At 42.3% G+C, this 61094-nt stretch overlaps 2 protein-coding genes and 2 non-coding genes across 6 annotated transcripts; 1 reads left to right on the top strand and 3 right to left on the bottom strand.

The window, feature by feature from the left end:
- Positions 1–1912: 1912 nt before the first annotated feature.
- Positions 1913–27991, top strand: pfkpb (phosphofructokinase, platelet b). Of its 3 annotated transcripts, XM_030114668.1 has the most exons (23): positions 1913–2175; positions 5481–5554; positions 7141–7218; positions 8502–8691; positions 8770–8935; positions 9098–9142; positions 9394–9502; positions 12109–12204; positions 12614–12706; positions 12785–12910; positions 13917–13981; positions 14252–14321; positions 15916–16062; positions 17570–17640; positions 18104–18191; positions 19321–19473; positions 21324–21476; positions 24208–24372; positions 25839–25900; positions 26843–26954; positions 27261–27360; positions 27446–27551; positions 27673–27829. In XM_030114668.1, exons 1-23 carry the CDS (start codon positions 2064–2066, stop codon positions 27827–27829), a joined length of 2538 nt encoding a protein of 845 aa, XP_029970528.1. In that variant the 5' UTR covers positions 1913–2063. The 3 variants fall into 3 exon arrangements, with proteins under 3 accessions (XP_029970528.1, XP_029970527.1, XP_029970526.1); XM_030114667.1 differs by lacking the exon at positions 19321–19473 and having other exon boundaries at positions 1914–2175; positions 27673–27991; XM_030114666.1 differs by lacking the exon at positions 21324–21476 and having other exon boundaries at positions 1918–2175; positions 27673–27991.
- trnar-ucu (transfer RNA arginine (anticodon UCU)) lies at positions 10995–11086 on the bottom strand. The gene is given in 2 exon segments: positions 10995–11030; positions 11050–11086. It is a non-coding gene; the product is annotated as a tRNA-Arg (tRNA).
- On the bottom strand, positions 11430–11521 carry trnar-ucu (transfer RNA arginine (anticodon UCU)). Its single transcript is given in 2 exon segments — positions 11430–11465; positions 11485–11521. It is a non-coding gene; the product is annotated as a tRNA-Arg (tRNA).
- Positions 27992–32582: 4591 nt separating the features above from the next.
- On the bottom strand, positions 32583–42922 carry pitrm1 (pitrilysin metallopeptidase 1). The gene is made up of 27 exons (XM_030115641.1): positions 42724–42922; positions 41133–41238; positions 40822–40928; positions 39756–39907; positions 39558–39672; positions 39348–39444; positions 39036–39196; positions 38616–38742; positions 38448–38536; positions 37830–37958; positions 37573–37686; positions 37301–37397; positions 37054–37188; positions 36725–36863; positions 36361–36477; positions 36149–36278; positions 35826–35946; positions 34684–34760; positions 34445–34610; positions 34264–34364; positions 34058–34178; positions 33917–33967; positions 33639–33751; positions 33447–33569; positions 33025–33170; positions 32770–32872; positions 32583–32676 (listed from the first exon to the last, which is right to left on the bottom strand). The coding sequence occupies exons 1-27, from the start codon at positions 42768–42770 to the stop codon at positions 32583–32585; spliced, it is 3078 nt and encodes a 1025-aa protein (XP_029971501.1). The 5' UTR covers positions 42771–42922.
- Between the last annotated feature and the right edge of the window lie 18172 nt (positions 42923–61094).

The following is a 61094-nucleotide window of genomic DNA, read 5'->3' as shown; positions in this document are numbered from 1 at the left end:
ATTGATAAATGCACACTCTTGCACTAAAACTTGATAAGTTTTCTTTATTAAGATAAATCCTGATCCAAAAATATGCCTTTATATGTCCTTTGGTGAAACAGTTACGCATTTGTCAGAAGTTTTACTGGGAACCTTAAAAGGAAAAAAATAAGGTGCCTCCTTTTTTTTATTCTTACACACTCTTCCATTTTTCTTTCTCCCTCTATTTTCTTTGTGCATTCTGCTCCTAAACAGTTGATGGAGTGAATTTTTGTGCGTTTGACTCATGCGGTTCATAAGGACTTCCTGAAAAATCCTGAAAATCCCATTTGAGGAAGTGAAGGAAAAAAAGATGCCACGAGACATTCTGGGCACTGCTCTGCTTTTCTGTCCTGCAGTGAGACATTTAAAGCAGGTCCAGAGGCCGGTGCCCTCTGCGCGCCCCTTCAAATCTAATCACACTACAGCGGCCCCGGAGGTATGAAGCCTGCCGCTACTTTCACCTTCATAAAGCTTTTGGAGTTTAATGTGAGGAAATATGACCAGCTGCTGACCTATGTGAAATGTCCTCTGAGGGGACAGTGAGGGAGGAGGGGTTTATTAGGCACCACTCCAAGAATTCCCCAAGGTCATGAACCAAATGAAAGGTCATGTTGGCTTTGCTAATAAACAGAACAGCTATTTTAATGTGAGAGAGACATCTGGAAAACACACTACAGTCATTCAGAAGATGGCTAGTGATCAAAACCTACACAAAATACAAGGATTTTTTTTTTATTCTTCTTTTTGAAATGTCCTTTATCATGCTTCACTTCGTGAAATAATCTAATCTAATTGGATTTCATCATATCAGCTTCACGAAGCTGTTGCCACACTCCTCTACGGAGCCTGCACTCTGAGCAAATTTATGAATTGTTCGTGAGAGTTAAAGAGGATAAATCCCTCCGCTGTGATTGGTTGGAAGGTTCACCATGATCCGGACTCTGATTGGTCGGTTCAGCTGTCAATCACACAGGTACTGCGTCACTGAGTCGTGAGAGCCAAAGACGGACAAAAACATGAAGACATCTCACTCTGATTTATTTATTTTTTTCTGAAGTAGAAACTGGACGGATAAAGGAAGTGGGTTGTTCTCGTAAGAAAAAAAGACATTTAAATATTGAATTGTAATTAGTAAATTAGATTTACTTTAGTTACAGCTTAAAAAAAACAGTTAGGTCAACAACTAACCTTCAGTGGATATCAATAGAAGGAGTGAGAATCTTAAAAAGCATCCAGTCATTAGGAAAAATCCATTAAAACAATATTTAAACCCCATAAACTAAAAAAAAAGAAAAGAAAAAACTATGTGGGATTGTGTTGGGTATGTTTGATGTTTAGTTGCTACTCCTTTATGTGAATGAGATATGTGTATATACTGTTTATTATAATGACATGAACGTGCAATACTGTTTATGACATATGTGTAATACAATGCATGTAATGACAAAAACGACTATATATAGTCAAATTAAATTTAACTTACTTTCAAAATAGTTTTGAACATTTTTTTTTCCATTTATTTGGAAGACAGACATTTTTCATTCCTCGCTCAAGAGGAGATGCAGTGCAACATTTAAGAGTATTCAAACATTTTCTTCCGTGCATGTTTTTTGATACATTTCATTCACATTTATGGCTCCAATGTGACAAAAGGTGGAAAAGTTCAAGTGGGTGAAGACTTTTGCAGCCACCGCGGATGCAGAACTGTCTCGTCAGTGTAGGAAAAAAAACTGAAATCCAGCAGGGAGTGACTCATCTCTCCTCTTTTCTGCACTTTGCAGGGACATGCAGCGTGTATGTATATGTTTGTGCACGTGTAGCGTGTACGTGTGTGTGCGTTCGTTCGTGCGTGCGTGTGTGTGTGTGAGAGAGTGAGTGTGGGCGGGGTCCACTGCAGTGTGTACTCTCCGGTTACTCCTCGCGCTGCCTCACTCGCTCCATCCTCCCTCGGGTGCTACTCGTCGCCGCTCCTCTTTCACGGAGAGTGAGTGTGAGTTGTGAGCGCGCGTTTGGCAGGTGACACACGGCGGCAGGTAGCGGACATGGCAGCGACAGCGGCGGCACCGAAGCGGCAGGACACCAAGAAATTCTTCGAGAACCTGTCCGGTTCCGGTAAATCCATCGCGGTGCTGACGAGCGGCGGGGATGCTCAAGGTAAAAAAAAAAAAAAAAAAAAAAGCGCCGCCGCCGCCTGGTTCCATTATCGGACAGACAGCCGCGCCTCAATTAAGAAAAAAAAAATGCAATTTTCATTTCACTCTTTAATGTGAGCAAAATTGCCTTCAATGGAAGCAAAAACGGCAGGATAACCAATTCTGCGACTATTAAGTGTTTAATTTATATTTTAGGTAAGTTATAAAAGTTGTGCGCATCCACAGAATAAGTCTTATAATTTAGGCTTTTTTTTTTCAAACCCCAGCCGGGGACATTCATTACTCTTTTGCAGGATTATTTGGTTGATGGATCTAAAACACCAGCAGCACATTTTCACGCTTGTTTCACACATTTCATTTCACACAAAATGGAAATCTTGAGAAGCCTGCAGTTAAAGGTGCAGTTTTAAGACCAAATCCGCCCTATTTCCCTGAAACTGCCCCCATTTCTTTGTTGATGCCCTTTATTCGCAGGGTCGACGGTTACGCAACACCTTCATTTTGGATGCTGCAGTACTTGGGGCTTTTTTTTTTTTTTTTTTTAAATATTAAATAAATGGGTCATCTCTAGCAGGTTGGACTTTCAGACCTGTTGCCAACATGCGGTTTCTGCATTTTTCATGTGGATTAAAGCTCCGGCAGTAACAACAGGTGATCCAAACCTCAATAGGCTGTTCTTTCCTGATTCTGGGTCGTGTTACACTCCTGTGGCGCAGGGACGAGTGTGTTTGTGTGTGTATGTGTGGTGCATGTCCTGCTCGTGCAATGAATTTATCAGCCTAATCCAAGCTCAACGTGCAGATATTGAGTTATTTTGCCATCATCTCTGTAATTTATAAAAGTTATGAAGTATGGATGTCATTGGGTCATTAGGAGGAATGAAGTGTGTATCACGTGTCTTACATCACCGGGATGAGTCGTCTGTGAGAAAAAAAAAAAAAAGAAAAGAAAAAGAAAAAAGGACCAACGTGAAGCAAAACGCACGCGTCTTCCGCATGAATCCTTTCAGATTAAAACAACTTCCACTGACGCGTGAGTCCCGCATATTTAGCCGTGAAAGCGTTTTTCCGGTTTTTCTGACTCACTGAGCCTCGAGCTACGTGAGGAGAAGCAAGTACATGCAGAGATGCGCCCGTGGTGAGAGGAGGAGGAAATCACCTGATGGAAAGTATAATCCCAACCTTGAAGTGACTTTCAAAACCAAAATCAGTGGTTTCAGTAAAAACTCAAAAAAAAAAAAAAAAAAAAAAAAAAACAGAAATCCACTAATTAATAGGATTAAGGAGTTGGACTTGGATCTGGAGTTGTCAGATAATACACTAGGAGGATTATGAAATCGTGCATGTGATGCCGTTGCTTTGTTTCCACTGTGTGCATGCAGAGCTGCAGGTCGCAGCTATAGTTGGCTGCTGTTACATAACACTGGCGTCCTATATGCTGGCGGAGGGTCTCCCTGCAGCGCTGCACGCAGCATCACAGCCAGCCCGCCTGTGCACTGCGATGCTGCAGCGGCATATGTTTCCACCTCGCATTTAAATATAACCCCACCTGGAAAATGATGCGCGGACTGGACGGCAGCCAGCGGGCCGCTCCGGCGCTCGGACGGGGGAGTCAGGTGGTTTCTCACCTGCGATGCTCGTGACAGACAGCCAAAAAAAAAAAAATCTGACACACCATCCTGCAGCAACCTCTCATTTGGAATCCGTTGAACTGTTTCCAGATATAAGGTTACAGTTGTAACAATGATCAAGTACATTTCTGGAGGATGGAGGATGTAGTTAGTAATCTGATTGCTGACCAGTTTTGCCTGAGAATCTCTAATAGCAGAGCTTTCCTGATCATGAGCTCGGAGTGTGTGAGATTACCATCCGAGGAGCAGTCACACCCCGCGCACGTTCTGCTCTCTGCTGCCGGTGGATGGGATTGGCCGTTGGCAGCGTGTGTCGTGGGAGGGAAGGCTGGGTGCCGTCGGAACAGCTTGTGCCTGCTGCGCTCAGAGAACGATGCAGCGCTCCGGCATTTGTCAGATTTGGCTCGTTAGCGTGGCATTAGCTGCTGTTTCTGATGGGATGTCCGACCTTCTCTCTCAGCAGCCATCTGAAGGAATCTATGATGGAAAAATCCTAAATCCTAAAACAACAGCTGATTGTGTTTTTTTTTAATCACTGAAAGTCTTTAAAGGGGGATTTATCATGTTTATCGGTTATTAAAGTGTTTGGGATTCAAACCAAAAGTGGCCAAAAACTGCTTTCAGCAGCTGATGAGGGGACGACATTACTGTCAAAACACAAAAAACTCCCACTTAAACAAGTCATCCAGCACCTCTGAGTACTGTTGATGTTGTTTCTTTGTAGTTGTTACATTAGTGAAGGCCATGGGCCAAGTGGTTTCAGACCCCTTCTTGTTGCCATTTAGTGTGTCTTAGATTGATTTTTCTGTTTGCTGTAGTTTTGCTTTAATTTATGTGTCCTTAGTGATTTTCTGTGTGTCTTTGTGGTTGTATGTTGGTCCATCAGTGGTAGTATTGTGTCTATTTATTGCAGCTTTGGCTGTCGGTAATCTTTTTTTTTTCTTCTATTTTTTGTATTTTCTGGTTCTTTGTGGCCATTTTCTTGATCTTTATTGTCATTTTGTTGTTGTATAAAAGTATAAAACATAATGTCACATTGTTTAAAAATCAAGTATAAATTGTTATAGAACAGGTTTCTTCACTGCAGCCTCAGTTGTCTATTTTTTTTTAGTTTTCTCCTAAAATACTCAATTTCAACATGATTACCTGATCACATCTGTTTCAGCTACGATTCACCTGTGAGCAAAACTAGATGTCAAACTGAATTCTCTCATTCTTTCACTGTTATTTTGTCTTTTTTAATGACATGACCTGGTGTTTCTGTGTTTTAAAGGCTCATAAATGGACCGCCGCTGCAACGGTTGTATTAATAAATGAATCTATTTACACTACTTTTTTGAATTAATAAGTTAATAAACCATACAATAAAGATGAAAGGCCATGTATTCCATTCCCCTCAGGCTGCTCTGTGTGTGTCCCGTACATTCACTGCGTTCTCACGCTGGTTGAGAGTTACAGTCTGCCCTGCTTCTTATTCCACGGAGCGCTCAGGCAGACATTTGTGAGTTTTGGCACGACGCTCCTGCAGCCGATCCTTATTTTGTCCTCCGCTTCATCTGACTCTTCTCACTCTGCTTTTAGGCCTTTTCTTGGATTCACTTACAGCGGTCGATGAATGAGCACTTTAAAGAGTATTTCTGTCTCTGAAAGGTTCTACTTCCTGTCTCTGCACTCAGGTATGAATGCAGCCGTCCGGGCGGTCGTCCGGATGGGAATCTACGTTGGAGCGAAGGTCTACTTCATCCATGAGGTGAGACGTGACCCTGGAAAGAGTGAAGCTTCAGGAGTAAAGACATGACTTTACCCGACTGATAGAAACCGTCAGCCAATCCATCCATTGACCTCAGCTAACAATAAACCAGGAGGGTTACACTGTGGATGGATTACTACCTCATCACACACACACACACACCAACTGTCACTATAGTTCATATTTACACCCATAGATCCAGATTATAAGTTTAATGAGATTTTAAAAACCAGAAAACTTAGAAAACAGAGCTGTAAGTAACTGTAACTAAAGCTGAGATGAAGTCAGTTAACAGGAGGAAGATGCTCTAAAATCAGAATCAGACGCCTGCAACTGGTGGCCACACGCGGCCTTGATCTGCCTTTTTTGCAGATTCTTAAAAAAAAAAAAAAAATCACTGCACAGGTAAAACATTGTTACATGCATTTTAAACTGGAAGCGATCAAATCCATTTGTCATCGTTCAATAAACTGAATGTACGGCTTTTTAGTTTGTTCTGCATTGTTAATCAGTCCCGAAGTGATTCTAGTTTCACAATATGAAATATTTATTAATGTTAAATTGCTACAGTTATTACAAGACTTTCAAGCACATTATCCACAACACTGCAGGCTAAAGATATTTCAAGGACAGTTGAAACCTATTCCTGTCTCGACTCTGAGTCGTGTTCAGCGGACAGAGATGGAGGACTTGACTTCTCTGTGAATGAAACTCTTTGTGAAGCAGCACATGTTTAATGTCTCGACCTTCACCGGAAGTCTGACAGCAGGTCGATATAGAATTTGTGAGGATGTATGATGATGCCACTGATAGCAGCACGAGGGAGGAAGAGGGAGGAAGAGGAGGGAGCGGGAGGGAGGGGGAGGAGGAGGTAAAACACGATCCAGTCTCAGTGCAGATGTAATTGGATTACCAGGGGCGGACTTCATCCTTCGCCGGCTGAACTGTCGTTCCCATTGGATTTCAGTAGCCACCGGGTCACAGCTGAGTGACGCCGTGCTTCTATTTTGGTTGGAGGGGTCTCATCTGGAGGTCCATGAACGCAACACTGCATCTGCAGAAACAGCGAATAGTGATCACATTCAGTAACTTCTGCACAAAGTGGTGCTGAGCTATATATAGCTGCTTTGGCAGTTTCTGTAAACATGGTGAGATTTAGGAGAGCGGACGACACTTCTGCTTCATACGTCTCACAATCTTATTTTTTTTCCCCCTGTGATATTTAATATTTAGACCATTTTTATTTGCGTTTGACCATGGAGACACTTGTAATTTAGGTTTGTATTTTACAGTTTATGGTTAAAAAAAAAATCTACAAATGGGAAGAAGTTTTCACTGAATTTTCCAATCGTCTGACTCTGTACATTCACTTGCTCCTTGTGTGTGTGATCCTGCTCAAGTTTCCATTAAATACCAATAGAATATTTATAATTTCCTGGCTTTCAAAAGCCACGAAAGTAAACACTGGTCTCTGAGTATTTCCGGGGGTATTTCCCTGCGCCTGTTTGTGTGAGCCTCGTCCAGATCTGTTCTGGTTGAGTTTGTGACGTTCTGGGCGGTCTTTAACTCGTTGTTTACTCTCTCAGGGATACCAGGGCATGGTGGACGGCGGCGACAACATCAAAGAGGCGACGTGGGAAAGCGTCTCCAGCATGCTGCAAGTGGTGAGCTCAGAGTGTTCACACTGTTTGCTTTCACGTGCAGGAAATCCTGCACGGAGTCCATTTTGCATCCAAATAGACACCCCTTTGTTGCCTGCTGGAGCATTGTTGATATTTGAGGCAGGGAGAACAATATCTGCTGTGTTGTCAGGCGTCTGTGCCGATAATTGAAAGTGGCACTGCAGCCAAGTTTGCAGCCAAATGAGTCATTGATTGAATTCAACCTTTTCAGCGGCGTCAGAATTAGACTTCACTGGCCGACTGGGGCCACACTTAGACCGTAGAAGGACTGATCATTCTCCAGCACCTATTCAGTCATACGTTTCCCTAATCCTTTTAACTTGGCATCTGTTGATGTTTTCCTCTAAATGGAAAATAATGTTATATAGTTTTATTTCCAAAAGAGAGCACCTTTTTTGATTTCCAGTGTTTAAATGATGCTCAATTTGCTGAAAAATGCCCTATAATCTGAATATATTCAGAGTTTGTCTCATCTGTAATGCCCCAAATTCTTTTCTCTATCACAAATGGCATATCTTCAGACAAGTTTCTTAATTAGCATGGATTAAACAATCTGTCTTCAACAATCAGTGGTTGAAAACTAACTTAAAAATCTTTGGAGTGAAATTTTGATCAAAGTCGTTCCTCCTGTGGGGCTTCACTATTTCTCCTAAGCATGCAAAATTTGATATCAGTGTTGAGTAATACGGTTAAATTATTACCGAAAAATATTGAAAAAAAAAACCAATGTGTAGTCAAACTGTCTTTCGGAATATGTGCAATGTCATTTGAATACAAAACTGGACATTTTCATGCAGTAATAAACAAACCACACTGGAAAATAATGAAAAATAGGTATACAAATTAATACCGGAGGCATTATTCTTGAAGTGAGTCTTAAAATAACAGAAATAACTTAATTTAGCTTTAGTGGAGAATCTCTTAGGTTTTACCTGATTTACACATTTAGCTTAAATTTATCATGAATGAAAGAATTGTGAAAAACTGCACATGGACATTAAGAGAGCTCTCAGAAAACTGAAGTAAATGACAATATATATGCACATTTTTAAACACATACACCAAATTAAGTCAAAGTTTTAGAAATAATACATAGAAATGTGAGTCACTAGTATTACTTTTAGTAGGGATTGGAGTACTTTAAAACTTGCATAAAATTCCTTATACAACACTTTATTAAATAGTTCTGCTAGTGTCTCTAACAGTGTGATGCAGGACTTGTCTTTCTGTGTTGTGATTCTTGTTTCCCCCCCCCCCCCCCGCAGGGCGGCACTGTCATCGGCAGCGCTCGCTGCAAAGAGTTCCGGACGCACGAGGGTCGCCTGAAGGCGGCGCTCAACCTGGTGCAGCGCAGCATCACCAACCTGTGCGTGATCGGAGGAGACGGCAGCCTGACGGGGGCCAACCTGTTCCGGGAGGAGTGGAGCGAGCTGCTGAGCGAGCTGGTGCAGCAAGGTGGAGCACGCCTCACCCAGGGGCTGCTGGGAGTTGACGCCCCACAACCTCATTCTCATTGTTGTCGTTGTTTTCCAGGTTCGATCAGCGAGGAAGCGGCTCGCACTCACTCCTCGCTGCACATCGTCGGGATGGTGGGCTCCATCGACAACGACTTCTGTGGCACCGACATGACCATCGGCACCGACTCGGCCCTGCACCGCATCATCGAGGTGGTGGACGCCATCATGACCACCGCTCAGAGGTGAACACATCCCACATCCAGCATTAAAAAAAGAAACAAGACTTACAAGGATTATATATTTTTATGACATGTGAGGGGTGAAGTGAGCAGGAACAGCAAACTCAACAACCTGTGATAAACACAAACCTTTGTGATTTATCTGTGTTTTCTCTTGTTTTATAGCCACCAGAGGACGTTTGTGTTGGAGGTCATGGGCAGACACTGCGGGTAACCACTCCTCCTGCTGTTCTCAAAACTCACCAAACACTGTAAATGCTATATATCCAGTTTAAACCCATAGATGTTTATTCTCTTCTAGTCAACAAACTGAATTACAGAAAGTTTTTTGTCTGGATTGGATGGGAGGAACAAAGTTAAAATATTGATAAAAGAGTTACATAAGAGAGATATTTCTTTTTTTTTTTTTCTTTACTTTGATATGACCTAGAGGAGTGATTATAGGGTGTGTATTTGTGTAGATACCTGGCGCTGGTCAGTGCGCTGGCATGTGGAGCCGACTGGGTTTTCATTCCCGAAATGCCCCCTGAGGACGGGTGGGAGGACAGCATGTGTCAGAAACTCTCTGAGGTAACGCACACCGGCCTTTCCGCGCTCTGCACATCACCTCTTTGATTAAGTTATGTAATGTATGTACTCATGAGAGCTTAGCAGATGGTCATTTTGCCAAGGCTAAAATTCTAAATAAATCTGCATGTATTAAAATATATTAACGAAGGTGATATTATATTCATGTTGCAAAAACTGAAATATGTGCAACACAAGAGAAGTAGCTTCTTTCATTAAAAAAGCTTCCCCGATTCAGCCACAAGGGGGCAATGTTGCTTCCTACCAGTAGTTATTTATCCCATAGAAGAAGTTACCCTCACAGTGTTGCCGTCTTAGTGACTTTGTTGTTATATTTTACGATTTTTCAGACCCTTCGGATGGCTATTTATTTATTTTGTGAAATGTGACCACTGACAATTTGAACTACTTGGTCCGATGTTTTAGAGAATTCTGAACTGTAACCTTTTCAATGTGCAAACTGCATCTGCTTGTATGTGTGAACAGCTCTTGCTCTTCAAAAATCTTATTCCAAATTCCAGTCAAATACAGAATTATTGGAGATTTTTCTGTAGCAGCACTCTTTTGTCATACAGAGACATCTAGTGGTCACAGATGGTATGTACCATATATTATACAACTCACTTATTTTGTAATGTATTTGAATATTTTCCTACATCCCTGTTTAAGTTTGTCTTTATCTAGATGCCCCACATGGAGCCTGCTGTAACTTAACAGAGGTTTCTGGTTTCGGTAGACGTCTCAATCAGCATTCAAATGGACCTCACAGTAACATTCATGAAGAGCCGAGGCGTGATCCATTGACGTGCAAATTAGATGGATTCACACATTTGTGAAGATCTCAGCTCTTAAAAAGCAATCCCACCAAAACAAGACACAACCAGTCAATCAGTGATTTAAAGAAGAAAGTGTTAGACATCCAGACGAAACTAAAAAAAAAAAACTCATCCATCAGATAACTGAGTGCAAATACAAATTCTAGCGTATGACAATAGATCTTAAGAATGGAAAACAGTGCTGCTAAAATAACTGAATCAGTAAATAGGCTTTAGTGTTATAGATACCATTTCTGATTTCATTCCTTCCATTTTTTTGTCACGTATCCTAAATAATTCACATATGTTCACATCTCCAAAGTACAAAAATGTACAAAGAAAAAGAAATCAACATAGAGAGAGAGAGAGGTAGCGAGAGAGAGAGAGATAGAGAGAGAGAGAGAGAGAGAGAGAGAGAGAGAATTATTTATTTACTTTCTCACTTACTTTTTCAGTACATTTCTCACTTTAACCAAAGACAAAGGCACAAAAATAACTACATAGAGACAGTTACATGTGAAAATCAATATAACAACGCTGAAATACATATATGTTTTACATCACTGAAACAGTCCAACTGAGATTTTGTATTTCTGTTTGTCTCTTTCTTCACAAAGTTGTTTCTTTCTATTGTAACAAGCTCAGTCGGTAGTTATTTAACTAGTTTCTATGGAAAACAGCGACTCTGGTGGGACTCGAACCCACAACCTTTGAATCACTTCTCTAGTGACTGACTAGAAGTCCAATGCGCTATCCATTGCGCCACAGAGCCAGCTGACATGAGGCACCAAGGGGGCGGGAGTCGGAGCTGCGGAGCCGTGAATAGCAGCACACAGCTGCTGATCACTCTGGTTTGTGCCGGAAGAGCAGGAGGAATCCTAGACAAGCGTTTCTCGACTCGTCCAACACGGCACAATCTGTATTTAGTTCAGATTAACAAACACACACACACACTCTGTCCCGTGAAGCAGAAAGTCAGGAATCAGCAACTGATCCAATTACCTGAAGAGTAACGTGGTTTTCAGAAGTATCTTTCATCTCATAGTCTGCATCATCATCGTCGATCTTTCTCTTCTGAAATGACATTCTTCTGAACTTCAATGCTCCCAAAACCTCGACTCTGGTGGGACTCGAACCCACAACCTTTGAATCACTTCTCTAATGACTGACTAGAAGTCCAATGCGCTATCCATTGCGCCACAGAGCCCTGTGGTTGATTCTCTTCGATGTCCGTTAATGTGGGTCAGTGTGTTTCTCACTGTGCAGAGTCGATCTCGGGGTTCCAGGTTGAACATTATCATAGTCGCTGAAGGAGCCATTGACAGACAAGGACAGCACATTTCCTCTGAGTTTGTGAAGGATGTGAGTAGAGCTCGGAGTAAAGACGGAGGAGAAACAGAAGCTGGACCGGCTGCTGGGAATGAATCAGATTCATCCAGGTCCAGACGCTTGCCACAGTTTAAGAGGCTATATATTAACACTGGGAACGCCGGGAAAAAAAAGCGTCAGAGATGATAAAGCTAAAGATGATAAAGGTTTTTAGTCCAGCTTGAGGAAACATGGGCGACAGTGAGAATAAGAAGCCCAGATAATGCTTTAATGTCCTTATTGGAAAGGATGGAATCATCTGTGGCAAACGTCTGCTAACAAATGAAAAGGTCTCGGAGCTGCTCTTCCAAATCATTCACAAGGTTTTTCAGAAACTACCCATCGTGGCAGGATCCAGCTTTTGCCGCTGCTCAGCCTTTTCTGTCTTGTGTTGATGTGCCTGTGCTTCTTTATTTCCCCCTGTAGAACCGCGCCGATAAAAAACGGCTGAACATTATAATTGTAGCTGAAGGCGCCATAGATTCCCACAACAAGGCAATTACTCCTGATTATATCAAGGATGTAAGTATGGCGGGAAAACCTCGACGGGGTCTCCAACGCCTCCTCATATCCACGGATCTTTTCCCTTCTTCTGTTGGTGTCCTTCAACATTTCACTGGTCGTTGGCATTTCGTTTTTCATTCTTTGATACTCCCTCTCGCTCTTTCAATAGCCTGCACATCTTCATCACGCTTTCTCATAGTTTTGCAAGTGTTCTCTGCATCTTCATCACTCGGCACTCGTCAGCATGACAGAAGACGTTTTGCACGATTTCTCCTTTTGTTTCATTATTTGCATGATAAGCAAGTGTTAGAATGTTGTGTAGCTGTAGTTTTTAATGTTGAGCTTAGGCGTGTCAAATAAAGTAGTTATTTTGTGAATGTTTAAGCGTTCTATGCTAGCTGCTAATCCAGGCTCTCTCAATGATCAGCTGGTGGTGCGCTGCCTGGGCTTCGACACCAGGGTCACTATTTTAGGCCATGTGCAGAGAGGCGGGACGCCGTCGGCCTTCGACAGGATTCTGGTAAGTCACATCAGAATCTAAGCGTCTGCGTAAAACCATCTCTCAGAGCCTCCTATGAGTGAACTCTGACCTTTCCAGGCCAGCCGTATGGGCGTGGAGGCGGTGCTGGCCTTGCTGGAGGCGTCTCCCACCACGCCGGCCTGCGTCGTCTCTCTGGTCGGGAATCAGGCTGTCCGGCTGCCGCTGATGGAGTGTGTGCAGATGGTGAGTGTGTGAGGCGTGCAGGGAGAACACGACTGATCGCTCTACTCAGTGTTTGTTTTCTCCTACAGCTTATTAATCCGTCGCTTTGTGTATAAAGCGGCTTGCAAAAGTATTTCCCACCCTTGGGAAGGCTTTTCTTCTGGAGGGACAAAGAGGTCGGAGATGATGCGGAGATAAATGGAGCCAAATGCAGGACAAATTCTTCCACCTTCCAGCAAAACAACAGCCCTAAATATAGAACCAGAGCTAGGATTGAAAGGTTTCCATCAAAACATTTTCATGTATTAAAATGGATTTTTGAAAATCTCTGGCATGATTGCTATTCTCCAACTAATCTTGACTGATCTTGAGCTATTTTATGAAGAAGAATGGGCAAAAATTTCCATCTCTAGATGTGCAAAGATGGTAGAAACAGACCTAAAAAGAATTGCAGCTGTGATATGTAGCTTGAAGTGGCTCCACAGATGGGCTGAACACTTTTCACCTTTTATTTTTAAGTTGAAAAAAAATCTCTGTTACATTAAATCCCAATTTACATTTGCGTTTGTCATGTGACAAAAGAAAAGTGGAAAGACTACATATATTTTTAAATGGCTCCTCAGATAAACATTAGCATTAGCTTTGTCACTCGAATGTTTTCGCAACAACACCGTGCATACAGGTGGAAACAGACACCTGCAGGCACGGCGTCCACTTCACACTGCTAATTCAGTTCACTGCTGTTTACAGTGCCAATTACAGTCTCATTGTACTATATATACTGTAAATGTGTGTGCGTTTACTTATTTATTTATCCTGCCTGCATTCATCCATATTAATTTCTACACTACTTCGTATTTTTAATGCTCAAGTCTTTCAATAAATATATATCTGCAATACAAAAGTTCTCATGAAGCCTGAAGGGAAAATGTATGTCATTATGAATATTATTGCAGATAATTTCAAAGCAGGAACAGGAGAAAAGGCTTGTAACTTTACTGAAGAAACTTATTTTCCTTCTCATCAGACCCAGGAAGTCCAGAAGGCGATGGATGAGAAGAAATTCGAGGATGCCGTCAGGCTGCGTGGAAGGTATATTTCCTTTTTCTGCTTTGCTGTGGTTACATCAGAAATATTTCACTTTGTTTACAGGATAAGCTGAAATCAATACGTTGAATGGTTAAATTGTGTGGAGCTGGATGACGCTTTATTGGATGATCGGTTTTCTGTCTGGGACACGTTACAGACGGCCATGCCCCAGTCTCGTTTTAACTGCGTTTGCACAGATCTTTAGTTAATTCATTTGCGGCAGACCAGGATGCATTGAAGATTTCCTGTTCTAACTTTGTTTTCTGTCTGCAGGAGCTTTGAACACAACCTGTCCACCTACAGACTGCTCTCCTACCACAAAGCCGACTCTGAACTTCCAAATGTAAGTCACCGGTAACCTAAAAACATTGCGATCAGTACAGTCAGTCCAGTGAAGTGATCCACTTTTTTTTTTTTTAACTCTTCTAATATGTTTCCCCATCAGCTGCTCTGAGATTTGTTTCAGTAGCAGAAGGTACCTTCTTGCCAGGTGCATTGTGGGTGCTGCAGTCTTTTTGTGACACTAACGGAGGCTGGTGTTTGTTTTGTCTTCCTGTCTGTCCTGAGGGGGAGGAGGAGGAGGAGCAGTTTGATGTATGTGAGGAGGCGGCTGTAGGTCAGCTTTCGCAGGTGTAGCGGGTACAACACACTTCTAGCAGCTAGCGCTAACATTTTCAGCCCGGTAGAAATTGATATGTTTGGATTTTGATGGGGTAAATCTTCACAGTTAACGCAGTGCCACAAAATGACGCCGTCAGTGCATTTCTGCCTGATCTTGCTTTTCTTCTTCACGGCTCTTCGTAGAGGTAGAAATGTAGACATGCTTCCATTTGCCCTGCGCTCCCAGTGATGCCTGAAGTAGAGTTCGTAGCATTTCATATCAAGTCTGAAAGCATCTCTGCTCTTCTCATAACTCAAACTGGATGGGGTCAGACCTCTCAAGTTTAATCATCACAACTCTCTTTTTTTCTTGTAAACTCCATGCAGATGTGCCACATCCCACAGACGTCGGAAAATTTTAAATTGATACATTGAATTGAATCAGATCAGCTGATAGATTCTGAAAAATCAGCAATTTTCTTGTCTTTTTTATTTTCTGCATTAGTTTCAGGACGTTCAACTCAAAACTGTCAGAAATATGTCTAAATATTCTCAGTTGTTCAGACAGGAGGCATCTTAATGCAAAATTCAATTTCTTATTATTTATATGTTACAGTTTGTATCTTTAAAGACACAGATTGCTTCATTCCTGAAAGATTATCAAGAAGTTCAATAATACAAAATAAAAATAATGCCTGATCCTGCTGACCAACATTTTTTTAACCTAAGTTCTCCAGACTTCACACTAAATATCTGACTTTAACATTTAAATTCCAGATTTCTGTGATTCGTAGTCAGTGGAGATTTGGATTTTGAGACGCTTGACGAGTTATCTGTGTTGTTATTAATGTATTATTATCATTAACCCGGTTGAGATGATGAACTTTGCAGCCTTTCTGGTGAACTGTATGTGTTTTCCACTGGAACGTGGAACATACAGTCTCAGATGCACGAGCTCCATTTAAAAAAATCCAGGAACGACGACTCAGAAAACATTTGCTTTAATTGCTTTGATATTTTTGCTTTTAGCAGCATGTGGCCTTTTTTATTTTATTTTATTTGCATGCAGAGCTATTTTTTGCTATAAGTCTATAAGTGATTAACTCTGGATCATATTCTTCCATGGAGCAGTTTGTAATGTTTGCCTCACATCATGGACTCTTATTGAAGCATCTTCCTCAAACCCGGCACCGCCGCACGTGCTGCATCTGGACGCAAAATCCTGAATCGTGAAGATGTTGTAAACTCTGGCTGTGCTTTTTGGGGTGGAGTTTGCTTTCCTCTGCTGTGTACCGAGTGGATTTCTCAGTGTGTGTTTGTGTGCGTAACACCCGCAGAGCAACTTCAACGTGGCGGTGCTGAACGTGGGCGCCCCGGCAGCGGGGATGAACGCCGCCGTGCGCTCCGCTGTCAGGGTGGGAATCACCGAGGGCCACAAAATGTTCGCTGTCAGCGACGGATTCGAGGGCTTCTACAAAGGACAGGTGGGATCCTGCAATCCTGAAACGTTTAAACTGCTTTGGTTTTGTGGGTTTCTTGCATATTTTTTCCCACAAATTTTCATGTTTGTAACAAATTAGTTCAAACAAAATGATCAAACAGTTAATTTGTGTAATCAGTCTTTTTTTTCTAAACTCTACATTTTGATTAAATCTGTGTGTAACTTTATTTTTAGTTTGTCAATGTACTTTTTTCTTTTCCTCCCTACATTGAAACTTAAAAATCTGTCCAGCAATTTGCTTTAACTTTGTGATCTCGATTCAGAATTGGAGTGAAAGGGTTAATTTAACCAACAAGATAAAATACCAAAACTTTATGTTTCTTTTACAAAACTGAAAATCCTGCCTGCCAGCTTTTAGTAGATTTTTTAAAAAAACTGTTCTGTATGAATAGTTTCTGAATCTAAAATATGATACAAGCTGAAAAGTGAAATGTGTCTCAGTTTCTCAGAAGTTGAGGAGAAACAAACACACCGTTGAATTGTGCTTCTGTTTAGTTCTGATTTCAGTTCTTGTCATTAAGATAAACATGTCAGTTCTGCTGCAACTCACCGGCAGCTGGCTCCTCAAATATTCTTCTCTTAAACCAAGTCAAATTGAAAACAAAGCGTAAACACTCTGTGGAGGTCAGAGGTGAATTTCGTGCTTTCTTCACTCCTGCGGGGTCGACACAGATTACACTCCAGTGTGTTCAGAAACACAAGACTGTTTACTGTAAACTGTTTCGTCTCCTCTTTCAGCAGCTCTGCTACTCGCATCCAGAATGCTGAACTATCCACAAATATCAGGCGCTCTGGGCAAACTGCCACGCATGCTTCCAGAGTGACAGCGACCTGTTGAGGGAAATGAGTCGTCGTGTCGACGGATTAGATGTGATTGAAAAGTGAAGGAGTGATCCCTGACTAAAACCTCTGCTAAGTAGGACAGCGATTATTATAGGAGGAGCTGCGGGTTAAACGTGACTCAGCTGGTGCTCTGCGGCCCGGCGATGAGAGCGGGTACTAGATAATGAAAAAAAGTTTGGTGCCTTTATCCGGATATTACAGATTGTTGCAGGGCTCAAAGTGAAGCCGGTGTGGATCAGAGGGCGTCGTGCAGAAGCAACAGGAATCCAGAGGCTGCGACATGAATGCAAAAGCTGCGTATTAAGGCAAAAATGCAAATACAGTTTTATGAATGTGAAAGATGCAGCATAAATGCAAAAAGTGCAGTATGGATGCAAAAGCTGCTCCAGGAATGATAATGCTGCAACATGAATTTAAAAAATATAATATGTAGCACAAGTTGCTACACTAATGCGAAAGCCACAACACTGCAATGGAAAACTTGCAACAAAAATGCAAAAGCTGCAACATAAATGTGATAACTGCAGCAAGATTGCAAAGGCTGAAAAAGCCACAGCATGAATCCTGAAACTACAATGCGAATGCAAAAACCGAAACGTGGATGCAAACGTGAGTGAAAAGCCACAACACGTTCTCTTCTTTTTCAGATCAAGGAGATCAAATGGGGAGACGTTGGAGGCTGGACTGGTCAGGGAGGATCTCTGCTGGGCACTAAAAGGTAAACAGCTGCAGTCACAAACATGCAGATGAGGAGCTCCAAGCAAACAACTTGTGTGTAGTGCTGTGATTTATCTGCTAGGTGAATGCATCTCTTTTTTTTTTTCTTCATGGTTTTGATCTTCTAGGATAAAAAGATTGGTAACACTTTGCTTGAAGCCCCTCTTTATAACACATTATAAGTAGTTATAAACACTAATACATGATCACAATGCTTTATAACTCACTATACAGCAGTATACAGCATAGGATTAAGGTTAGGGTTAGGGTTAGGGTTAGGGTTAGGGTTTGGTCCTGGCATTGTGATCATCTATGAATGTTTATAACTACAGCTACACATGTTATAATGGCATTATAATGCTTTATGAATGTACTTATAATGTGTTATGCAGGGGGGCTTCAAGTAAAGTGTTACCAAAAGATTTTTTTGCATTAATTTTGAAATTGTTTGTCGTCTGTGGCAGAACTCTTCCAGGAAAACATCTGGAGAAAATCGCCGAGCAGATGAGGATTCACAACATCAACGCTCTGCTTGTGATCGGAGGATTTGAGGTACGTCACCTGATTGAAAAACATTCACAAACTGCACTTATTCTGATATAACTGTATTCTTCACACAGCTAATGATAATTTAAAAAGCTGAATTCTTTAATATTGAAAGCACTGTTTTTCAATGTTGCCTCATTGTATCTGTCATTAAGCTTGTCTTTATCTTGTATTCCACATTCAATGTATTACGTTTTTCCACTGATCCTGACATTTCAGCTCACTAAACATGCATTTACCTCTGTAGTAATGCTTTCAACATAGACTTATGAAACATTTAAATGTTGTAGTCTCCATCCCATCATCTCTACTTGTTGGCCGAGCTGCAAAGCCAAACTGAGCTAAAACTGTGTGTTTTTTGCACAAACTATTTAATTTGGGTAATATTTTTTGTGTTACCTAACAAAAAAGTGTATCACATTAAAAAATTCAAAACCGTTTTTGACTTTGGCGGCTCGGCCAACGACTGTTTTGTCGAGTGTGTGGAGCTGCAACATGGCCTTTCCGTGTGTGTCTCGCTGTCTGTTGTGATTGGCCTGGCTCTCTCCCCCCTGGCTTCTCCCACCAGCCCACTTCTCGCAGACCTCTGTTCCCCCCCGCCATAACTCCGCAGACCCATCTCCCATCGTCTGCCCCCCCCCACCCCCCACCCCCCCCAACGCCTCCTCTGTAAGCCACGCCCACTGCAAGCTGCCATATCTCTGAGATGATCACGCAACGCAAACAAACGCTGCGCTTCTCATAAACCCCTTGTGATGTCTAGAAACTTCCAAAACTACGTGGACAAGATTCACCAGCCTGTCGGCAGATACTGATTGAAGAATCGGAATAGGATTTCCCATCATGCTTCTGCATGATCTGAATGACTCTCTACCCTGCAAACAGGGAGCAGCTTGAGAGACACTGTCATATTCATGTCAGAAAATCTTTTTCAATAATTTCTAACACTGAATGCGATGCAGCTGTGCTACTTCAACCAGCTCTGAGCTCCTCCCACCTCCTTCCTCCCTCTTTGTCGCTGAACCTTCACTTCCTGCCCTCACTTATGATGAAGAAAGGATCCCGCTGTCTTCCTCCCATTTATTTGTGCATCCCTCCTATTAACTGAATACGACGCTGGCTCTCACCGCTGCAGGCCTACGTGGGATTACTGGAACTCTCGGCTGCACGGGACAAATATAGCGAGTTCTGTGTTCCCATGGTTATGGTCCCCGCCACCGTCTCCAATAATATACCCGGTTCAGACCTCAGCATTGGCTCAGACACCGCTCTGAACGCCATTACTGATGTAAGTGCACGTGTGTGTGTGTGTGTGTGTGTGTGTCGGGAGACCTAACACACACACCCCAGAGTGTTGGAGGTTTTCAGGGTCTTCGCTGAACAGCGCCTCGCGTCGTCACATCGCCAGCAGATCAGATCTAATCTGGGATGATTGTGATAGGTAATTTAAAAAAAAGAAGCTGACTGACACTATTTTATTGTAATTTATTTGCAAAGAAAGCCTTTTTTTTTTTACATTTTATTGGAAAATATTCTGTTAATTCTGTACATTGTATTATTAGACGACCATGTAAACAAACGATTGTAGGATGTTTAGGACACCAAGCAAACACACTTCCTTAGGTGGGACAGAACAAAGAATTTACAAAAGGCTTTTACAAAGTTATGTCTCAGTTTGAGGTGAATTATTTGATAGATTGACAACTAAATTATGTACCTCATCCTGATACGTCATCTGCCCTCTGCAGAGATCCCAACTGCAACTTTCAGGGAGCGAAACATAATAAAAAAAAAAAAAAAAAAAAAAAAAAACGGAAAAAAGGAAGTTTTTTTCCAACTTGTTAATTTTTAATAATGAAGATTTTTGATATGTGGAGAAAAGTTCATTCTGTAAGTGCTAAAAGACTGAAATAGATAACATCCCTAAAGGCTTAAACAAAATGCTTGAATGACTTTAAGTGTTGAAAAGCTAAAATTGCTAAACCAGCTAAAAAGCTAAACTAGTTCAAATTGGCCAAAATTGATGGGAATATGTCAGCATTTCTTAATTACTCTCTTTAAAATTCATCAGTGCACCTTGAAAAAAAATCTTTTTAAATGTTCACGTTATGTTCATTTTTAAAAATGTAAACAGGTTTATACAGGACCAAATACATTTTATTCAGTGTAAAATTATATAAAAATTTCTAAATCTTGCAGATCTCTGATTGATATTGAATATACAGCTCTGCTGCCAAAACGGTACCAATAAACTCCACACGGATGCATTTTCACCTTGTTTTAACCTAAATTGGAGCTGAGATGTGGCGGCTGGTGGCTGCTCGGCGAAGGTCCCGGCCAAGTGTTGGGGCATGCAGTGACGTGTTGTGGCATGTTTTGTTGGTGCAGGCCTTTTGTGTGTCGTGTTTGGTAAACAGCACTCGAGTGGAAAGCGGCCCGTCCAACAGCCATGCTCGGCTTGCTTCTTCTCCTTTGAGCGTTTTACAGAGAGAGAAGTGCGCATGCTGTGTGGGGCATCAGCGGCCCACATTTTCCTGCTTACTGCTCTCTGAGCCCTCTTGGTCTCACTTCACCATCTTGGACATAAAAGGAAAACGTCTCTCTGGAATCCCTCCGCGGTTTTTATCTCGACGACACCTCCGGCATGTCAGCTGAGGTGAAGTGCGTCCCCTCTTTGCACCCCATTCCACCTCCCTCCAGCCAATGAGAAGCCAAAGCCCCCCGCCCCCGCCCCCTCTGTCCCACTCGCCCCAACCCATCTCCTGGAGAGAGCCAGCCAGCAGCGCACACTGTCGTGAATACAGAGCTGGACGTTCATGGACCTGTGTTTTCCTGTATCCTTCATTGTCCAACAGCGCTGACATGAACGATGAGAACAAATCTCAACAATTAGATCCATGTTTTCTACCAAAACTGTACAATGAAGAGGCCAATCAACTCTTGGTTTAGTCGATCCTGAACAAGCCAATCAATAAGAGACGATATTGAAGGATACAGGCCAAAAGCAGCCGCTGTGAAGCCGCCATGAAGCAGCCTGTAGACACATGTTGACCTCCCACACGCAGAAAGAAAGTGTCAGACTCGCAGGCTACCCCCCCTCTAGTGGTCTAACCCCGGTATTACGGCCATCACCATCAGGCCTTTGAGTCCCTGCTGCAGCTGTACGAGGCCCGGGCCGAATACGAGGAGTTTTGCGTCCCGATGTGCATGCTGCCCGCCACCATTAGTAACAATATGCCCGGCACTGACCTCAGTATCGGAGCCGACACGTCGCTCAACGCCATCGTGGAGGTAAGACCAGAAGGTTTCCGACCAAAGTGTTCTGTCTGTGTGATGACTGTCAACGGCAAGGAAGACGCCGATAGTTCTGTCCAGTAAACATCGATATGAACTCCACAAGAACAGAGAGATTTGTTCTCTCTTGGAGCTGCGAGCAAAGAATAACTCTGTTCTTTTCCTGTCTGGGAAACTCTTTTCTCTCATGTGGCGTCTGGTGGTAACTGTAGACTGATTAGTCAGAACGAAGAGCTTGAGAACTCATTTTGTTCTCACTCTTGTGACTTTGAGAAGACAAATATGTCTGTTCTTGTGGAGTACCAAATCCACCTTATGATAACTTCACAGGAAAAGCAAGTCTTAACCTAAAATGATAAAGACCCTGTTCACACACTTTTTGTTTTTCAAATGAAAAGCTAATTTTTATAGTTCAATTTTTATTAATTTATTTAAAACACAACAGTGTTGATAGAAAAACAGGCCTTTATGGCCCCTTTTACACAGTGTGTTCAAGTGAAAACAGAAAAACTGCATTTTCACTTGAAACAGTGTGGTGTGAACGGGACCTTAGAAAACAGATTCTAGAAGCAGATTTTTTATAGACTTTTTTTTTTCATTTGTGCACTAAAGTTATGTTAAAAACTCCTGCACACAGTAGATTGACCTCGTATTACAAAAACACAGCACCACCTAGTGGCCTGGCAGGCAAACTGCAGTGTTTTCTGTCAATGTACAGTTTTTAACATGAGCCTTTATTTTAGGTGAAATCATTTAGTTGGGTAGCTGTGCTTTAAAAACACGCGTGGAAAGTGTTTGAGCTTGGTTGTAACTCTTTAACAGTGTCACTGTTTTGAAAAAAAAAAAAAACACTGCACCACCTAGTGGCCTGGCAGGCAAACTACAGTGTTTTCTGTGTCTCAAGGTGGAACTCTTCTTCTGATGTTATTTCGAGTTGATCGGAGTTGTGTAAACAGAAAAGGTTCAGTCAGGTCAGTGTTTCCAAAACTTGTCAGCTCAGGGACTGAAAACTTGAACTTTTTCTTGCTGTGTTTAAAGCAAATTGACACATCATTGTGTCATTTGCTGGGTTCTTTAACAGGAGTATCCAAACTTCTGCCCACATGTAGAAAGAAATACATCATTCGTTTCATCTCTTGTGTTTCTTTGGTTGTGCTTATTTGGTCAACTGCAGGAACATTTCTTTTTTTTTTTTTTTTCTTTTTGATCGACCTTCTTTAGTGGGTAAGAACTTGTTCATGCTCTACCTGGTGCTAAAATAACAAAATATGAAAAGTTCTCATGTGCTGGCTGTGTTTGACTGTATTTATAGAATTTAGCAATCAAAATTTTACCTAATTTGCGAAACATTGTTTTAATTTTGCAGAAAGAAACTGTCTGAATGTAAACTTTGCTGAGAAAAAACAAAAATAGAATATTGCATATTTTAGAAAATAACATTTTATCCTTTATTAGACTAAATAAAACGTCCCAAGACACACCTCTGACACAGTGAGATGATTTCTGATGTCGATCAAGATGAGTGAAATGAGGTGACGATCCTCATGTCACCCTGCTACACTGAGCGTATGCCTCAAAGTGTTTAACTATAACAATCGTTCATTTACTCAAGCTTCACAGCAGTGAATGAGCATTCAGGAGTGCAGGTGCTGTGTGAGTACATGTTTTGCTGCTTTGGTAGAAATCAGTGCACTTGCATGTCGGAGAAGTTTGCTTTATGGACGCTGCAACGTTTGAGCAAGCCGGTTGAGTTTGTGACGGATGCGGTTTGTGTTTGCAGACTGTCAGTGTCGCTGAGTGAAGTCAGCCACCAGGCCGTAGTGTCCTGGACAAGGAGGACTTCACTCGTTCTGATGCACAGGTCCACTCTGGTCCGACTCCAGTCAGCAGATTTCAATCTGTGTTATTCTATAATGTTATAATATTTTACATTACTCAAGACAGGTGAAATCATATCAAGTAACAAAGGTTCATAGTAAAAAAATTGTATTTCATATTGTAATAAAAAAACTGTAAAAAATGTAGAAAAAAAATTTCCAAAGATAAGAAAATATAAACTGAGCTTCAATCAGAAATTCAAAATAATAATTGAAAATGCAGTTTAAACTGTTCAATCAGAAATTTACTGGATCCATACTAACTGTACAGGAATAACTTATTCAACTTTCATATATTTTGGATTTATTTAGAATTTTTTTCCCGTAATTATAACTCATAAATTATGAAAGTCTGAAATACAAATATCTTCAAATATGACAAAATTGTATTGGATCAGATGTTTATTCTAGCTGTTAGTATAGAAATAAGATAGAAACTTTTAATGATGTGTTATTTTTCAGATGCGCCTTTACTGTGCATTCTGTTGAGATATTGTTTCATACACTGCAGTGTGACACTATGAAACTACAGCTTTCTGCAGAGTCAACCTGGGCATCAGAGAGACTGACCTGGAGGCATTTTGTCCACTTTAGAGTCGAGCTGCATCAGCGTTTTCTCTTTTTAGATGGTTTAGCTTTGAAGAAATCTTAATTCTCAGACATTCATTATGTGTCTGATTCTTCGCAGCACCGCAGATGTTGTTTAAATTTGTTCAGTGAAATATTTTTAAAGTAAAACCAGAGTTTCCACCGACTGATGCAGCTCTGCTTTATAGAGGACCTCCAGGATGGAAGTCTGCCCTCATGTAAGGATTGTTTAACGTGTGTGTGTGTTTGCGTGTGTGAATCAGACATGCGACCGTATCAAGCAGTCGGCCAGCGGCACCAAGCGGAGGGTCTTCATCATCGAGACCATGGGGGGCTACTGCGGCTACCTGGCCACCGTGGGCGGCCTGGCCGCCGGCGCCGACGCCGTCTACATCTACGAGGAGCCGTTCGACATCCGTGACCTTCAGGTCAGAGAGAGAGAAAAAAAAAAAACCTCACCGGAAACGAAAAACACTGAACTTCATCAACTCATTTATTTTACTGACATTTCAATCAGTTTGTCTTCATGAAGGAAACACAAAGAGTGAATTTAGCTCAGAGTGAATTACAGATCATTGCATACATGTGATGTACGTATACATCATGAAGTGATTTAAAATCCTAAATGACAATGATTTGGCTAAAACAATTGAAATCAGTGTCAGAGCACAAATACTACTTTAAAAACGAGAGTACACACACATGAATGCTCTTTGTACATTTGTGTTCTTGTACCTTTGTAAATCATGTTATTAATCCCCGAACGGCACACAAGAAGGTCCAATGTGGCTTTAAATGTTCAGTCAAAATGGGATAAAAGTCACTGTACTTTTCTACACGTTATGACAGAATTATGGTTGAATTCTGTAGAATTAAACAGCAAAAATGAAAGATCTTTTTACAAAGAATTACTGAAAGTAAACAGAAGGTAAGCTTTAAGTTTAGAAACACTGACATGATCGTAGCTTCATTCAGGATGATCAGTCCAGGTCCCGGAGGGTCACAGTCCGGCCTGTTTCTGCTCCAACACCCCTCAGTCTGATCAGTGTGTCGATGGCCGTCCAGGCCCGGAGCCGCCGCCTGGAGGCTTCAGGAGAGCACAGGTGACCCAGATTATATCTGCACGCATGAGGCAGTTTATTAATAAGCTGTGAGCTGCATCAGTCAGATCCCATCAACACCGATCAGGCCAGGACGATTATAGATGTCACTGTTTGTGTTTTTCTCTGCTACAATGGATTTTTTTCAAATACAGTCTTGAAACAGGAGTTTTGGTAAATATTACATCTAAATAACAGCTCACTAAAAACTACAATACAGTCTTGCGACTGTTCATCAAAAGCTTTACTTGTAATAATCCATTTTTGTCTATTTTGAAATGTTTTAAGAGTGTGTCTCCTCCAGAGGGCAGCAGATCATGAACAGAGTGGCAGTCTTCAGTCTTTGAAAGGGAACTTCTGAGATGTATAATTCAAATTTTTTGCACTATTTTTCACTGCAATGTTCAAATCAACATTCACACATGCAAAAATCTGTTGGAGAGTTGAAGTGACCATTTTAATCTGAGGATTTATAAATGAATTCTGAAATATTTTTTCAGTTTATTGATGTCTGATCTTAATTTGTTTTTTTCACCAATGCGATAATTTTTTAAAAATAAGTTCTTTTCAAGGGATTTCTATCTATCTATCTATCTATCTATCTATCTATCTATCTATCTATCTATCTATTTATCTATCTATCTATCTATCTATCAGCCTGGAGGTGTGTCGCCCCCTCCTGGCAAACATGTGACCCTGCAGAGGATTCTGGGAGACTTGTGGATGCTCCGGCTGCTGGCGCAGGCTGCCTGCTCCGGTCTGATGCTCTCATTTCCCTCTGTGTGTTTCTCCAGGCGAACGTGGAGCATCTGACGCAGAAGATGAAGACGAGCATCCAGAGAGGCCTGGTGCTCAGGTGAGGCTCCTTCACTTCACTTAACGTGGCGTATTTAAACTGCTGCAGCTCGACGTTACGGTGATCCAAGAAACTGCTCATCCTGTGATGCTTGTGCATGGAAATTTTTCACCAAAAGATAACTACACATGCGTTTAATGTTTAGTAATTAACAGTGTGTCGTCGTTGTGAAATTTGGTTTTAACGTGCTGCGAACATGGGAGCGACCTGTCGTGGTTATTTTGGTCCACTGCGGCACCCAGCTGCTTTAAAAACGGCTCCCAGAAGGAGGGAGGGCCGGAGAAATAGGACAAATGTGATATTTTGTGAGTAGAGGTGACATTGTGCGTGGCGGAGCTTTCTAATCACGACAAGACGCACTCGGACATAACGGCGCGCCGTGAGAGGACGGCCAGCCGACAGCAGGGTCAACAAATCAAGGACTCGGATTCTTTGCTTCAAGAAGAGGCTCAGACAGTTATTTACACTGTTAATGCTTCAGCATTTAAAGTTGTTGGGAAAAAAAAACTGTTTGAAATGATTGAGCACCAAAAGGAAATAAAACCTCAAATTAGTGTCTCAATTCAAAAATACAAAAACAAAATAGTCAAATTAAAGTACAGATGTAACTTTTTGGAAAAAGACTGGAGACAGTCACTTTAGTGAGATCATAATTTTGAGAAAAAAACATCAAAAACTTTTGCTGTAACTTAGTGATTCTTAAAAGTATCGTCTTCTGCAGGATGAATGTTAAAGATCTTTTCACTGTACCTCTGAATCATGCAGGTCAAAATGAGAAAAGAGCCACTGAAGAATATAAGGATGAGAAAGAATCAAATGTAGGGAGGGAACGTAAAAAGCACTTTAAAAATATTCAGATACCTTAAAAATGTTATTCCAGTATAACTACCGAGTTGAGCTGGATGAGGACTGAGGTCCGTCTCTCTTCGTCCTGCGTTTCAGGAACGAGAGCTGCAACGAGAACTTCACCACCGACTTCATCTACCAGCTGTACTCTGAGGAAGGGCACGGCGTGTTCGACTGCAGGAAGAACATCCTGGGTCACATGCAGCAGGTCGGACACCCGCACACACCCACACTGTCATCTGCTTATTGATCTGCATTGTTTAAATCATCCTACATGAATTATCTGCAACTTATTAAATGAAAACAAGGTGCAATGATTTTGAATTTTCTGAAACCAACATTTTATCTACAGCTGAACGTAAAACAATATATAAGATGTATTTAATTCATAATGTTATTTATTTTAGTTATACTGGCCACAACACATGTCGATAGGTTAAAATAAGAGCACTCATAGCTGTTCCAGTTCTTCTTCTTCTGTGAATATTAAATGCTGTCGTCGTCTCCCTCGCAGGGAGGAGCTCCGTCTCCATTCGACAGGAACTTTGGCACCAAAGTGGCGGCTAAAGCCATCCAGTGGATCAGTCAGACTCTCAAAGAGTCCTACAAAGGAGGTGACCGCCACTCTCTCCCGTCGGTTTCACCTGTTTTTACCCACTCTGGGGTCTAAACGGTCTAAAAGTTTGATGCTTGATGCAGGGAGAGTGTTTGCCAACTCGGAGGACACGGCCTGTCTGCTCGGGATGCGCCGCAGAGCGATGGTCTTCCAGCCGGTGTCGCAGCTCCGGGACGAGACCGACTTTGTGTAAGAAGGTTTTTTTTACCTTCAACCTGCAGCAACAAAACTCACAGAATTCAACTTTAAGACGATAGTGTCAGAGTTTTGATGATTATTCCAGATCTAACATCGTGTTTTGTGTTTCCAGCCACAGGATCCCGAAGGAGCAGTGGTGGCTGAAGCTCCGCCCCCTGATGAAAATCCTCGCCAAGTACAAGACGAGCTACGACGTGTCCGACGCCGGCCAGCTGGAGCACGTGACCCGGATCCGGCCCAAAGACACCAAAACCACGTCAGCCATCTGAGGCGCCAGCAGAGGGCGCCTCTCCTGACGGGGACGAAACAACAAGGAAACACAAACCGGCTTCACATATCAGTGACCTCTGCTCACACAGGGACTGATCGACCGCTGATTGACTGCAAACACTTTAAGGGTAGATTCTAGAAGCTCGCGATGAAGGATGAAATATATACGGCGAGGTCGCACTTCAGGGGAGAAGCGGGTTAAAGGTCATGAAGTCAGAAACCTCATGAAAGGGAAAATTAATAATAATCGTCTTGGGCTTTCGTTCATTTATCTCTCAATTCGTGAGTATTTTCATATTAGATTAAATTTCTTCCTTCTCTTTGCACAGGAGAGGGTTCCCAATTTCTCCCTAAGCCCCGCCCACAAGCAGTGTCTTGCATAATTTGCACATTTGGCGGATTTCAATAACAGCTCAAACACATTGCCATTTGTACTACAAAGTGTTTCTGCCACAAATTTAATTATATTAGTGGAATTTAACTCTTAGTGCTGACTTATTTCCCTGAAATTAATATATACCTAAAGTGATAAGCACTCCTAAATATGCACTGTTCCACTTTTAGGACCTGAGATGTAGCTTTAATCTAATTTATTTAGAGAGAAACGGCAACGCCGAGGCTTCATTTGCCATTCTGCTTTCACTGAGCCCCGTGGTCGACGTGATGAACCGAAGCTGCTTTTACAGACTAATTTACCTGCCAGCAAGTGATTCCACCTCCATGAATGTCCACCATCGTGATTGTAGCAAACCTTTAAAGGAACCTGCAGGGTTTTTCAAGCGTGTGTCGTCGTGGTGTCGTCGCCTCTGCTGTCTGTTTCCATCCCGGGCTTCTGTACGTCGTGCTGCTTATTGGTCTTTGTGAGTAGAGTTCTGCTGGTTCTGTCAGAACTCTGGCAGTGTGATGTGCGTGTGTGTGTGTCCTGTCACAGAGTAATAAAGCATTTATTGTGTGGAAACGGTAAAGACTGTGCTTTCTTCCGTCTGCGGATACCATTCAGCGACTTTCACATTTTCAGGCCTCTGATTGGAAGTTTCTCTACAAAGTTTGGTTAGTTCATAAAGTGGTTAAACTTCCTGCAACAACCAGGATTCGAACCTGAAATGTGAAATTATGAGTCAGCTGTCAGTACTTAGAAAGCTCTGATCTCATATCTGAACGATCTTCTTTTAACTGGTAATTTATCAGTATTTCTTCAAATTAAAGCCGCAAGCGGCATTGGACGGGACCGAGCCCTCTGGCAAGGTGGCCTGACTGAGGCCGTCCTCGTACCTTGATGACTGAACTCCAGGTCATTGGGAACCTTGCTACTCCATTTTCATGAGTTGATATCATTTTCTGTCTATCACCTCCCTTGTTAAAAATGTGACATGACTTTTTTGGGGCAAACAAACTTAAATACTATGTTTTGGGCCTTCAGAGACCAATATGAGGTGACTGAAAGATAGCATCATATGTCCCCTTTAATGACAGCTGCTGTCAGCTCAATGACTGCACTGCATGACCATATATGGTCAGTTGCGGACTTCCTGTTCGATTTGGTCAGAGGTGTCAGTGGGTGATTTTTAGATCTCGATGAGACGAACGCGTGAGCGATTGGTTTTATCTCTCTACAACATTCCCATAGGCCGTAGCCACCATTTTAGCGTTTGAATCCATTTTACTTTGAAAGGGAAATAGCAGACTTCCTGTTGGATTTAGGTAATGCATGTCAAAAGATGATTTTTAGATCTTGATGAGACAAACCCATGAGCAATTGGTTTGATCTCTCTACAACATTTCCACGGGCCGTAGCGACTGTTTTTTCAAAAATGTGACTTTTATTTTGAAAGGGAAATAACGGACTTCCTGTTGGATTTAGGTCATTGTTATCAATTAGTGATTTTGAGATCTCCATGAGTCATATGCGTGAGCATTTGTTTTATCTCTCTACGACATTTCTTTGGGCTGTAGCGATCATTTTAATGTTTGAGTGGTGTTTTATTTAAATGGAAATGACGGACTTCCTGTTGGATTTAGGTCATGGGTGTCAGCGCGGGAATTTTAGATCACGATGAGACGAACGCATCAGCGCAGATCTGATCTCTCTACGACATTCCTGCGGGCCACGACAGAGATGCAGTTAGGAGTGATTTTCAGCCAAAATAGAATAGAATAGACTTTATTGTCATTGCACGGGGGGGGGGGGGGTACAACAAAATTACATGGGAGCTCATATAAAGCTACAATTCACCTCGATTAAAAAGTCAAGGACAAGAAAACTTAGGAAAAACATCAGGGACAAAACAGACAACAACACAGGTATAATATCCATAAGCGCATCCACAAGATGCAAGAGTAATAAATAACAGAGTAACAGAGTGGTGATCATGCTACATGAGGCACAAACTCTTAAAGTCCGAGGAGATAGTTGGGTGATTTAGTCCATGGGGGGGGGGGGCGGGGTTATGGGAGACTGTTCATAAGTGAGTGTGTGTTTCTGTATCCGTGGGTGTTTGCAATGCGTATGGCCCAGGGGAAGAAGCTGTTTGTCAGTCTGCTGGTGTGTGATTTTATTGACCTGTAGCGTCTACCAGAGGGCAGAAGATCAAACAGGGAGTGGGCAGGGTGTGCAGGGTCTCCCGTAATAGCTTTGGTCCTCCTGAGGCAGCAGGATGTGGAGATGTGCTCCAGAGTAGGCAGGGTGCAGCCGATGATCTTTTGGGCAGTGTTTATGACCCTCTGCACCGCCTTCCTGTCCCCAACTGTGGAGCCTGCATACCACACACTCAGACAGTACGTTAGTACGCTCTCCACAGAGGAGTGATAGAAGGCCAGCAGCAGCTTTGTGCTCAGTTTGTTCTTCCTGAGCACACGGAGGAAATGTAGCCGCTGCTGTGCCTTTTTGACCATGGCTCTGATGTTGTCAGACCAGGAGTGGTCTGCGGAGATGTGGGTGCCCAGAAACCTGAAGGTGGTGACAGTCTCCACCTGTTCTCCATTTATGAGGAGGGGTGTGTGGACCTGTCTAGTCCTCCTGAAGTCCATGATCAGTTCTTTAGTTTTTAGGACATTCAGGGTCAGGTTATTTACTGAGCACCAGCGTGAGAGCTCCTCCACCTCGGCCCTGTACGCTGTCTCGTCCTCGCCTCGGATGAGTCCGACCACAGTGGTGTCATCCGCATACTTGATGATGCGGTTGGTTGGGTGGGTGGGAGAGCAGTCGTGGGTGTACAGGGCGTACAGAAGAGGGCTCAGAACACAGCCTTGGGGGGAACCAGTGCTGAGTGTGATTGTGGATGAGTGGTGGGGACCGAGTCCCACAGACTGTGGGCGTCCAGTCAGGAAGTTTTTAATCCAGTGACAGGTGAGGAGGGGGATTTGTAGTTTGAGCAGTTTGGTGGTGAGGATGTCTGGGATGATGTTGTTAAATGCTGAGCTATAGTCCACGAAGAGCATCCTCACGTAGCTGTTCTTGTTCTCCAGGTGGCTCAGCGCTGTGTGGAGTGGGATGGCGATGGCATCCTCTGTAGACCTGTTTGGCCTGTAGGCAAACTGGTGAGGGTCGAGCGAGGGAGGGAGGGAGGCAGTCTCTGATATGCTGGGAGACTGATCGCTCGAAGCACTTCATGACTACAGACGTCAGAGCGATGGGTCTGTAATCATTTAGGTTGGCTATGACCGGTTTTTTGGGGATGGGGACGATAGTGGAGGCCTTCAGACATGTGGGGACAGTGGCATGTGTCAGAGAGAGATTGAAAAGTCTGGTGAGTACCTCTGTCAGTTGGTCTGCACATGCCTTGATCACTGCCCCAGGGATCCCATCAGGACCAGCAGCTTTTCTGGGGTTCACCGCTCTCAGGTTATTCCTCATCTCATGCTCCTGGAGAGAGAGAGGAGGATTGCTGGAACCGGGGGGGAGAGGGGTCAGTGACTGCTGATGGGAGGAGTTGGTGGTCTCGAACCGAGCAAAGAAACTGTTTAGCTCCTCTGCCAGTGCGCTGCTGTTGCTGCTGGAGGATGTAGAAGGGGGGTTACCTTTGTAGTTGGTTAGGGCCTGGATGCCCCTCCACATCTGACATTTCCTATCAAATCTTAATTTGATAGGAAATGCCGGACCTCCTGTTGGATTTAGGTCCGTGGTGTCAGCGCGTGCTTTTTAAGTCTCGACGAGACGAACGCATCAGCGCAGATCTGGTCTCTCTACGACATTCCTGCGGGTCGCAGTGGAGTTTTTACTGTTTCTAGGTGGCGCTAGAGAGCAGATGGGGTTAATTTTTCCATTTTATAAAATTTTTCGCCAGTCTGGATGTGCCTGCCAAATTTGATGAGTTTTCGTGCATGTTTAGGGGGTCAAATTAGCGTTTTAATACGAGGTCAGTAATAAGAAAGACGAAGAACAATAGAGGCCTTGCCCTCAGGCGAGGTGGCCTCAGGTCTGAGGCCACCTTGTCCTCGGGCTTAAAAATAAAATAAAAAAAAATCAGTAAACTGTTTAACACTCATCATTGGAAGTTTTCTTTTTTTTTTATTATAAAGTTTGTTTCATACAATCATAATAAAACACTGATGTAGATTTTATTCCCGGTGATGAAACATGTATTTTCTTGTATAAATATGAGTGTAACAGACAGGCTGATCAAGCTTCTCTTCAGTCTCTCTGTTCTGTGCGTTTCAGCTCTGCTGCCGCGACAAAAGAACTAATCCTGGTGTGAAGTTTTGAGTTTTTCCAGTACGTCTGAGCTGAAAGCTTTGACTCCTGAATCCTTCGTGTTATTTCATGATCCATGACGGGTCTTTCTTGATGGCGTCGTTCTCGGGGCCGAGGATGGCGATGCCACACGTCCTCTGACCTGCACCGAGGTACCTGCAGCAGAGAGGAACATCGGCACACTGTTAATTTCAAAGAAGGCAGGATTGATTCTGGTGCTTAAAACCCGCAGACGAGTCGTAGCTTTACCTTTCAGCCACGTCCACCAGGTTGTGATGACTGACGGCGAAGAGGCGCTGCCGGTGACCCTGCTTCATCTCGTCCGTGACCCCGCTGAGGAACCGACCCATTCCTGCTCCACACACACACACACACACACACACACACACAAAATAAAAATTGAATTCACTCACAGCTGTGGAGTTCCTTTAATCTGATAAAATCCAGATTCTTCTGAACAAATAAACTCCAAAACTCTGCCGCTTCACTCGGACGGCGTCTGACCTTTGTCTGAAGGAGCCACCGGCGAGTCGACTGCTGAGAAGACTGACAGCTTGGCTTCGTCGATGTCTTGCTGGGTGAAGCGTCCAGACTTCGCCCAGTCCACGCCTCTATGGAAAGCAGACAAGGTCTGCACCGAGTTGGGATCCCTGTCACACAGAGGAAAGAAACAAACACAAACATGAAATGTGCGTTTATTACTTGATGTAGCTTTCAATTGACCTCAAGATAAGGACAATTTCTGTTGCATTTAAAAGTGAGATTTCACTGGAAAGCAAAATATACTTGGCTTGTGAACACAAAGGAAGAAAATCTTTCTCATTTAAATTGATTTAAAAAAGCAAAGCAAATTCATTTTATGACCAACAATTCATTCATTTTGCTTGACGTTTCCATTCAGAATGTTCTTTTCATGCTAAGCCCACCTGTAGGAGTAGAAGGAGAAGAGACCACTCCCCATCCGGGCTCCGCCCCCATAGGCTCCGCCCTTCTCCCTGATCTCCCCGTGGAGAAATTTGGCCGTCATCATTCTGGCCAAGATGCTCAAACTGACAAAAGAAAATCATTTTCAGACCGAGGATGCAAACAACAAAAGATCATCGTTTTGATGTTGTTACCTGGCATAATCCTGGTGACAGAAGGGCACCGTGCGGATGCTCTCGCTCACGAAGTTGACCGTGAAAGGCAACTGGAAGAAGGTTTTCATCTGACACGGCTGGAAGTTCACTTCCTGCAGCGTGAGAACGGAAAGAGGTTTCCGTCGATTGAAGCTGTGAGCCGCTTTAATTCTTCCAGTGAAAATTTCAACACATCTCACAAATCCTCTCACATAATAAACTCTGATCAGGTGAAGTTTTACTTCATAAATCAATCATTTTAATCAGGGTGGACTTACAGAAATGAGGTTTCTGCTTGGGCCGGATTCATTCATAGGATCCAGTGGCTTCTGTATGAAACAATAACATCATTTATTGGTTCAATCAGCATTTAAAATGCTGCTGCTGCTGAAGCGACTGATCTGCTGGAAGACGCTCACCTTGATGATGTTTCCTCTGATGGCTTTGCGTTGTTTTCGGGTTTTGGCGACATCTTGAATGAAAGTCTCCAACTGCGCCGCCGTGTCGCCCATTTTCTGAGGAGTTGCGTTGACCGCGCACCTACAGAGAGAAATCACGGAGTGACACGGTGTTTAATTCCCTCCAGAAGCCGAATTCTCTCTCTGCAGGTGAAATGTGATCCCACCTCATGTTTTCTGGGTTGAGCAGCTGAATCTTGATCCTGGATAACGTTCGGATGACTGGACTGAGGTCGGACATCTCCGCTACCCTTTTCATGAATCTCACCTGATCACAGGAGGGAAAAGGGAAGGAGGCTTGATTCTAGCTCTTGGACCAAGTTTGAAAACGCTCCTGAGGAAACGCACCTGATCCATCCCGCTGAAGGTCTCCTGGAGGTCAGCGGCTGGGGTCAGGTGCCGTCCTGCCCGGGTCATAGCGTACATGTGACCCGAGTACGAGATGCCGTTGGCCAGCTCCTGCGCCGCCATCATCACCAGCACTCTGAGACGCTCGGTGTCCTCAAAGTTTGGACTGAAAACACAGAACGAGACGAGCGTGGAGCCTTTATTCTTTTCTCAAAGAGGTGGAGAGGGACGTACAGTACCTGTTGAATATGTCGCTCCACAGCCGAAACATGTGAGGAAGGTTTCTGTCCAGGCAGGAGGAGGACAGGAGGATGCCCTGAAGGAGAGGACAAGGAGTCAGAGACATGACGGAGCTAACAGCAGGACGCAAACATATCACGGAATTCACTCTTGGTCCATGCTTTTTGTTTCTACACTACGAGGGTGTACCCAAAAAAAAACGGAATTTGAATATAACTTTTTATTTATGACATTTCAATATAAAACACCACCGTCGCCTTCAAAATAGTCTCCATCCGCATTAATGCAGCGCTCCAGCCGTGTCTCCCACTTCACGAATGCGTCGTCAGACCCGCGCGTAATTGTGCCATTTTTTGCCGGCTGCGATTTTTCTGTCATCTCCTCCACATCTGCAAACCGCCGTCCCTTCAGCTCCTTCTTCAACTTGGGGAACAAGAAAAAGTCACTGGAGGCTACATCTGGCGAATTAGGCAGATAGGAGAGGAGATTCATCTCATTCTTCGCCAGAAACTGCGTGCCGCGCAGCGCCGTGTCCGCTGGCGCTCTGTGGTGGTGGATCAACCGGGCTCCACTCCGCCACTACGCGGGCCGCTTCCTCCTCACATCCTCACGGAGCCGTCTGAGGACTTCCATGTAGTAGTCCTGATTTACAGTCTGACCTGGAGGGACAAACTCGCTGTGGACGATACCCTGGACAGCGAAAAGCAGCTCAGCATTGTTTTCACGGCTGAGCGCACCTGACGCGCCGACATCTGGCCCTTCTCAAACCCCGAACCACTCATGGACCTGATTCTTTCCCAGAGCATCATCCTTGTAGGCTTGCTGCAACACGGTGAGTGTTTCTGCTGCTGTGTTTTCCCAGCAAAAAGCAGAATTTAATGTTTACGCGCTGCTCTGGCTTCCCAGTCAATGTCGCCATTTTGGGAAAAATCGCAGACCTCCTCTGCACTCTGTTGCTATAAATAGCTCCTGACAGGCGTCAGTGTAACTCTCGGAGCTCAGATTTCTCACAGATGTGCATGAGGCTTACCTGCAGCACATCTGACGGCCAGAAGTCGGAACTCATTATTATTATTGTTTTCTGACCAAATTCCGTTTTTTTTTTTTGGGTACCCCCTCGTATATAGAAGAAGGAACTGACCTGTTCGAAGGCGTCCATCTCCGTGGAGTCGGGGATGACCTGCGTGGACACGGACATGCCTCCCGTCCTCAGCTCCATCTGCTGCGCCTGCTGTCTGTAGTCCAGAGCTCCACAGCCCATCCTGAGCACACAAACACCTCGGCTCCATCAGTCTGAAAACTCTGCAGGTCTTTCTTTGTATCGGTGAAAAAGGACCAGCATTAACATTCTGTTTCATTGGTTTCCCAGCTTATCCTTCAAATGCTTCTCTAAAATCACAACCATAAGGCCTTGCTCTTCATTTATCACATCATTTGAAAGGCGTTTCCTCGTCCTGCACTCACTTGGTGATGACGCTGCAGAACAGCGGCACGTAAAGCCTCAGATCCTCCGGCAGAGTGTTGAGGCTACACATGGCCCGGAAGTACACCAGACCGTTGGTGGGCTGCTCGCAGTACTGAACGGGCACGGACCCTGTGAAGACCAGGAGGACGGCGCTCCGTCACACTCAAGCAGAAGAGAGTTTCAATCAAACCGCGGCGGCGTGCCGTCGTACCTGCGCTGCCAATCTGGACGGGAGTGAGTGGGATGGAGGGCTCGATGTCGGACACCTTGAGGGCAGGCAGACAGGAGGCGTCCTGAGTTTTACTCTGAGCAGCCAGCAGCTCCAGACCTCCACAACAAGAAAACACACACACACACACACACACACAGCATGAACGATCAGTTCACATCTGAGTCAGACTCCAGATTCTCTCAATAATAAAGTTTTTGATTCTTATTTGGCACTGTGCATAAGATAAATGAACCATTACTCCATAAAAACGAGAGAAAAACTGGGAAAACATTTTATATTTGAGGGGGGGGGGTCTTTAAATTATCAGTTGAGGAAAACAGGAGTAGAGAAGAATACTAAATACCTTTCTCATAAATGTCCTGTCTGTCACTGTCAGACAGGTCCTGGACCTTTTTCCGAAGCTTCTCCTCCTCGGCCATGGCCTGTTTTTCCAGGTACGCCTGGTCTGGGCTCATCGACAGGGTCAGCCGGTGTGTGTTCTCCTGCAGGAGCAGGTCAGAACGGAGAGCCACCGGTGTCAGGGAGGCAATGATCGGCTAAAAATCTCCACATCAGAAAACTTGCCCTGACTTTGAAGCAATATTATGTATATAGAAACAGTGTATTTCAGCGCTCTGATTGCACTGTTCTCTGGGCGTTGTTATTTCAACACAGTAATCCAGATCAATTCACCTTAAAGTAGTGTTTCACTTTGTCCTGCAGAAAACGGGGGTTTTCCTCCAGCTCCTTTCTGAATCTGGCGACGCTGTCACTGATTCGCAGCAGCTCCACGGGGTCGCCGTCGTGGTTCCACGACGATGCTACGTACTGACACACACACAATGTCGTGTATTTGACACACATATATATGAGGCCAACAGTTCAGCACATTTCGTGTGTGTGTGTGTGTGTAAACGTCATAGATGAAGGATGAACTCACCGAGGCCAGAGACAGGCCAAAGTTTGTGGACTGATGCTTCATCTGGATTTCGATCTTATGCAGGAGCGCCTCGATCCTCTCCTCCTCAAAGCCGTCCCTGAGTTCAAGTTACAAACAGATTCAAGTAATAACGTCTATTTAATAAAATGTATTAAAAAAAAAGTGTTCTTCTAGATTAATAAGGTTTATAACTGTTCAAAAATTTGGAACGAGCGCTAACAACAACTACCTGGGTTTAACGATAGAAACAGCTTCAACAGTCGGTGACTCACTTTATAATGTCGTCGATAGTTTGGCTGATGATCTGTTTGACCTTCTCCGTGTCCTCCTCAGCCATTCCCTGCAGTCCAACGCTGAAAGACGCCTCTTTGGTGCTGCCATCGTATCTGTGGGACATTTCAGCAAATCCAGTCACATTCCCGAAGTCTAACAGCGCTTTATGGGGAAACAGATTACGATCATCTGGTTAAAACAACATGAGCTGGAGGAGTAGATATCCTGATGTTCAGTCAGCTAGCGGGGTACACACCCGACAGAACAGGAGAAGTCAGTTCCTATCTTGGGTTCGATGAGGGTTTTGTAGAAGGGCGAGTTTGGTCCGGAGATCATCAGAGAGGAGAGCAAGTTGAGAGTGAAAGCTTCAAATGTATCGGTGATGCTAAACATGGGAACAGAGAGGAAAATACATTGGATCAGGAAGAAGGTGAACCCTCTTCTCACAGATATTTGTGTGAATAAAGATGATTAACCAACACTTTAATCCATACGCAGTAAAAGCCCATGCTATAAATCTTGACGAATACAAGTCACATCTATTGCACATACAATACATTCATTTGTAGAAATGTGTTTTTCCACTTGTTTCTTTTTTTATCATTTCCTCTCAAAAGATGAAAAAATGTCTGCGTTCAGTCTAAAACTCCGTCTGCATCACATTTTAAAATCTGCTTCAAGCCAACAAAACAGTCAAGTCTGTGATTTCAGTACAGAAATAGAAGATGACTCTTGTAAAACTGTCGCTGTGTTAACATAAAGCACAACAACCGCAGCTCGGAGAGGTTGAAGGCAGCAGGCGTGAGGTTTGAAAAACAGCCTGAGCGCAGATGTGTGCGCGAGACGCAGCAGGACGCTGAGGATGATATCTTACTCTCCCAGCAGGAAGCTCACACACAGCGTGTTCTGCCTAGCTGGATCTGGAGCCAGAGCATCGGGGCCGCAGGTCACATGGTCCTCTCTCTGAGGAGAGCGCAGGCGGTTAGGAGCACTCTGGACATTGTGATCGACATTCCCTTTAGCGTCCAGTGAGAGGACTTACAGGGGCGGTCCAGTGTGGCTGAGAAGGGACTTCAGTGTTGGGGTCGATGCGTTCAAACCTGGAAAGAGCTTCCTCCTCAATCTGCTTCAGATGAGGCTCTAAAGGCAAATCTCCGTAAGTGAAGAACCTGAGTGTTTGAAGAAAGATCAAAATTCAACAATGTCATCTTTAATGATGCGAGATATTACCTTCAGCACACATGCAGCTCATTTACCACACGTAATTATTTATTTAAAAATAGGCATTTTTAATCACCATGTCTAGATGGCTTCATTCAATGTTTTTTATAAACTGGTTTGAATGTGTCGCTGTGATTTGATTGTAAATGATCATTAGAGAAGAAGAAAGAAAACCCTCTGACCCTGAGCAAATCGCACCTTCCTTTAAGGTTGATTTCTGATTTTGTGAGTGTGTGCTGACCTGGCGTTGCTGGGGTGGTAGTGTGTGGCATGGAACTGCTTCAGCTGCTCCCAGGTGAGGTCGGGGATGGCCAGCGGTTCGCCTCCGGACACCACGGAGTACGTGTGGTCCGGGTACAGTTTGTTCTGAAGGTGCTGGATGTACAGACGCTCGTTGTCTGACTGTAGAAAGTGCAACACGTACACACAAAAAACACAAGCATCAGCGCCTCCCAGTACCGACTCTGAATCCATAGCCGTTTCCAAAATGAATCACTTGTTTTGTGTAAAAGTGTTGGTTAATATAATAGTACTGAGTAGGTGTTGCACTTACAAAGACGCCCTTCATTTCGTTGAAAACCACCCCTTTAAAGACCAGAGGGGAACTGGGATCGGTGGGGTTTTCATTCTCCAGCCTCCAGCCCTCCTGCCTGGAAAATCCAACAATGCAGAGTCTCAATCAGTCTGAATCGACTGATCAATCAGTGACGGACAAACGGAGCCCGGTCATAACGCTAGGAGGCCTAATCGACATTCAACCAACCAGAAGTCTTGCTCTCGTAGACACGGGAAGAAAACTGCATCCAGATAGACTGAGAGGAGATTCTGGAAGTCCTTCCCGTTTTGGGTGGAGAACGGATACATGGTGTAGTCGCTGGCTGCGTGCGAACAAACAAGACACGCAGGTTTATCGTCTTTGTTGTGGTTTTAGTTAGAGCACCAAATTTGAACGCTTTTTTACCTGTGAAGGCGTTCATGAAGGTGGACAGAGACCTGTTGAGCATCTTGAAGAACGGATCTCTGCAGGGATACTTCTCTGAGCCACACAGCACCGTGTGCTCCAGGATGTGAGGAACACCGGTGCTGTCCATGGGCGTCGTCCTGAACTGAACACTAAAACACAACAGAGGAGTGAAACAGAACATAGTCCAGATCAACACCATGCCATATTACCATGATGGGACCCTGACAGTTAATAACAGCATGACATGCAATACTAGAACTGATTGCATCATGATGAATATTATGATTTATTTACAAATGTGCAAAGTATAATGCTGAATTTAGCTTTATATTTAACAGTATTACAGTTACTTAGACAGCATTACACTGTATCCCACAGTATATTTAATATCATGCAGTATATCACAGTTTAATTAACAATCCTCAGCTATATTCATATTATCATCATACAGTAGATCATATATTTGAAGTATCACATAATATTTAAAACATCTTTCAGTTTTCAGTTCATTTTGACACCAATATGTTAGTTTTGAATGTACCATGGTATATTTGGTATTGGTACAATACTGGCATTCATAAAATCAGACTTCACACTATTATATCTTTATTTATAGTATCATGTTGAACACCGTCGTATATTGGACAGTCTTTTACCATATATGTATTATTTTCAACAGTACCCTGGTGTATTTAACATTATTATGAACTTCATCATCATATTTTTGACAATATCATTCTATAAATCAGCACAATTGACAGCATTATGTTATTATTTACAGTATCATGCAGTAAATCATATATTTGGTAATATATTGGTAATAATATGGTAACATTATGGTTATTTTGACAGTTTTATGCTATGTATCATAGTATCAGTACAGCATTGATAATCATGACGCCATGCTCTAGTCATTTTTTAGGCAGCATTGTGTCATTATCAAATAGTTCACCATAGAATATATATTTGATAGAATAATCAATCAAAATATTTATGAAAGTGTTTTTGAAGCATCACTCATACAATGAGTACAATAAAAGCAGCGAAAGTCATCTGAACCAACCTGAAGAGGTTGTTGGAGTCATCTCTGGCTGCATGCAGGTACTGAGCCCCAGTCTTATCGTGGCTTAGCTTCACTGCCGTGAGAAACAAGTCAGGGACGGGTACAACCTGTGGAGGAATCAAGAGACCGGTGAAGCGATCGCTTGATTTGAGTTCGAAAAACAGAATTTAAAGACAAAAACTGACTTTAACCTGACTGCACTCACATAACTTTACCGACTTTGTCTTTATTCAGGGCCTGCCAAACAACTATGTTCCGCTGTAAGCTGACAAAGACAAAAAGCTGGAAAGAAAGTAAATCCCTGAACTCACCTCTCTGACTGTAAATCCGTAGATCTTCTGCCCCGGTTGGTACTGGAGTGCCCTCTCACATGCTGAGGTGCTTTTCAGTCTCCATTTGTGCTGCTGTCCACTCAAACTGGAGGAAAAATAGAGCTTTGGTTAGGAGCTTCAAGAGGAAGACAGTGAAAGTGACTTAAAGGTTTTAAATATAGTTCATGTGAAAGACGTGGGAACATATGGTGATGACTATCAATCATATTGTTTATGCTATCGGATGTCTGTTTTTCCTTTCTTTTTCTGAGAGTTCACTCATTTTTATTTATTTATTTTTTACATGTTTGAAATAAAACTCCTTTATAACTTTCTAATGTCTTGTTTTCCCATTCTAGGCCTCTTTAGAATTTGTTTCAATGTGGTTTGAGCAGTGCAAGAGAAGATAATGAAATCTTGATTTCAGTGCAAGTTTTGAGATTTTCAATACTACAGTCATGCATAGTTTAAAGATTGCCACCTTCCATCAACTCATCTTTGAATGAGAAAACGGTATTTCTGACAACCTAAAAAAATTGAGTACTACGATCTCAATATACAGCAAATTTTAATGATACTGGCTGGTTCAGTGATATGTAAAAAAAAAAAAAAAACTGTTGCAGGGGTCATGGTTTTACAAATTCTACTTGACAGCATGACTTTGAGATGCAAAGTAACGAGCTTTCATGTTGATATCTCAGTTTGGGTCTCTGCGTTTTGTTCTCTACGCTTAACATTTTTTTTTTTAAATCAATGTTAAGTTTTCTTTGGCATTTTTTACAATTTCTTGTTGGTTTGAGTCTGGACTGTAGCCTCTGAAGATCTGATGCAACTTTGTTTTTGTACTGCTTGCTTTGTACTACTTGATTGGAATCTGACTCAAGTGATACATTTTTTTTTTTTAAAGAAACACGAAACAGTGAGATGAGCAGCATGGCTGATACATAAAACATTTTCATGGAGTATTACAAATTTAGACCAATAGAAACAAATCGAAATACTATGTTTATTGATGATCGAAGTCAAGCTATCCTTTCTTACCCCACAAAAAAATTAAAACAATGTCACAGAGGGTTACTACTACAAATGCAACATCTCAACAACTGCAACTGCGTGACAGTGTTAGCAAACACTAATAATCTGATTACATCATGTGCTTCATCAGTACCCTTGCTGATTTTCAGATGTTATCGAGCACTTCCCTAAGATAGCTTCGTGAATATCGACGTGACCCCGTTAAAACAAAAAACAGACAAAAAAAAAAAAAAAACCCAACTCAAACCAATTTGTTATCGTGACACCAAGACGACAGATAAGTGAATGTGAGGGTGGTACGGGTTGACTGGTTTCCCAACTGACTGGTGACCGACTTCCTTTAGCACCCGAAGCAGCAGACGTTAAAATATGAAACACTATCAATACGACACCGAGAAACCTAATTGAAAATGCGTTTGAAAGGCGTTAACTTGAACAGCTCAAAATATCTGAGAGGTTTTGAACACAATGCTGCAGCAACAATGATCACTGCAGGAAGTCGTTCATAGGTTCACAGGGAAACCAATTCATCTGAAGCACCGTTAGCCAAACTTACCTGAGGTATCGAAGTTTCTGGAGCGCCGCCTTCGTTTGCCGAAACATTTTCTTTGTGTCAGTTGCTAAAATAAACTAATATTTTCGTTTCTGTATGCCCAGCTTTAAAAATACGCAATTTCACCATGTCCTTCAGAATTAACACGACATATCTACTTCAGCCTCCCTGCTCTGTGTCCTCTCATGCTGTCTGTGTAGCTGACGCGCTGAACGTTTCGCGAGCAGATGTAGATATGCGCAAATCGCAGATCTACACGCTACGGTTGAGCAGTGAATTCCGTATCCACTATATATGTAGATCTACAGTCAGTCGATGAGCAACTTTTGGCACCAGTGAACTAAGCGCTACCTTCGAGTATTCTTGATTGTGATTGGTTACCTTGTGAAGATCAGTGGCTGTGATTGGTTAAATGAACTCTCGGTTACAAAACGGGGCGCATTTTGAAGGGCAGCATACACACAGAATAATTTTTAATGAAACATCATAAAATAATATTCTTTGCACGAAGTAACGTCAATATAGAATATTGGTATTTACTATTTAAAAAACTTTTGAATATTTTCATCTTTATAGCTTAAAAAAAATAAGTGTAGTTTTGAAATCCTCCAGCAGATGTCACCATTATATTACATTTAAATTAAACCTCATAAAGATGTTCAACTCTACAGCAACTACTTAACATTAAGCGCTATAAAATTTATACTGTAATAGAAAAAAAGGATCTCACTATCAACTAATAACATAAATACAAATATAGCATGCATTCATAATCAGACACATTAATTTTTGGAGAAACAAATTAATAATCAATGCTGCTGACAACTTACTGTAAATGAACTTGCTTGTAATACAACCTAGGACATTTTATAGAATGACTAATAAAACACCTATTATTTTATATATTTCAGCATTTAATTGCAACTAAGATTTAATAGGCTTAAAACTATTTTTTTGTGACTTTTATCTTTTTTTCCCATATTAACCATTCCACAGATTATTCACACATATAGTTGTGTAGAAAAACCCTTCAATCATTGACATGCAGAGAGTTGTGCACTTTAATCCAAGGCTGAGCTGTCTGTGGGATTAGAAATAGCCTATTTAGTCATACTGCTATATCTTTTGTGAAGTTAATTTCAAGTTCTCCTCAACGCAATGATTTTTTCTTGTCTTCCAAACTTCCAGCAACCAAGCAAAAACCCATACTGTACACTTTCTTATTGTAATAAATGCCCTGTGCTGAGTTTTATCACTGTCGAACTTCAGGTTTGTGTTAGATATTATGATTTAATCAAAATGAAATTCACAAAAAGAACCTTGTATACAAAATATTTGTTGAAATAATAATGACAGGGACACAGGAATGATCCTCTAAACAAGGAAATTACTGTGTGATATGCTGCAAGGCATCAGAAAACACTCATACTCTCCACAGTGCACTTATTTTTGGGAGGGTGACCTTATGATGTTTGATCTGAATTTTATCCCTTCATTTGAAATATATTCATCCTTGTTTCGATGTTTCTGTGTTTTAGCACGGATAAAACTGAACAAGGTTGAGATTTGTGTATGCATTTGCTTGTAAAATTACACATATTGGCTTACATTTCAGTCCTTTACTGCTTGTTATCGTGCTTGTATTCTGATTACACATGTGATGTGCATCAAATTTTAAGCCACTTAGAGACCAAAAGTCTCCCACAAACTCTTCAGTCTCACTAGCTGGTGGAAATCTCCAAGGCAGGCCATTAATATTTACATGGATTGTGCAGATCAAAGCAATGTTTGCTGATGAAGATCAAAATGTAAAAAAAAAAAAAAAAAACATTTTCTGTACCTTATATATGTGTGAAGGTATATCTACTTTTCAAACAGCCTACATGTTTTCATAAATGTTCCAGCTGTTAATAACTGTTTAGTATTCATCGGACACTCTCACAATAAGGTGCATTGAAAATCATGGCCATATTTTTACAATTAACATTTCAACAAGTCAAAAATGCACAAAAACAGCTTTATTTACCAAAATCAATTGAAATTTGATGATCATCTTTGTGAGCCGTATGTTCAAAAGAAGTGTTTATTATGGCTGTGGACTGGAGTGCATGAGCAGTGGCAGCTTTTCAGAAAGGTAGTTTTTTCTACTGTTTACATGGAGTGCTTTGAAAATTTCCACCTTGGGAGCCGTTCTCAAAAACTTGCGTTTTCAGTGACCCTGAACACTGTTTTGGTGGAAACACATGCCAAAAATTCAATCTCCTTGACGATAAACCATTGCACCACTGTACAACTTGCAAAGTAAAAAATAAGGAATAATTTGCAATCCACATAAATATATATTGACCTTTTTGTTTTGTTTTTTTGCAGGTTGGGATACCTTGTTATATAAAGTTTTACAAGTCTGGAAGAGAAAATCATTTTCTTTATTTATATTTTACATATTGCGACAAGTACTCTGAAATTGTGGTTTCTAAGTATTTAAAAACTTTCCGTGGAGAATCCTCTCTCAATGACATCCCTTGGGATTAGAGGAAAGTGTAGTTATTTGGACTCTCCACCACCTTGTTTCTTTTACACTTAAGGAAAAAAACAAAAAGAATCTGCCAGTAGTCGCAGCAACAGTCTTTCTCTTTTCCTTTTATTTATTTATTTATTTATTTTTAAATATCTTTTTGAGGCTCCCACGGTCATCCCTTGTGTTTTCACTGACAGCATGTGGGAGATTTTCCGGCAGCATGAATAAGAGGCCTTGGGGAGGAGGCAGGTTTTTTTCCTTTTTTTTTTTTTTGACAGAGCAGGAGTATCTTCCAACGCAGCCTCAGTCTGCTGGTGCAAGTTTATTATTAGAGAAGAAAAACCTTTGAACACACAGAGAAACAGGTAGAATTACCGTGATGCAGACAAGAGTTATGCACCTTCAATCTTGGCACTATAGAAATCTAAATAAAGCTGAGAGATTATATTTCTTAAATCAGTTTAAAGGATTTTCAGCTCTCCAAGGTGATTAGATAGATAGATAGATAGATAGATAGATAGATAGATAAATAGATAGATAGATAGATAGATAGCCTTGTGAACATGAAGTCATGTGCAAATTTTACAAACTGTTGTTATTCAGGATTACACTTTCAGGTGCAGAATGAGCAAACATATTTAAAAAGTCAGTTTCTCATTTTATGGTGACTTTAAGATCAACTGAAGGATTAAACAGGCTTCTGTTCGTCTGACTTCTCTCTGCCTTTATTTGGAAACACATGGTGGTCAGGCTGTATACACACAAAGAAGGATAAACTTTACAACGCTGCAAATCCCCAAACGTAACATAATTTTCAAGCATACTTGGGTTCATGAGGAGAAGAAAGTCATTTCTTTCCACACATGTGATGTTGTCTTGGCTGTGAGTGTACTGCTGTTGATGTCCTCTTCCTCCCTCCTGTAATCCACAGGATTTTATAAACGTCTGGACTGTCCAGACGCCGGTTCATCCAAGCTTAAGTGATCCATCAGTGTCAAATGGAAAACAAACCCCCCTGCTTCTCTCACTCTTCCTCATTTTGTTCTTTTTCCATTTGTTATCCAGCAACAGTGCGCTGCTGAGTGAGGATGTTTACTGCCGTACCACCTCCTGTATGTCGAAAATGTCAGAAGTCCACATAGATCCAGCGTCAATTTGACAATGATTAGAATTTGGCTAATTATTTATATTATTTCTAAACTAAAATCTAAAATTTTGGAACAGGCAGTGATGTCTTTGACAAAATTCCACAAAAGTACGCAAGAACTTGACAAGAAGAGGAAAATGAGTAACTGAGCTTACGTCCCGATGACTCTCTCTCCATACAGGGGTTTTTCCCTTTCTACCCTCTGTAATGCTGGCTCATGTGGAATTATTGGGTTTTGTCTGTAAAAGCAGTTTGAGATGACTGTGCTGTTATTGCTGCTATATAAATTAAATTTAATTGAACTGAAAAGAGCTTTGTGCCTTCAATAATCACTGAATATTCCGATACCTACTCCTGTTTTAAAGTAACAGTTTGTGCACAAAGCTCGTTCCCTATAGGAATGTTTTCTGGTGTCGTAGGACCTTGGCAGCCCTGCATAAAGCACACGATTCAGCCTGATCCAACACCTTCGGGACAAACTGGAACACACACCATGAGGCATCCGCCACAAACCTAAATAATGCTCGTGTGACTAAATGAAGAAACGCTCCAATTTCCATGGGCTAATTTATGAGAGAAAACAAGTAGTCAGACCACAATTTGTGCAACAAATTAGTATCTTCATTTTGAAATCAGATTTTAAAGTGAAACCGGACATAATGCATAAAAATAAGAACAAAATAAAGCCAAGTTATTTTAAATCATGCTGTGTTTGTTAATTTGTATTTCTCTTTTATATTACTAACTCCTAATACAAGTAGAGATATTTTGCCTTGTTTTCTTCCAAAATTGGGATCACTCCATGAGCCAGAATCTTCTCCCTCCTCGGCCGTGAACACAAAAAGTGGCTCCAGGATGCCGGCAAGGAATGATTGTGCACGAAATAAGTTTTATTTTACAAAATGGGATGAGAAGTAATTTAAAGATGTTGAACATAGTCCAGCTTGTGTTTGTGTCTCCCAAAAATTGGATTGATTTGGGGAATTACTTTTGCGATGAAGCCATTTCTGCTCGTATAACAGCATGTATTAAAGCATTAACTCATTTTAAGCCAACCAGTGCATGTACTGCTGAGCTGAGCCGCAGACGCCCCATGCCTCTTTAACTCTGTGTCCTTGTGCATTTGTTTGGACAGGATTTGGAGCTTTGTTGGGACACAAATCAGGCACAACCCAGGTTGAAATATGAGTCCAGACACATTTTACGATAAAAGATGTACAAATCAGTGATGCAGAGTCTAATTAATACCTATATGATTTGAGGCATTGAGCTGCTTTCAGTCCCACAAAGCTCCTTGTTCAGCCAATAGCCGATCCGACCAGGCTTTGCTCTTTTTGTGCCGAAATGTCAATTTCTCCCCAGACCTTTTCATTAGTGTACATTTTAGATGGATAGTTGGCCCCGTGTCCGCGCTCCCATCCCATCCACTTTTCTCCTCACCTCTGGGGCCAATTAGAGAGCTGGAGCCGAAAATAAATGAAACGCGGTGGCAAAACAGCGTTTACTTCAAAACCCTGCGCTTAATTTGAAGATCTCTCTCTGATCTGAAGTTGAATTAGCGGGGTGATATTCCCTTTGATCCTGCAGGTTTTTGCATTTGCTGCCAACTTATTGAGTGGAGACTCCAGAGAAAGAGCCCGTTCTGGGTGTTTGGACACACCAGATACACTCACCAACACACACAATGGGAGTCCAAGCAGTTCAGTCTTCAACCTCAGCTAACAAAGTAGTCCTCAATTTACCATCTACATTGCAAACCAATAAGAAAAATTTTAATACCCCATCAACAGCGATATGAACATGAATCACAATTTCAACTTTAGAATCATACGGGAAGGGTAACATTATTGATGACTTACAAGATAACACATTATTTAAGAATTAAGTGCTTTAAGTAAAGCATAATGTAAGGTTAAATCTCTCAAATGGCCTAAAATGTAATATTTTCTTTGTGAAATTACAGGAAACCTGGCTTAACTTGACTTTGACTGTGTAGTTCAGGAAGTTCATTCATGTCAGGATTGGTGTTTTTCAACCTAATAGAAGTTTTAGAAGTCCAAATCATCAGTAGAAAATTAAAAAAACAAACAAAACTGTTTTGAGCAAGTCAGGAGGAGAATGTACAGATATTTTTGATAACATGTGAGAAGTAAACGTAGAAAGTAATAAAAAGTAGTCAAGAAAAGTACAGAAGACCAAAATAAATCTACTCACTTCATATCGTTGAATGGATAATACTGTATATGTTACCATAAAAATTTCAATGAGGGACTTACAAAATAACTATGACTTTCAGCATTTGGCAGTGATTCAGTGTTGTCTTTACATGTTGAAGAATGTGTGATCTGGAGGTCAAACGAATGTGTGTAAGACACACAGGTGCAATTTTGGTCAAATGTGGTCAGATGCAGCAGGATCAGAATAACATTTTAGGCCAGAATTTATAAAAAGGCAGTCTGACATTAATGAATGGGTGTTTTCAAAAGCGTGGGGAGTGAGTGCGTTTGGAAGGTTTTACGTCAGAAATCTTTGTTGAAATCATATAGTACAATATGACGCCTCATTCAAATTACCACATGAAAACATAACAGTAGATCGCTGACCTTCATTCTCTCGAACATTGTGAGTAGATGATGTTAATCACCTCTGACAGTCTAGATCAGGGGTGTCAAACATAAGGTCCATGGGCCAAAACGGGCCCAAAAGAGGTTCCAATCCAAACAGCTAAACCACCAAACAAATTGGAGAAAATTTTTGAAGAAAATACTGATTTTTTTTTAGAGAAGCCGACACAACACAACACTGAGACACGAGCTGAGACCCAAGGAAGAACATGCAAACTGCACACAGAAGGCTCAGAAAGTGACTGTAACCAACGATATTGTCACTCTGATGTGGGAGATCTATAACAGCACAGCCTCCGACCATAACAGAGCAAAATATCTTCACAAATCATGACTTTATCTGAGACAGATTAAGCCCACAAAAAAAACCAAGCAACCTCTGGAGTGCTGTGCGTTCTGCTCCAATGCTCTCGATGAAAATGGGCCTATTTGTGTTTTTCTAGCCGACTGCATGTTTTTCCCCACATTAATTGATGAAGTAATAAAATCCATCTGCGACATTACTTCTGACAGCCTGAAAACTTAGAAAGCCCGTCTGAAGGCTGAACCCGGAGCGCCCGGCCCATGTCTGACGCTAATCTGGACGGATTTCGTGGACAGTCGCCCGTGTATCTCTGAGTCAGATGTCTCTTCTGACACAAAGCCCGAGGCTTTCTTGTTTTTGTTTTGACTGCGGTTAAAATCCTTTAAAAAAAAAAAAAAAAAGCCAAACATTGCACAAACACAAAGTAGCCATCTGAGCACCGGTGAACTGCACACAGTGTCTACACGGGAAGAGAAATCGATGAGACGTGAGGCCGCTGGGCTCAAAGCATTAGCGGCTGTGAATTCTCCCGCTCAGGTGTTGTGGGTTCGGCATTGAGCTGTTTGCTGGCTCCTAATAGTCCCTGAGTGGGTCTGTGTGCTGCCACTGTGCAGCTTTTAAATGGGATTGATTCCCTCTCTCATGCCACAATATCAGATATAAAGCTTTAAAATTTTGCTAAGTTATCGCAAAACTGAAGCTTCAGTTAAAATCAGGACCTGAACTCATCCCCTCTGTCAAAATGTCAAAATGGCAAAACAAATCGAGATGTTCTTTCTAGAAAAGTTCCTGATCCACTTTCCAAACTGTTGCTCAATGCTGATATGAATGTGACCGAAGCAAGATCAGATACTTTATGCATCAACAAAAGTCTTACAGGAGTCAAAACCTGCAGCAGCTTAATCAGACGGTGGTTCAGACTGACCTGATCCAGTCTGAACAACACTATTTATTAAATAGGAAAGTCTGAAGCCTGATCTTAAAAGCAGAAACCCGAGCTGAAAGTTTATAATGTGATATCTTAAACATATGTGACACATCGCTCCTTTCTTTTGATTATTGGCTTGATTATCACAACTAGTCCATCCATCCATCCATCCATCCATCCCTTCCTCCCTCCCTCTCAGGTCTGGGGAGCAGACAAAGGCTTCCTATATTGTGCTCCGTGAGTTCGGTACGTGGGCGTGTTTCCTGTTTGAGGAGTCTTCCCAGCAGCCTTGGCTGTGACCTCCAGAGAAGACGGATAATAACTTCACTGCAATGAATGTTCAAAGTTAGTTTGCCCTCCACCCACAGCTATATCACCAATTTCTGCATTTACTTTCAAGCGTGCACTCTGGCTGTCTCTCAGAGTATTCCCCTCTCACACACACACACACACACATTCACACAGTCTATCTCTGCATCTGTGAGTGTGTGTGTATGTGCCCAGTTGGGCTCATTTGATATGTGTGTATATCCAGTATAATTCACTCTCTACCTACACTGGAGTGTGTACAGCTTTCCTCTTTCCAACTGCTTGCTTTGGCAAAAATGAAAAGCTTGGAAAGTAGCAGACATATTTCACCTCACTGTCTGTTGTGTGCCTGTAAATTATATTACTAATTCAATTAAATTTGATTGTATTCACCCCAGTTTTTTTTTCTTGAAACGTCTGTGAGAGAATCATAAATCTGTGTTCTGAGATTGTCACATCACAGAATATTGTCGTAACTCATCCAAGCATTTTAGATTATTAAAGTTTGTCAGTCTACTCATTTTTTTTTGGGTCAGAATTTTAGCTTTTCCCAATGTTTTAATACAAAACCGGCTCACCTGCCGAAGAGTTAAAATGAAAGTCTCAACATTTTTCGAAACAGTTTCAACCAAAGCTTCTTTGCAAAGGTACAGAAAACACACTTTTAGGAATCGACAGCAACTTTTAAGTCATTCAGTCATTATCAGATGAGTAAATTGTGTTTATTGTGAAAGACGAGAATCTGATTCAGAATGTTTAGCTTTGGGAATTTAGCTTTGAGAAGAGCCAAGCCACTTAATTTCAAGGAGTTGTTTACGCTGCGGAAGCTTTTGTTTTGTTCTTCAGCGCCTCGATGCAGCTTTTTAGACTCATTCGGCTCTTTGTTCACTGCTTTTTCTTTTTTTTTTTTTTCCCCCAAAACATTTTTTCCATGGTTCAGTGTCTCATGCACGTCTATTCCATTTGCATCAGCAGCAAGCTCGGAATTGGCACCGAGGCTCGGTGATGAACACAGGGGGCATTTAGCAGCTAAAGCCCCAAAAAATGTTTCCCAAAAAGTTGGCAAAGACCATGGATCCATCCATCTTTTCTACACGCTCAATCCAAGTTCGGGTTATGGGATCTGAAGCCAATTTTAGCTCAAATTGGAAGGAGGGCAGGGTACACCGAGGACAGATTCTCAGTTCATCACAGTGCACGCACACGGGAAACAACAAGCATGCCCATGAACTGAGAGCAGGGTGCAAACAGCCTGGAATAACGCTCCCAGGCTCAGGCAGAACATGGAAGCTCCACATGCAAGAGCGTCAAGCACTACGCTACACCTCAGCATAACCCAAAGTAGAGCTAAAATGACAAACAATCAGAACATTTTTGCCAGAATAAAAGAGCCTTTTAATCTTTTTTTGCCATATGTATTGGTCGAATTTGTGATTCTGAAAAATTTGGAAATGCAGCTTTGAAGATGGGATTGCCCTTGTTTCTAAAAGGTTTTGTGTTTTTACACCAAATAAATTGTCCCAGTTTGTGTTTTTTAAAACATGGCATCACAGTTATCACCTTTTTGTGAACATATTAACACTTCATTGACTCATGAAGTGAAATTCACAAGTCAACAACTATTAAAAATGTTCTCTCTTCATCAATTATCTTTCATGTCTTGTTTACAGGATTGTTTCTTTACACAAATATAACCACTCTAACCATCATATCTAAACCATGTTGCCAATTGAATGAGTTAAATTGAATTGTAAAATGAATAAGAAGCCTGAAATAAAAAAAACGGTTCCAGACAACATCCACCTCCATCCCTCTGTGTACTCCGGACTGCGTCTACCCTGACTCATCAAACCCTCACTTTCCATGTGTTTCATTACAAAATAATCAGCAGAGACAACTTGTGGTCCAACATGAAAACTACATCATTTTCAGAGTTTCTGCTCCTGCTGTGCACTCTGTCATAATTTTAAAAATGTAGCTATGTAAATGCAGAAACGATTTGTTTTCACTCGAATCGCAAACTTGGTCTTAAATTCACCAGATAATCTCCAACTTGTGTATTTGAAGGAAGCAAGGAAACCTGTAGAAAACTGATATATGCACAGGGAGAACAAACAAGCTCAACACAAGCCTCCAAGTCTGGCCTCAAACTGGGGATCTCCTTCTCTGTGAGGCAATATTGAATATTGATATTTCTCAAAGCAGGTCCTTCATGATTTTGCAATTCTTCGGGGTTTTCCCAGTTTGTTTACACTCCTTCTCAACATGTAAATCTTTTTTTTTATGATACAGATCTACATGTTTCTCCTTTCCCATATCTCTCATTTTCCATCTAGCAGGGCTTCTCTAACTTCCAGTCTGTGTTTGACTGGTTCATCCCGGGTCTGTTTGCCGTCGCTGTCAGCTTTTGTCTGCACACAACACTAAGTCTGAGCGTTTGGTCTGAACCCGTAAACTGGTTTTTTTTCTTCTTCTTCTTCTGTTTGTTAAAATGTAACCTACATTCTCTCCTTGCCAGACTCGTCACTGAACAACTGTCACGCCGATAAAGTCATTGACTGGAATTAAACTGTATGAAAGGAGCCCGGATTGACAGGTGTGTGCCGACACGCCGACGTGCCCCCACCTGCTGCAGCCCTCGCTGCAACCTTGCTGAATATTTCATATCTGCCAATATGTTTCTGTGTCACACTTTTGAAGTGGTGGCATTGAATTTCACAAGGGTGAAATTTTGGAAGGATTGCTTTCCTTTTATTGTTTTGTTTTGCTTTTTTTTTTTTTCCCCCGCCCTTCTCTCTCTCTTTCCCCCAACCACAACAATGTCAATTTAGCATGCGCCGCTCATCAAAAGCAACCTTGCTGCCAGCTGCCGAACACAAACCTTCTCTTTCAGAGAACAGTCGTTGTCATACGTTTAAATTATGCATCTGAATTTTAATAGACAGGAATATGATTATATAGTTTGACAATGAGCGGGAGGGGGCAGGAGAAAAGAGGGGGAAAATATCCTCCAAAATTCATTTCAAACATTCATGCATATTTAATATGCTGGGCGCCAAGACTTCACACAGCAGTATAATCCCAATATGCGCCAAGTCGTTATCGCTGTCATAGGCAATATGCAGTAATTCTGCCACAGTGCACCTCTTTGGAAGACCAAACAGTGTGGTGCTGGTGTTCAACAACCAAAATGCTTTCCATAGTCAAAACCCACAGCTGCCCTCAACCGCACACACACACAGACACACACACACACATACGTGCGCGCATCACATCCAGCATTTTCCCTTCGCTGCCTCACTTTGTACTCGACAGCACTCCGGTCCTCTCTGTTGCCATCTCTGGGTGTAAATGGGTGAAGCGTGGGTGAACCGTCCCATCAGGCTGCATCTCTGAATTCACAGCAGAGGGAGTTCACTTTTTCTTTTTTTCTATTTCAAAAAAAAAAAAAAAAAAAAAAGAGTATCACCACCCCCTCCCCCTCGCCACAACCTCACAACAACCCCACCACTTCGGAGGAGACAAAGTGCAAATAAGATTCAACGCGTCCCCCCACCCCCTAACTCTTGAGACGCTCAGTCTCAGAAGAGAAATATTCATCAAATGGTAGAACACAGACACATCTCCCTTAAATCTTTTTTTTTTTTTTTTTTTTTTTGTGGTTTGTTTGACTTATCCTGGTGGAATTTTTAATTGCGGGCTCTCCAGCTTCGTCCTGGGACTCTGAGAGTGATCAGGAAATGTGTCGGGGAAAGTGTTCAATAATGAAGAAGTGCCTGGAGAGCTGTTAAAATACAAACGCATGAGTGATGGGAGGGGAGATGCTGGTGGTGGTGCTGAGGGAAAGGGTGGCGGTGGGGCGATAGATAGAGGTATGATGTAAGTCCTCATGGGCTTTTCCCCCCAATGGGGCCAAGATAAGAGAAGCCATAAAAACAGAGAGGGGGGGGGGGGGGGGGGGGGGGGGGGGGGGGGGGGGGGGGGGACTGCCAGACTGATTCACAATGATGTTTTATTTTTGCATTTGCAGAAGGAAGGCTCTGTGTGTGTGTGTGTGTGTGTGTGTGTGTGTGTGTGTGTGTGTGTGTGTGATCCCAACCTATCTTGCAATTCTCGTAGCATGTATGTCGTAGGCGCCTACACACTGTGATTTTAGCAGAAAGTCAAATTTTGTGGAATATGTCCACTTTGGCGTGAAATTAGTTTAAAACTGAACTTTCAGTACATAAAGAAACAAAGTGAACCAAGAAGCAAAACTTTGTTCCTCTAGCAGTTATGTGCAGAAAAAAAGTTTTGTATTGAAGTATACTGAGAATGTGGATCTATTCCAACATGTACTCACTAGTCACTACATGGTGTGGTTTAGTGGAACATTGAAATTAATATTTGACATGACTTCTAATTAATATATCCCTAATTTTTCCACACTGGGTTTTGAAACCAAAAAGTAAAAAAAAAAAGGTTTAAAACAAGAAACAAGATAGAAAAAAATTAACTGATTATTAGTGGGGTCGACTTTTTAAATTCAAAAATTGTTTTTAAAACACTCTCAAAGAGAAAAAAAAAAGAGGATTAGGGGTTTGGAGACAGTCTGCAGGAGATAAATGCAATAACCCCGGAAGGCATGAAAGTACATGCTTGTTTGTGTGAGGATGTGTTTGTGTGGGTTGTACACTTTGTTTAGTCATGAATCATTTATTAGCAACACTTCAGTAGGTATGCAGCTCACATGTGTTACAGCAGCGTTACTCCTATTACTATAAACATGAGTGTAATTACAGCTGAAAGTCTGCTCTACTGTTATGGAGTCCCAAGTGGAAATGGTTGGAAGATAAATAATTAGCCACTGAACTGTATTTGTTCTTGAAAGAATAAAAGAATCATATTTTCTTGCAGCAGATTTGGAATACTAACTTTAAGTTAAAAACTGCACTTTTAAATGGCAATAAAGAGCACATTCCAGACTGACATTCGTGCATTTACTGAAAGAATTGCACAGAGAGTGGCATTACCTGCAGCATCTCTTCTTCAGGGTGTATTTTAAGCTTTGGCTGGAAACTAACAGCTCACACTTCTGAGCTCGACTACAAAATGCACTGCAGGTTTTACTGTTTGACTCCCGTTAACGTTCACATTTATAGCTCCGACACAGACTTCTCTTCTGCGCTTACAGATTCTGTGGGTCAGGCGAAGCTATGAACAGATCACACCCCACTTTTTAAATAACAAGGCAGAAAATTACCCTTTTCATAGCCGACTGCACAAAGTAATGGTGAAATGACAAGTGGTTACCAGCCAAAGTGGTTCGCTCAGAGGATATACCGTACCAGCTGCGATTGCAATATAGAAAAACTTAATTTTTATCTCTTATACTGTCCAAAAATACAGATCATTTAAAAGTATGTAACACTTTCACATTTCTTTTTTTCTTTTTCTTTTGTGGTGACATTTGAAAAACTGACCCTTGTCATTTGGAGATGAAGCTCCAGGTCTTCGCAGCTGACCGTTTCGAAGTGGCACTGAGGCCGAACAAGCCCCCCGTCACCCGTTTAGAGAGCGAGTGTCCGGCAGCCACCTGCTTCCCATGAGCCTCCAGTGGGCCGTCGGACCCCATTCATAAACTCCGGAAAAAATTACACGTGTCGGCTTTGACTTGGACGGCCATCGAATGTGCGACACGCATAATTAACCCTGAAAACGTCTACTGGCCCCAGCGGCACGGTAGGCGGCCGTGAAGCTGCGTGGGGAGATGTGTGTGTGTGTGTGTTTGTGGAAGTGTGTGGGTATATGAGAAGGGAGAAATCTGAAGTTTACAGTGTGAGAGAAAACAAAGGTCATGTGTGTGTGTGCTCACAATGCACTGACAGTGTGTTACACCTGGAAACCGGGGGCATTTTTATTTAGTTTTATTCATTTACAATCTTTTCTTCGCTGCTGACATTGATATGGAAGAAAAACACTGAACACAGAAACAATGAATGCAGGAGTGGAAGAAATGGTCATTGGTCTTCACTGAGCATATTTTCATTCTGTTCAGTTGAATCAAAGTACTTCGCACTGTCAGCTGCATCCATCTATTCACACTCACACACCTTGGGGGATTTCTGCAAGTTGCTCTAACTTAATTGGTAGCAATTTGGATTTCAGCGTTTTGCTCAAGGACACATCGACAAATGAATGAAATGAAATGAAACCACATGCTTCCAGGTGAGCCACAGAGACAATGCAAGAAAAGTTCCTGAAACGGAAATGCAAAGACGATGCATTTTTCATGTCATGTAAACACTGTATTAAGATGTTCTGATGCCACTATTTCCCTAAACTCTAGTTTACTATCACTAAGAAAAAAAAATGTGTTAAGAAACACGAGATTACCTTTTCAGGACTTTAGAATTCATGATGCTTTACAATTACAGGTTGCGGGGGCAGCAGTCTCAGCAGGGATGCCCAGACTTCCCTGTCTCCAGACACTTCCTCCAGCTCTTCTGGGAGGATACCAAGGCGTTCCCAGGCCAGCCACGAGACATAGTCTCTCCAGCGTGTCCTGGGTCTTTCCCGGGGTCTCCTCCCGGTGGGACAGGCCTGAAACACCTCCCTAGGGAGGCGTCCAGGAGGCATCCTAACCAGATGCCCGAGCCACCTCAGCTGGCCCCTCTTGATGCGGAGGAGTAGCGGCTCTACTCCAAGCTCCTCCCTGGTGACTGAGCTCCTCACCCTATCTCTAAGGGAGCGCCCAGCCACCCTACGAAGGAAACTCATTTCAGGTATCTGGGATCTTGTCCTTTCGGTAATGACCCAAAGCTCATGATCATAGGTGAGGGTGGGAACGAAGATTGACCAGTAAATCGAGAGCTTCGCCTTTCGGCGAAGCATCACTGCAGCCGCTGCACCGATCCGCCTGTCAATCTCACACTCCATCTTCCCCCCACTCGTGAACAAGACCCCAAGATACTTAAATTCCTTCACTTAGGCCAGGGTCTCTCCACCGACCTGGAGGGGGCAGGCCACCCTCTTCCGGTCGAGGACCATGGCCTCAGATTTGGAGGTGCTGATGCTCATCCCTGTCGCTTCACACTCGGCTGCAAACCGCCCCAGTGCATGCTGTAGGTCTGGGTTCGATGAAGCCAACAGGACAACATCATCTGCAAAAAGTAGAGACGAAATCATGTGGCTACCAAACCTGACCCCCTCCAGCCCCTGGCTGCGCCTAGAAATTATGTCCATACAGATTATGAACAGAATCGGTGACAAAGGGCAGCCCTGCCGGAGTCCAACATGCACCGGGAACAGGTCCAACTTACTGCTGGCAATGCGGACCAGACTCCTGCTTCAGTCATACAGAGACCGGACAGCCTTCAACAAGGGGCCCCGGACTCCGTTTTCCCGGAGCACCCCCCACAAGGAACCACAAGGGACGCGGTCGAACGCCTTCTCCAAGTCCACAAAACACATATATAGAATAAAGCTTTGTTAACATTATTTGTTGAGGGAAACACTAGTGCAAGGGTTACTTTCCTTACCTGGCACATTTTTTTTTATTTTCAGTATCTAGTGTAGTACCTCCAGTCTGGATTTTTTTATCCTCTAATCAGAGGAATGAGACTGTTTGTGTCCTGATATATCCGAGCTTGGAGAGTTTGCTCAACAAGCCCCCATTTAGGGAGTACAAATGCTTGTTAATACCGAATTTCAACCTTTCAGTCTGTGGTGAAGCCTCTCATTCAAATTCACCATCACTCACTGCTTAGTTCCATCAATCATCGGCCTTTTTTCTTTCCTCTGCTCCGACAACAAAGTGGATCTCGTTTGGAAGCAAAACAATTACGCCGGCTCTGTCACAGATACGTCTGCCGAGTGCCTCGGCTCCTGTGAAAGTGTGCCAAGTTTTTGATGCGTCCCCCCCCCCTCCCGCCACCCCTTCCCCCACCCCCCGCCACATCCCCTGTCTCACGGAGATGTTGGCCGGCTATCACTGTTGGCCAGTCGTCCCGCTGTTTGAGATGTGCTCCCCGCGCTTCAGTCTGCAGGGAAACTGTGACAGGCTTATCTCCCCCGACGCTCACTCACCTGGAAAAAGGAGAGAGAGCGAGGGAGAGGAAGAAGAAGAAGGAAAAAAAAAATAACACACAGAGGCTGAAGGGTTTCACAACTTCCACTGAGCTCTTTCTTCCAGTGCTGAAATTCACACGGAAGGGAAACAATTTTCTATTTCGAGAACTTGTTTCATTGGAAATTAAGTCAGTAAGCCGTGTGAGAGAAGACCGACAAGCGAAATATCATATGAGGATGAATATGTGACTGTGAGTGTTTCTGTTTTGAAACTTAGTTTGGTCAATGTAGGAAAGTTTTTAGAGGAAAAGATTTATGGACTTAACATCCAGGATGACTTGTATTTATATCTGTTTTTTACACCCACTACATCTAAGCTCGGGTTGAGCAGGCTAGAGTCTGTTTCAGACTTTGGATAGATGGCAGGTTTCATGCAAATCTGTTGCAGCTGTGATGATAGCGAATCACCCACACATGCACTTACTGTGCATTCCAGTTGTCTTTGGAAGAGGGAATTCCAAAGTTGCTGCCAGAGATTTGGAGCAAGGGCCACCTCTTTAAGGATGGAATTGCAAACCAAGGCTCTGTCATCCAGCAGGTTCGAACCAGAAACACATTTACTGTGAGTTGCGGGATGAATCTCAATCGCCATAAGACGGTGTCACATTAAAACACCTTTTAAAATCAGTATTTCTGATCTCTGATAAGCACAGAGGTATCCTTGAAAAGAGTGCACTTCAATTCAATTTAAATTCGCCATAATCCCATTTTTTGTGTATTTTCTCAATTGCCTTTCTAAATCTGCAACAAGATTTGAAACCCCCTAGTATTTCTAAGTGATCTGTGGGGTAGATTTTACCCTCTGGTGGTTTTGGCCCACAAGCCATATGTTTGGCAACCCTTTATTAGAGTAAATCCAGGACATGGATTTCATGTGTGTCTTCTAGAGTTCTGTAAACTTCTCAAAATGACTAAAACACTTGTCATGTCACAGCAACAGTGATTAGTAACCTAAAGGAGTAACTCCTGGATCCTTTACCAGTCCTTTCACATTGACCGATCATCATAAACATGCACATCTGTCATGTTTGGCTTCCTGTATAATCAATAATACTGTGTAATCTGCATATTTCTCAGGTAAAGTAAAGTATAAAGCAGCAGCAACAACTGGAAAACAAAGTTAAAATCACTGACAGTCGGACATCTTGTTATTGGGAAGACCGAGTTAGTTCAAAATGACATGACATGAGTTTGGTAAAATAGTGTCGTTTTGGACAAGAGCTAACATTATGCTAACAGTCAGTGTGAACAGAGCAGAGCCTGACTGAAACTCGCTCATAAACGCATCACTAATTTTGCAATCCGAGTTCCCAACAAAGGCAACAAACACAAACAGCCGCCACATCAGACATACATGTAGATGGATAAAACAGATTTTTGTGGCAGAAAAGTTGGTTTTTTTTTATTTAGCACAGCTTGATTTGATTGAACTGAGCATATAAGAGGTCTCCAGTCACACAGCGGCTGCTGTTTGGAAAAAGTCACACAGGCTTGGTTTAATCAGCTGCGGGCATCAGGGGTTTCTGCTATGGATTTGCCCCCCTTGGATCGGAGTCAGTCCTCCTTCACTGACACCCCGACTCCTTTCTCACGGTTTTATCTCCACAACACAGTTTTAGCTGAACTTTACAATGTGAATGGTGCTCGTTAGTCTGTTGTAAATGCTGGTACAGGTGATTTTTTTTTTTTTTTTTTTTTTGTCTGTGTTTGTGATGGTTACACAATCACAAAGTCTTTCATTAGCACCTTGCCACTCAGGTTTCCATGGAAACAAGCTTGGCGACTGCACACATGTGAATGTGTTGGAGCGAAGAAGGTCTATCTCACACACACACACACACACACACACACACACACACACACACACACGCTCCCACAAAGTGAGAAGACAGAGATAGCATATGGCAGTGGCAGTGTGTGCAGGAGGGTGTCTCAGAGTAAATATTCTTGTGTGTGTGTGTGTGTGTGTGTGTGTGTGTGTGTGTGTGTACTTTCTCTGTATGAATGCACATGCATTTCACAGCATTGCAGCCATGCATGTGTGCTGCATGTGTTTGCTTACGATGTATGCATTTTGTCTGGCGCGGTGCATGAGTGCCTGGTTCAACATTTGCATGTGTTTGCAGATTAAATTCTGTTTTTGCGAGCAAGTAAACTGTGGTTTGCGATGTGTTTGTGTGCACAGATGTTTAAATGCAGATGTGTGCCTGCATGTGGCTGTGCGAGGAACTGTTTTGGTTTCAAAATTCATTGTAAGTATGCAGCTCTATATTGAGATCTGTTTGTGTGCGTGTGTGTGTTCTTGTGAAAATAAATAAGCATGTATGGGAGCAATGTGATAAGTAAACACTGAAAGAGCAGCAATCCAGCTTCTAGTGAGGATGAACACATACCCACTTGATTTTATTCTGCACAGTCGCTGATCACCTTTTTTG

The sequence above is a fragment of the Salarias fasciatus genome, chromosome 18, assembly GCF_902148845.1.
Source record: "Salarias fasciatus chromosome 18, fSalaFa1.1, whole genome shotgun sequence".
In the NCBI taxonomy this organism is placed as follows: Eukaryota; Metazoa; Chordata; class Actinopteri; order Blenniiformes; family Blenniidae; genus Salarias; species Salarias fasciatus.
The sequence above is the reverse complement of the archived record's forward strand: the minus strand, read 5'-3'. Positions and strand labels throughout refer to the sequence as shown.

What these genes read in the sequence shown, in the direction of transcription:
- pfkpb (XM_030114668.1), top strand. Translation starts at nt 2,064, where the DNA reads ATGGCAGCGACAGCGGCGGCACCGAAGCGGCAGGACACCAAGAAATTC. An exon ending in CCGACTCTGAACTTCCAAAT is followed by an intron (nt 14,322 to 15,915) that starts GTAAGTCACCGG and finishes TAACACCCGCAG; the next exon opens with AGCAACTTCAACGTGGCGGT. An exon ending in TCGACATCCGTGACCTTCAG is followed by an intron (nt 24,373 to 25,838) that starts GTCAGAGAGAGA and finishes GTGTTTCTCCAG; the next exon opens with GCGAACGTGGAGCATCTGAC.
- pitrm1 (XM_030115641.1), bottom strand. Translation starts at nt 42,770, where the DNA reads ATGTTTCGGCAAACGAAGGCGGCGCTCCAGAAACTTCGATACCTCAG. An exon ending in CAGAAACTTCGATACCTCAG is followed by an intron (nt 41,239 to 42,723) that starts GTAAGTTTGGCT and finishes TTTTTCCTCCAG; the next exon opens with TTTGAGTGGACAGCAGCACA. An exon ending in AGCCACACTGGACCGCCCCT is followed by an intron (nt 38,537 to 38,615) that starts GTAAGTCCTCTC and finishes CGCTCTCCTCAG; the next exon opens with AGAGAGGACCATGTGACCTG.